At 41.7% G+C, this 72,089-nt stretch overlaps 2 protein-coding genes across 2 annotated transcripts; both read left to right on the forward strand.

Moving 5' to 3' along the window:
* The first annotated feature begins 16,422 nt into the window (after positions 1 to 16,422).
* Positions 16,423 to 22,793, forward strand: RPL34 (ribosomal protein L34). Its single transcript, XM_034772278.1, has 5 exons — positions 16,423 to 16,491; positions 17,377 to 17,450; positions 17,535 to 17,634; positions 20,237 to 20,340; positions 22,666 to 22,793. The coding sequence occupies exons 2-5, from the start codon at positions 17,386 to 17,388 to the stop codon at positions 22,748 to 22,750; spliced, it is 354 nt and encodes a 117-aa protein (XP_034628169.1). The 5' UTR covers positions 16,423 to 16,491; positions 17,377 to 17,385; the 3' UTR covers positions 22,751 to 22,793.
* Positions 22,794 to 32,854: 10,061 nt separating this feature from the next.
* On the forward strand, positions 32,855 to 45,259 carry OSTC (oligosaccharyltransferase complex non-catalytic subunit). The gene is made up of 4 exons (XM_034772382.1): positions 32,855 to 33,107; positions 37,247 to 37,340; positions 40,273 to 40,470; positions 44,583 to 45,259. The coding sequence occupies exons 1-4, from the start codon at positions 32,969 to 32,971 to the stop codon at positions 44,599 to 44,601; spliced, it is 450 nt and encodes a 149-aa protein (XP_034628273.1). The 5' UTR covers positions 32,855 to 32,968; the 3' UTR covers positions 44,602 to 45,259.
* The last annotated feature ends 26,830 nt before the right edge of the window (positions 45,260 to 72,089 follow it).

A 72,089-nucleotide genomic window follows, 5' to 3' on the forward strand; every position in this document is an offset into this window, starting at 1 on the left:
AAAACAATAGTTACTTTATTACGAAGGGGGGAGGGTGGTTGGCTTACAGGGAATTAAAATCAACAAAGGGGGTGGGTTTGCATCAAGGAGAAACACACACAACTGTCACACCAAAGCCTGGCCAGTTTGAAACTGGTTTTCAAAGCCTCTCTGATGTGCAGCACACTTTGCTGTGCTCTTCTAATCACCCTGGTGTCTGGTTGCTCAAAATTGGACGCCAGGTGATTTGTCTCAACCTCTCACCCGCCATAAATGTCTCCCTCTTACTCTCACAGATATTATGGAGCACACAGCAGCAATAACAAGGGGAATGTTGGTTGCGCTGAGGTCTGACCAAGAGCGCCAGCAAGCTTTTAAATGTCCAAAGGTACATTCTACCACCATTCTGCACTTGCTCAGCCTATAGTTGAACTGCTCCTTACTACTGTCCAGGCTTCCTGAACGGATCCCCTGAGCAGGAGAGCAGAGTTGCAGCAGAAGCAGTGGATGAGGACGGTTAGCAGTCCACTGCACCGTCTGCTGCCAGCAGCACCCAGGAGGACCAGAACGGATCCTCTGAGCTCGTTGCTGGAGAGCAGGAGAGCAGAGTTGCAAGAGAGCAGAGTTGCAGTGGAAGCAGTGGAGCCGTACACCATGCCCTGGAGGTTGCTAGGAGCCGGGCAGGGAAGAATTTCCCAGAACCCCCGGCCAAGCTACTTGTCTGACGAGGATGGTTAGTAGTCCTACTGCACCGTCTGCTGTGAAGGCAAGGAGCTGCTGCTGTGTAGCAATGCCAGCTGCTGCAGGTGCTTCTGTGTCGAATGATTGGAGGTCAGGGTAGGGCAAAGTACCTCGGCCAAGGCAAAAGCGCAAGAGCCCTGGAGCTGTTACATGCATCAATCACAGAAGTGCTATGGGGTGTTACAGCGCTGACCGGACTGGAATGTACGGCTGCAAGACTTCTTTACCAGTGACAAAGGACAGGAATATGATGCACCTAAAATCTAAAAAGGCCTGCACATTTCCAAGAGTCACTACTCTTGATAACAGAACGTTAATGATTGCATTGGCTACTTGGATTACAACAGCCCCCACAGTAGACTTGCCCACAATAGCAATGGTGACGGTGAGCTGAGCGGGCTCCATGCTTGCCATGGTATGGCATCTGCACGAGTAACCCAGGAAAAAAGGTGCGAAATGATTGTCTGCCGTTGCTTTCATGGAGGGAGGGGCGACTGACAACATGTACCCAAAACCACGCGTGACAGTCAAGCATTGGGAGCTTAACCCAGAATTCCAATAGGCGGCGGAGACTGCGGGAACTGTGGAATAGCTACCCACAGTGCACAGCTCTGTAAGTCGATGCTAGCCACGGTAGTGAGGACACACTCCGCTGACTTAATGCGCTTAGTGTGGACATACGCAATCGACTGTATAAAATCTATTTCTAAAAATCGACTTCTATAAAATCGACCTAATTTCGTAGTGTAGACATACCCTAAGTGCCTAAACCACTTTTTAAAATGAGGTTTGGGTTCCTAAATCACATAGGATTTGCAATGCTGAGCAGAGCAACACCTAAATACCTTTAAAAAACTGGGCCTTAATCTCTCTGTGCCTCTGTTTCCCCCCTCAGCCTTAATCTGTTTTGCCTATTTAGCTTGTAAGTTCTTTGGAGCAGGGACTGTCTCGTACTATGTGCTTATATAATGCCTCACATAGTGGGATCTGATTCCAGCTGAGACCTCCAGGTAGCACAAATAATATATTATTATCATTCAGGGAAATGACAGGTTGGCCTAGTTGCCACTTTTGGTATTATCATTATTTTATTATTTATTTGGTGCACCTAGAGGCCCCACTATTCTAAACACTGTGCAAACACCTAGCAGGAGATAGTTCATTTCCCACAGAGCATACAGGCTTAACAGACAAGACAGACAAAATGTGAGTGAAAGGAAATATTATTATCCACACTCTACAAATAAGGAACTCTGAGGCACAGACAGATTTAAGGACTTCCCCAAGGTCACACTGGGAATCTGAGTTGGGAATTAAATGTTGATCTTCAGAGTCTTAGTCCAGTGCCTTAACAATAGATCATCCTTCATTACAAGATGGATAATTCTGCATCATTTTAACATTTACTTAGCTAAAAGCAAATAAAACAAAATGATCTTGTCACCCTCTTTTCCGCTTTTAAAAAAAAAAGACATGTTGTAGTGTGGGGACAGCAGTCTGTTTCATATTTTTAATTCAGTAATGTATATGATGAATGGGGAAATGTATTCTTCTCCCTTCAGATGATAATAAAAAGTGATCAAAATAGATTTTTGTTATCCTCTGGGCTTTAAGAGCTTAAATGCAAAATGCATGACTTACTATATCTAGCCAACACTTAGGGGTAAATATTCAGCATGGGGAATTAGTTGTTGTTAATTGGAGTTGTAAGCTGAATTCCCAGGGCACTGTACCCCTTTGTTTTAATATTGAAATAGGGAGAAGCCAGCATTGTGATCTAGGAAAGCATGTGCATTATGCTCTGTAAGCTGCAGTGCATGCTAAAAATCTTCATCATCTAAATCAGGGGTAGGCAACCTATGGCACACGTGCCGAAGGCAGCACATGAGCTGATTTTCAGTGGCACTCACACTGCCCGAGTCCTGGCCACCTGTCCAGGGGGCTTTGCATTTTAATTTAATTTTAAATGAAGCTTCTTAAACATTTTAAAAACCTTATTTACTTTACATACAACAATAGTTTAGTTATATATTATAGACTTATAGAAAGAGATCTTCTAAAAACGTTAAAATGTATTACTGGCACGCGAAACCTTAAATTAGAGTGAATAAATGAAGACTCGGCACACCACTTTTGAAAGGTTGCCAACCCCTGATCTAAATGCTTAATTGCAATTGTTTGATATGTGCATTTAGGGGTGAACTTACTAAATGCACCCTGGGAGGTGTAGGGTGTTTTTTTTTTTTTTAATGGATTATGAACATCTCTTCCATATACTATTTTGAAAACTTGGAGCCAGATCCCTAACTGGTATACTTACGCATAGCTCTATTAACTTCAAATGTGCTAGCTTATTTATACCAGCTGAAGATATGGCCCCACTATTCTTTCATCCATTGTCTAAATCAGTGGTCCCCAACCTTTTTCGTCTGGCAGGTGGACCCTGGAGGCGGACAAGCATCTGCTGAAATGCCGCCGACAAGCAGCAATGTCAATAGGCGTTGCCACCGAAATGCCGCCGACAAGCAGCGTCATCCAGAGGCGTCGTCCGCAGGCCAGTACGTGGGCACACTTAGATGCCCTGGTGGGCACCATGGCACCCACGGGCACTGCATTGAGGACCCCTGGTCTAAATGGATAAAACATTACATAGAAAATGCAGGGGGCTCAATTCTGGTCTCAATGACACCTGTGTAATCCAAATTGAATTAACTGAGAACTGAACTTGGCCTTTATCTTTTCCTAATAGTAGTTCCAATGAGAAGGTTTCACTGCAAACAAAATGAGCAGTTTTGTAATGGGTCTGCTTTACAGTGACATATTTGAGGTTGTTACAGAAATCTACATCCTTGTACAGTATTTCAGCTTTCTCATATGCATTCCCCATCTCACTCTGAATAGTTTTTAATTACTACAATAAAAAAAAATCTCTAAGTCATTCAAGCGACCCAAGAACGCTCTGAGTCTGCACTTCAGGTTTTTGCTCCATGAGCCAATCTAGGCTGCACATGCTGAGAAAATGATAAAGTAGCAATCCCTGAAGTAGAGGCCACAGGTCAGACATCTCACATAACACCCTCTTTTAGCTGATCCTCCTTGCATGGTTAATTGCCAGTGGTATAATCCAAAAAGTAACAGATAAACCCAGACTAGCCTTGCCTGTTCCTGTCAGTAAAACATCACAAAGAAATGTTCACAGTGCTCCTGAACGGCTCAGAAAAATAAGCTGAGAAGATGTTTAAATGACTTATAAACCCCTTAACAGCAAATCCTTCCTGTACCTCTTCATTGATCTTTAACTTAAGAGCACAAATACATATTTTTAAAGATATATTGACTCATGATTGACATTTCAACATCCCCTCCACCCCCCACCAATGTGCCAATATTTGATGCATTTGTTGATCCTTCACTATTCTATAGGACTCAACGTGGGACACCAGCTCCCTTGGTCTCTTGTCCTGCTGTATGCTGTCTACTCAGTCTACAGCTCAGTCCGGTGCTCACTCACTGAAGTCAAAGGGAGTTTTGCTATTTATTTCAATGGGAGCAGAGTCTAGCCCAGATCATTCTTCTCTGCCTTGGTGGGTTTTCTTTCACCATATGGCCAAATTGTTTGAGTCAGATCTTATGGTAAACTCTGAATTGTGGAATGGACCAGCAGCTTCTCATATTCAGTGCTTAGCGTTTTCATAGAACATTTGGTCTCTTAACTGATTAATTATCCTCCTTGCCTTGCAACATACCTCCAAGATAGGTAAGTAGAAGTTATTACCCTGTTTTGCAACTGGAAAAATAATAAGCAGAGATGTTAAGGGTGAACATTTAATCAATTTTATTGCCTCAGGTTTTGAGTGCCCATCTTGAGACAGCTTAATGTGCCTTATGTTGGGCACTCAAAAATTGGGGCATCAGTAGCCACTTTTGAACATGTGGCCCTAAATGACTTTCCAAGCCCACAGAAGGAAACTGTGTCAGAATGAGGATTAGAATTCTGTAGATTTTTTTTTTAAATGGAGATATCCTATCTCCTAGAACTGGAATGAACCTTGAAAGGTCATCGAGTCCAGCCCCCTGCCTTCACTAGCAGTACCAAGTACTGATTTTTGCCCCAGATCCCTAAGTGGCCCCCCTCAAGGATTGAACTCACAACCCTGGGTTTAGCAGGCCAATGCTCAAACCACTGAGCTATCCCTCCCCTCCTGGTCCTGTGTTTAGGACACTGAAGCACACATTTGCTCTATAATGTATGATAAACATAAGTATGTTCCTCACTTTAAGACACATCCATAAATGAGACAAAACAGGAGATCCTGAAGAACTGTGGAGAGGTTTTCAGCATGAACCTCTCTGGAAACTGTGAGCATATCATATGGTAATGTGGCAAACAAATAGTCTGCAGCACCTCCCAGCATCCTCTGTACATTATTGCAAGAAGGGTTTTATACAGAGAGACATGAGCTACAAACAAAATTAGTTTGCATCGCACATGAAGGATAATATGTAGCTAATGCAAAGGGCCTGCACAATTATGAATGCCCCACTGCAGCCTCATAGTAGGGATCTCAGGGCAGAGTGGAGAGAATCCTGAACCTACTGTGTACTGAAGTGAAGGTGTCTGTACTGATCACAGATAGTCTAGTGTAGATAGGAGTGTGGGGGCTGGACCAAGGTTGATGCCACTGTATCAGCAATTACGTACCTTCAGTGGACTGAATCCCTGCATATGTGATGTATTAGGCCAGTGGCCACTACAACAGCTCAGGAGGTGGAAGAGGCTGTGGCTGGCATCCATGGAGGGTCTGTGCTTCAACACCATGCTCTGCCCACAGGTGGGGTATTGTATTCTATCCCATACAACTCCTGTGTGGAGATGTACACAGAGCCCATTTAATTGGATTTAGTGCAAGACAGGTTAAATTTCACCTCTAGAGAATAGGAGGATTGCAGGTCTCCTCCAGACGGTGAGACATTTTTTTCAGGGTAAAGGAGGAACTAAGCAGGTACACAAATGGGTACCTATGTTGGTTTTATTCAGCAACTTTAAGCAAACTCAGTGCTCTAATCAGCAAAAGAGAAAAATAAACAGCTGAGCACTGTAATTCATTTACACTTCAAATATACTTTTGAGTTGGTTATTCCTCAATTAATCAAATAGCTGGTGTATCCCTAAAGTAGTATAAAGTGACACACTGTGTGAAATCAATTTTCGCTTCCAAAATCATTAAATTCAGTAGCCTGTGACTACATCCCTGCTAATTCTGGTACCGGTCCTTTCATCCTCCATTAACTTTGGCGCGCCTAACAGGCTGTCAAAAATAATTTCCCAGAACGTAAATAATTCAGAAATTAAAAATTAATAAATAATAACAGAGAGCTACTGGGAGATAGACTGGGTCAATTAGTCGGCTCTGCATTCTGTTTCTTCGCAGCAGGGAGGCAGCCACATTCGTTACTAGAATCTTTTCTCCGATTCCTAGGTCTGATTTACGGCTCTTCATTACTGGATCCAGTCAGACACAATTACCTCCATCACCATCTCAGTTCCTAACTTCAAAGAAACACACATTTTCTTGTCTGCTTTTTTTCTCCTTGCAGCAGCCTCAGCTTGACGTCCCTGGAATTTCTTCCACGCGGACTAATTAATAAGACTTTGACTTATCATATTCACTTCTCTTCTTTGATGTCCTACCTTAGTCAATCATCCTATTTAATTAGAATTTCAATGATAACTTTACTTATCTTGTGGCGAGATGTAAATTAAAATAACGGGATTTTAATTCTCTTTCTTATGAGGTTATGACATTTTTGACAGAAAAAGTTTCAACCCAAATACGACATTTATGTACTTCTTATGCTAGGCGTGCATTCTGCTAAATTGTTTTCCCCATTGCTACAAAATAATTTTGCTTGTTTCACAAGCTCCACTGAAATGGAAATGAATCCGGTTACTTGTAATGTAATTTCTACAAGTCCATGTCATGAAAGGTTACATTGGCTTAGATTAATACAGTTGAATCATGACATACGTCACACAGTTAACAAGAAAAGATTGTGATTTTTTTTTTTTTTTTTTTTTTGAGGCGAAAGAGTTTCAAGGGGGCACCAGATTTTAGGACTTTTCCCTCTCTCTGCCCATTTAGTCAATTCATAGCACATATCCATAAAGGTTTCTTGCTTTCTTTTCCTATTTAAACACCCAATCCTGCTGTTCTTATTCAACCAATACTCTGGGCCAGGTTTTCGTATACACTAAGGGGTTTTAGTGTAAATGAGAGTAAGGACCTCTGTTGCAGTCAGTGAAAATATGGACTGAATGAGGTCTACTAGTCAGGCCCTTAATGAGAAATGAGAGACTTTATAGAACATGCATATGAATAAATCACAGGATGACTGTGCAGTGCATACAGCATGTTTTCATCCCCAAACACATAACTCAAGAACTGCTTAACTGTGAATAGTAAAGGTATCTGGTGGGGTGTTTTTTTTAATCCAGAGGAAGAAGTTTAGAATCTGTTGAAAAAGGTGCTTAAATGTCATGCTTTTCAGTATGGTATGAAGTCAAAGAGCTTCTTCACACACAGTAAATTGTACTGCTTCAATTATACTGCTGTAGCTACAGCTTGGACGCAGTTATACTAGTACAAAGTTGTCTTAGACCAATATAGCTTATGTAGGGGTTGTCCTGCTTTAATTATATGGTATTATATCTCTATAACCTATATTGGTACAAGATAGTTTTAAAGTGGTATAGCTGCATCTACACGAGGGGCTGTTCTAGTAAGTAAAAACTCACAACCCTAAATGACACAGTTATACCAGCCACAAAAACTGTGTATAAACGCAATAAATGCCACTCGTCCATTATATATAGTGTGTCATTTTACAGGTTTTCCTCCCCATTCATTTTCATCCCCTTCTGTCTAGTTTATTGTACCCTCTACCTGTGTGCATGTATCCACCTCCGCTGATGCAATGGGTGCAATGTGTAGCCACACTACCAGTGAGAGCTCACACAGTTGAGTGGGGATTCATGTGGGACGGAGCAGGTGGTGTTTGCACAGCAGTCTTCCTCAGCTCTGCCAGTGGAGAACAGCTTCTGTAGCTGGGGCTCAATACGTTCAACGTATTCCCCAGCTGCAGCTCTGCTTTTTTCTCTTCCATACTTATTTGCGTGCACATACAGTACTTGCGCCCCCCCCCACCAAAGTCTTTTAGAATTTTGGCAGACTAGGTGAGTAAGTCAATGAATGAAAAAGAGATTCAATAGCAGTTCAATCTTGAAACGAATTTTATGAACTAGAAGAGCCCATAGGACTTCAGACGTCTACTAGAGAGCAAGGGATCAGCAACATCACCACAGGGGCAGAGGACCAGCACAGTGGATTCACAGTGGAAACCTTCAAATACTAGACTACCAGAATGAAATAGGATAGCCAGGTAAAGGAAAGGAGGTGGTGAGAGGATACCTTCTGGAAGTCCAATTATGCAAGCCTCGCAGCTCTTACCCTGTGACTTCAAGGGAGCTACTAGTGTGAGTGAGTGTTCTCCAGTGTGAGTAAGGAGCATGGGGTTGCACAACGGAGGATCTTGGGAAGAGAAACAGTCAAGGAGGACTGTGTAAGGAAGAAAAGAGCAGTAGCTAAGTACGGGGGCAGGGTTCAACAGCCCTTGGACTTACTTCTGGTTTATGCCTGGTGTTCTGAAAAGGGTTTCAGCTGGCCTTCTGAAGGTCAGGAAGGGAATTCCCTCCAATGTATTCTGGGGATGGGGGTAGTTTTGATCTCCTTCTGAAGCATCAGGTATGGGCACAGCTGGACATGAAACACTGGGGAGGTGGGCCAGGGCTCTGAGGTGGCACTGAACATTCTCTCTTTCAGGTGCTTGACTGGTTGGTTCTTGCTCACATGCTCAGGATCTAACTGATTGTTGTTTGTAAGGTTGTGAAGGAATTTCCCCCCAGGTCAAATTGGCAGTGACCTGGGGGGATTTTTGTCTTTCTCTGCATCATGTGGGTGTGGGTCACTTGCCAGGATTAATCATTTCCCTGGCACTGCAGGGGCCTTGGGCATTGGTGTACCTCAGTCCCTTGTATTCTTTGCCTGTGACACATAATAGTCTAGTCTCCTGTGAGCTGTAATACTTTGGCCTAATTTCGGATGTTGGGTTTAGAGTGCGAGCACTGGGTGACGTTGGTGGGATGAGTCTTTGGCTAGCTGTTCTTCAAATTCTTTTTTTGGCCTTCCAAATTATAGTTGTACACTTCATTTGCTAGAGCTTATGCTCCTTTCTATTTTCCTCATTAGGATTTAACTTCCACTTTTTAAAGGATGCCTTTTTGCCTCTCACTGCTTCTTTTACTTTGTTGTTTAGCCACGGTGGCTCTTTTTTGGTTCTCTTACTATGTTTTTTAATTTGGGGTATACATTTAAGTTGAGCCTCTATTATGGTGTCTTTAAAAAGTTTCCATGCAGCTTGCAGGGATTTTACTTTTGGTGCTGTACTTTTTAATTTCTGTTTAACTAACCTCCTCATTTTTGTGTAGTTCCCCTCTCTGAAATTAAATGCTATGTTGGGCCGCTGTGGATTTTCCCCACCACAGGGATGTTAAATTTAATTACCATATATTATGGTCACTATTACCAAGCGGTCCAGCTATATTCACCTCTTGGACCTTATCCTGTGCTCCATTTAGGACTAAATCAAGAATTGCCTCTCCTCTTGTGGGTTCCAGGACCAGCTGCTCCAAGAAGCAGTCATTTAAGGTGTCAAGAAATTTTATCTCTGCATCCCATCCTGAGGTGACATGTACCCAGTCAATATGGGGATAGTGGAAATCCCCCATTATTATTGAGTTCTTTTATTTTAATAGCCTCTCTAATCTCCCTGAGCATTTCACAGACACTATCACCATCCTGGTCAGGTGGTCTGTAATATATCCCTAGTGCTTTATTCTTATTATTCTATGGAATTACTATCCATAGAGATTCTATGGTACAGTTTGGTTCATTTAAAATTTTTACTTCATTTGATTCTATGCTTTTTTTCACATATATTGCCACTCCCCCACCAGCACTACCTGGTCTGTCCTTCAGATATATTTTGTACCTTGGTAATACTGTATCCCATTAATTATCCTCATTCCACCAAGTTTCTGTGATGCCTATTATATCAATATCCTCATTTAATATGAGGCACTCTAGTTCACCCATCTTATTATTTAGACTTCTAGCATTGGTATATAAGCACTTTAAAAACTTGTCACTTTTTAGCTGCCTGCCATTACATGATGTAATTGAATGGGACTTTTTTTCTTTTGACTGTTTCTCATCAGATCCTACCTGTATTTTATCATCTTCCATCCTCTCTTCCTTACTAGGACATAGGGAAACCCCATTTATAGATCATCCCTTAAGGGATGTCCAAACCATGTACTCCTCCGCACTTGTCAGCTTTCCCCCAGCCCTTGGTTTAAAAACTGCTCTACAACCTTTTTAATTTTAAGCACCAGCAATCTGATTCATTTTGGTTTAGATGGAGCCCATCCTTCCTGTATAGGCTCCCCTTTTCCCCAAAGTTTCCTCAGTTCCTAATAAATCTAAACCCCTCCTCCCTACACCATAGTTTCATCCACATATTGAGACCCTGCAGTTCTGCCTGTCTAACTGGCCCTGTGCGTGGAACTGGAAGCATTTTAGAGAACGCTACCATGGAGGTCCTGGACTTCAATCTCTTACCTAGTAGTCTAAATTTGGCCTCCAGGACCTCTCTCCTGTCCTTCCCTATTTCATTGGTACCACCGGGCTCCTCCCCAGCACTACATATAAGCCTATCTAGATGTCTTGAGAGATCCGCAATCTTTGCACCCGGCAGGCAAGTCACCATGCAGTTCTCCCGATCATCGCAAACCCAGCTATCTGTGTTTCTAATGATCGAATTGCCCATTACTAATACCTGTCTCTTCCTAATAACTGGAGTTCCCTCCTCAGTGCGAGAGGAAACCACAATATCATCTGGAAGGAGGGTCCCAACTATGGGATCGTTTCCCTCTCCTCCAGTTGGATGTTCTCCTTCCTTGAGACTTTCATCCTCAACAGCACAGAATCTGTCAGACCAGGAGTGGGACCGGTCTACTGTGTCCTGGAAAGTCTCATCTATGCACCTCTCTGTCTCCCTTAGCTCCTCCAGTTCAGCCACCCTGGCCTCCAAAGCCCGTTCATGGTCTCTGAGGGCCAGGAGCTCCTTGCACCGAATGCACACATACGTTACTTGCTTATAGGGCAGGTAATCATACATGCTGCATTGGGTGCAATAATCTGGGTAGCCCCCACTCTGTTGCTGGACTTCTGCCTGCATTATCTTTTTACTCCTGCAGCTGGTTCCTTTGTTATTGTTTGGTTTTTATCAGGGGATGTTTTTAAGCTTAAGTTTAAAGAAGTTCAAGGAATGTTAAGTGTATGTAGCCCCCCCGCCTGTAAACTCCCTCACAAAACTCCAATATTCGCTGGCTCCTCTGGTCGCTGAGGAGCGGGATTTTTAAAGCACTGATCTTCCTGAGTAGCCCCTCCCCCTGGTTAAAGGTTGATGGGTGATAAAGGGCTTAGGGATCAAAGCCTCATTAAGAAGCTCTCAGCCTTGCTTAGCAGGCCGCTTGGCTCAGCACCCACACAGTCAGCATACAGTCCCCCAAACAAACAGACCACATGGTATATTTCAGTCCAGAAGCAAACACAAACACACACACACACAACAGACAACAAAGTTACCCCACGGGTCACCTAATTGCTTCTCCTTCACCTGTAGAAGTCCCTTGCAAAACTCCCCTGTTGGCCGCTCCTGTTTGCTAGCTCCTAGTAAGCTCTAGTAAGCTTCTACTTCAGGTATGATTCACCAAACTAGACAGTATTAAAAAATCAAACTAATATTTAAAGATGCATTTGTAAACTCTTAATTTGACAGTCCTATTAATCGTACAAAATAAATTGCATGTGTTTTAAAACAACAGGCCAGACGCTCAGCCAGTGTAAATCAGTGAAATTTCATTTAGTTCAATGCAGCTACTTTTATTTAAATCAGTTGAGGTTGTGGCCCAAATTTGCTAAGTCTAGGTAGAATCAGTAACTATTGCTTGGTAATAAGATGGCAAACTGTTGCATTTCCAAACTACTTCATCAGTAATTTAATAGTGTTGTTCTTTAACAATTGGGTTCTGTTACATTTTTATATTTAGAGCATGATTATTTAATTTAATTTAATTGGTTTCCTTACTCCCCTTAGGGTTCTGGACCTAGAAAGTTCAAATTAAATACTCTAATTGCTCTGAAATTCACTTGTCTAAAATGTGCTTCTTTTTCAAATGTACTCTCATATCTAGTTCAGACATATTTTCTCTCTTTCACGAAGCAGGAAAATTCTGATGCCCATAATTTGCATTTAAAAAGAGTCAATAATTAACCAAAATAATAATTATAGATATAAGACAGGGAGAATGCTGCACAACAAACTGTGAGCTAAAAATCTATAAATAAGACTATGAACACACATCAAAGGGTTCTATATACATGCTACTTCCAAGAGCAAAGCTCAAGTGGCTAATGATTGCATTGGAACCTTGAGATGTGTGTACAGGTCCTTTGAAAATGTATACAATAGATTTTATTTTTTGTAATATTGTTTAAACAAAAGTAGCAGAGAACACTTCATGGCTTACACTCATTGGGTGAAATTCTGCTCCCAATGAATGGGGGGTGAGGACTTGCATTGAAGCCAATGTTAATGCTCTGTCTTCAACCCTAGGCAGAATTTGGCCTTATAAATCAAATGCAAACAAACCGTGTCAATTATCAGATCGGCCACAATGCATTCTCATGTGCTATGTGAAGAAAAGAATGGACGTTGTGCAGCACAGAGGGACAGGCAGAGTGGAACCACCAAGAGCAACCACAGCTGAGAAGCAGGAGAAATTGAAACATATGTTTTTGAATATTTTGTTCTTTGATGCCTTGGTGCCCCATAGCGGGATGGGAGCAGGATCTATGAAGTAGAGAACAAAATGAAAAACACAGCCTTCCTATTGCCAGCTAGCCACTAATTGCAAAGTGAAAAGGCCAGCCATGCTTGTCAGCATACTCTTCAACCTGTCAAGGCCTCAATGTGTGGGACGTGATCTCAGTCAAAGGTCCAACGGAAGAGATTTGAGAAACCTAATACAATGGGAATCTTTAAAGCTAGCATTCCTTTCTTCAGTATAGGTAACACTCTCCATTGCCTAAAGGTAATTGAAAATTATTGATAGAAATAATTTCCCAAAATAAATAAGGAGATAACATCAGATTTACATTGGTGGAGTTGGCACAGCTGGAGTACTCTCATTGGCTGTTGGGAGACCATCTAACTTCCTCTGTGCTCAACTCTAACTGCTTCCAGTCTTAGCATCTGTCCCATGTAGTGCAGTGCAGGTGGGAGGTAGTACAAGTTCAGATAGGGGCATAGTTTGTTAGTGGACTATCCAGGCTCAGATGCACCAGATTATCCCCTATAAGAACCCTCCACTATTATGTTTATGGTGTAGCAGGATTACATGGGTGGGTGTTAAGAGAGACTGTTGAAGAACCCCTGCTGCCATACATCACGGAAAAGAGGAGTCCCCATCCAGACAGAAATATTGCAGACAGCTGTAATGTATGTGAACACAACTCATGTCACTGCTGAGTTTTGGAGAGCAAAGGGGTTGCATGTTGAGGATTGAATAAGACAGGAATAAAAAAAGTAGAAGGGGACCAGACATGCACAAGAATCTGGTGCAGCCACAGGTTCAAGAAACATTTGTACTTGGGGACAATTTTTCAGTTGCATTTTTGCTTGACCAGTGTAATTAGCTGTGACCTTCACATCTTTGTTCTTATTATAGGAAAAGGGAATGCATCTATGTGCAAACAAAAAGTCATTCTTTTTAAATCATGGTGTCTGTGCTTTTTCAACTGCACCACAATGGGCACTCCTCAGAAAGGGCTTTCAAGACCAGGATTTCACCCTGGATTCCTTGTATAAAAAAAAGGGATGTGTCCAAGATGCCTTGTCTGCCTTTGTTCCATTAGCAAAAACAAAACAAACAAAGCCTATCAGGTCATTTATGGTTTAGATTTTTGAGTAGTAGATTTAAAACTTTCTTGCTGTGGGCATGAACCATAACTGCCACAGTGTAGAACAATAAGGCTTTCAGGAAATAATCTGATGTTTAGAAAATAGGCTTGCATAAAAAAATCAGGATTACTAGAACCCTGGAAAAAACTCCAGGGTCTACCCAGATATACATTTTAAATGATCTACTTGACTTCAGTGGTTCACCTTTTCCAGCTTCACTGATCTTAGATAACCAGCTGCTGCAATACTACTTTTTAGACAAAATCCTGTGTTTAGCAATGGTGTCAAGCAGCATTCTGAAGACAGCTCATGAACTGAAACTTATAGTTTATCAAACTGCATGAATTAGCATTTGTGTAGACTATCCTGCTTCACTCCTGGAATGCAGAAGAGGATTAGAACCAGTCAAAAAAGAATGAAGAGAAATAGGCATCTACAGTGCAGTTCTTTACCTTGAATGGATCACTTGTTGGGATAGGCATGTCTCTTTTATTTTCCATTAGATAATTTTATTGCAGCAAAGAAATAAAAAAATAACAAAGGAAATGGAAGTAATCACTGGAGGTTAAAAAGGAATTGCCTGATTAGGGCTCTCAGTATTTTTTCTTTATTGGCTGTCCAAAAAATTATCACTTGTGATGTCTTGGGTTGCTACCAGATCAGTATTTCCAGGTTTCTGAGGAAACAGCTAATAGATGTTATATACCTCTAGCTCTGCATATTTTCAGGCTCTTGGCTTAAGACTCAAGATTCTAGGAGATTTCTCAAGTCCTCAGGACTGCTTCCAAAATCTCAGGATTATGGGAGTGGTAAATGCTGTCAATGCAATAGATACCATGCCTGCACCAGCCACAGCCATGACAATAGCATCCATTAGCTTAGAGGAGAAACAGTGAGATTGGTCCTGCAAAGACAGCCTGCTAAGAAGATAACTCAGGTCCCACTGTTGTCAGAAAACATATGAAGTCTGGAGTAGATTATTTTCCTGATTTAAAATTATATAAAGTTACCACATCATTTTTTCCCAAGGGGAAACTTTCAGGCTTTCCAATTGATTGGAATCCCTCCCTGAGGGCATAGGTAGTGTCTACACCAGGGGAGGGTGAACTACGGCCCGCGGGCCGGGATTGCCAGCCCTGTGGCGCAGCAGGGCTAAGGCAGGCTCCCTGCCTGCCTTGGCCCCACGCCACTCCTGGAAGCGGCTGGCACCAAGTCCCTGCGGCCCCTGATGGGAAGGGCAGAGGGCTCTGTGCGCTGCCCTTGCCTGCAGGCACTGCTCCCCACAGCTCCCATTGGCCGGGAACGGGGAACCACAGCCAATGGGAGCTTTGGGGGTAGTACCCACAGGCAAGGGCAGTGCATGGCAGAGCCACCTGCCCCACCCCACCCCCATGAGCCACTGCCGGACATACTGGCCACTTCCTGGAGTGGCACGGGGCCAGGGCAGGCAGGGAGCCTGCCTGCATGCCACTGCCACCCTGGAGCCGCTCAAGGTAAGTGGCGCCGGGCCAGAGCCTGCACTCCGCACCCCAACCTCTTGCCCTGAGCCCCTTCCTACACATCACACCCCCTCCCACACCCCAACCCCCTGCCCCAGTCCTACATTCATGGCCCTGCATATAATTTCCCCACCTAGATGTGGCCCTCGGGCCAAAAAGTTTGCCCACCCCGGTCTACACTGAAGCTAGCATTTAAGCCTAAGGCACACCCAGAGAGCCTTCCAGCAGTGCATCAAGCAGGGCAACCAAAATCTGCCACCTGTGATTCACTCCTTCTCCCCTCCACTCCCAGGGAGAAAAGGTGTGTTAAGCCCAGTGCTTGGCTCTGCCAGGGTTTGGGATTGTAAGGTACACGCTGTGCTGTGTGTGTTAGAGCCAGAGGTGGCTGCAGTCAGTGTTTATGGGTCCAACTTAAGGTTGTCAACCTTCCTGGATTGGCCAAGAGTCTACCGGAATCAGCCTTGATCTCCCGGTGACTATTAAAAGCAATCCGGGAGATTTTAATAGGCCAAAAGTCCAGTCGGCGGCGCAGCGGGGCTAACGCGGGCTCCCTACCTGCCCTGGCTCCGCACTGCTCCCAGAAGGGATGGCATTTCCAGCTCTTGGGCACAGGGGCAGCCGGGGGTCTCCGCACGCTGCCCCCACGCCCTGCCCTGACTCTGCCGCTCCCGTTGGCCAGGAAACACAGCCAATGGGAGCTGCAGAGGCAGCACCTGCAGGCAGGGGCAGCGCACGGAGCCACCTGGCTATCGATGAGCCGGACTTGCCAGTCGCTTCCGGGAGCCGCCCAAGGTAAGCGCTGCCCAGCCAGAGCCCCCCCCCAATCCCTGCCCCAGCCGCGCTCGGGCCGGTGGCTGGGCACCCGTTGAGTGACGGGAGAGCGAGAGGCGGCCTAATAGTGGTGAACTGCGGGCTCCAGCCCAATCTTCTTCAACCCCCCGCGGGGAGAGACTCCCAGCCCGGCCAGTCGCTCCTTATTTTCCGTACAACATGGCGGCGCCCATGCCCCGCTCGATTGCCATAAGGAAGCTTGAGTAGTAACACGAATACTACTTCCGGGGTTTCTCGGTCACTATTTGAACTTTGACCCGCGCCTTTCCCCTTCCTCTTCCGGTCCCGGCGAGACCAGGTATGGTGGCTTCCATCTCCTGGCCTATGTTGGGGAGCTGGTCCGATCCGCTTCCATCCGCGGATTGGCGGGTCCGGGCGGCCTGGGGCTGAGTTCCGGGCGGATACTGGGCTGTGGGGAGTCGTGGGAGGGCGGTATTGGGGAGCGGGGATTGGGTTGTGGCCTCGGGACCGCGGTTGGGGCTCGCGCCTGCTGGTTGCAGCGCATTCCCCGCACCCCTGCTGCGGCCTGGGGCCATCGACAGGCCCTGGGGTTACGGGATGCTCCGGAGCTGGGTAGGGCCAGACCCACGGGGTGGGGGCGCCAGGTGGGGAGATGGGGAGTCCTGCTGCCTTCTAGTGACTCGTGTGGCTTGTGTCAGAAGGACTGGGGGAGTGACCACGGGGGTTCTGGGATGGACCTAGCGCAGTGGTGGTTACAGGACTGTCGCTTAATGGGCAAGAGACGGGGAGCAGGCAGTTCTGGGTGCTATGAAAGGTATAGGGGTTTGTAAGCTCTAAGTACATAAATGTTAACACACTGTGACTTCACAACATCTGAACATAGATTAACTTGTTTGTAGATGCGGATGCTTCCCCTCCTTTATAATGTGTTTTTGAGATTTAGAGGAGAAAAATGCGGAGACTCAGAGTTTATTATTGTTTTTATGTTTGTGGGATTAGTACTACATCTTTACTACTGACAGGTGTGAAACCTGAAGCATTCTACTGCCCATGTCAAACTTCAGTGTATTGGTGTTGCTAGGGCCATTACAAGTAATATGATTCACTGATGATGTCACCTACTTCTTGTTGTCCAAATTACTACCAAAAAAAAAATAAATTTAAACTTAGTGGTGAAAGATCGTTGTGAGTCTAATGCTCTTTCTTTCATTCTTTTATTTAGATATAAAAAATGGTTCAGCGTCTGACATACCGTCGTAGGTTGTCCTACAACACAGCCTCTAACAAGACCAGGCTGTAAGTAAGATTGGAGTTCCTGAGAGTTTATCTTTTTGAATCTGTTTTTTTTACACTAATTGCCTGTTTCTCTGATGCACACAGGTCCCGGACACCAGGTAACAGGATTGTTTACCTTTATACCAAGAAAGTTGGCAAGGCACCGAAGTCTGCATGTGGTGTGTGTCCAGGAAGACTTCGTGGTGTAAGTATTACCTGGTCATTTTTGGTACCATGATCACATACTTCAGCTCCCACAGTTGCTGACTTGCTATGTGATATTTTTTTTCAGTTAAGTATTTTGCCTAGTGCTTTTCAGTCTTTAATTGGAGATGATACTTACTTCATGTGCGTGTTGTGAGGATTAGTTGTTAAACCTCTGAAAATTTAAAGCATTTAGTGGATAGTGATGCTTTTTTTTCTTAATTTTGGTGCTCATAATCCACAGCATCTGAGCTCCTTTATCTTAGGGCAGTGGTTCCCAAACTGGGGTTCGTGAACCCCTGGAGGTTCATGAAATGTTACAGGGGGTTCTCGGGGAAAAAATTCCCTAATGGCGGACAGAACTGTCCTTAGGGACCCCGAGCAGCACGGGACCAGCAGCCTCGGAGCCCCTGGGCTTCCAAGAGCTAAGCAGATCAAAGCAAGCATATCTATCACACTGAGGAGATTTAAACTTCAAGACTCCTTATAAGAAATGGAAAGGGAGGTGGATATTTTTTTGCTGTTTTTAAAATTAAATAGGCAGCTAGTATTGTTTTTAGAATTATTATGAAGAACAAGTTTAAGCTTTGTTGTACATGCGTTGTTTGCTTGAACTGCTCAAGACATGAATGCTTGTATAAGAGGAACTCTTTGAGTTGGCTTCTTAGATACCTTCATGCTGTTTCACATCTGATACTTCTTGATGAAACATAGGAGCCTTGTCTTATAACAAGCTTATTCAAAGTGATACAAGCTACGAAAGTGAGATCTTGGAAGAGTGTTGCCATTTTCATAATGTAATAAAAATACTGCAATGATAAATAATAATTAATAATAAATAGTGTGTAATAAGCATGTCATAAAAACAAATTTAATATTTCCAAGATCACTGCTTTTATAATTTATACTTAGGTGAAGGAGAAAATCCCTGGAAATATTCTTTTTTTAGGAGGGGGTTCGCGAGACTTGACATTTTGGTGAAAGGGGTTCACAGGTTGTTAAAGTTTGGGAACCACTGTCTTAGGGGATAAGTAGCAAATGCCCATGCCATAAAGTTGGGCATGGATAGGGTTAGAAGAATTCAGCTTTTGTGTTTTTTATAACTTTGGTGGATGATATTTATTTTAAGCGACTTTTTAAAAATTGATTTAAATTTTCAGTTGCACAAAATTATGGGGGTGTCAGACCATTATTTAATGACATTTCTAAGTTTTTAAGCAGCATTTTTCTTACTTTGTTTATCTGTAAATTTCAGTTATCAATGGAAATATTTTTTCATTGGTTTGGGTGGGGGGATGAAATTGCAGTTTACTGACATTTAGCCATAAAAATCTAAGCCTTGCTAGTCTAAATATAGATAACTATCAAAGGGATACTGTAGTAGGATACTTCATGATGTAGTTCTATGTGCAGATTGTGTACAATCAAAAGTGAGTTATAGTAATGACAATATTTAATTTTTTTTTTTTTTTCATATAGCAAAGGCATAACTTTGTTCTTACAGAAAGAAGGACGTTGTTTTAATTTTTGCTAGGGAGGTTTCAAGTATATCCCTAACTACCCTCTTCCCCTCCCCTCCCCCCCCCCCCCCAAAAAAAAAACAACACCACCACTTTAAAGGGTTTGCAGGTTCAGTTGTAGCAGTGTGAAAAGTGACATTTTGAAGGACAATATCTATTCTAAAACTCATATTGTCCTCCTCTCTGACTCTACCATTTCCAAGTAATACCACCACCAACCTAGCTTGATCTGAATGGTGTGTCCATTGTATTTGATAGAAGATTGATATATTTGTAAAGAGAATATTTGGGGTTTTATTTTAATTTTTTGTAAAAGAGGTTCTTACTTGTTTGTAGTACACGGACTGCTTGCTGGGGGTTGCCAGAAAGCTTGTTTGACCACATGATACCGACTCTCCTTATTTCTAGCGCGAAATATCTTTAAAAGATAGCTAGTATGTAATGTCCAAATGTCATTTTTCAGTAAAAGCAATTGCAGTGCTTTCTACAGTATTATAAGTGATTCCAATTGATGTGGTCTACAGTATGATTGTTTGGTATAGAATATGTAAGGTGACTTGGAAGAGACACTGTCAGGTTACATGTATGTAATGCAAATTTCCTTAGTTATGTTATTAACACCACCACGTTGGGTTATTTAAAAAATGATAAAGTCTTAGAATTTACTTTTATAGTCTAATTCTCAGCTTCACTTCCAGGTTTTCATGCAGTATTTTGGTTGCAAACTCCACTGTAATATATACACACGAGCCAAAGCAATCTACTGACATTTAACTGCAAGTTTTCCACAATGCCTGTACGATTGGGAGAGATCTCGGACCAATAAATTATCAAAGTAGGGACTTTGTAGTAAGATATTCGTAGTGAAGAGATATTGCAAACAGCTGTATCTTGTAAAAGCGTATCTTGCACATTCAGCAACAGTTGACTTTTTTCAAGAGAAACTGCTCAACATGCTTGTGCTTAGTCTGAAGTGACACGCTTAAATGGTGTGCTTGATTTTCTTTTAATATGGCTAGTATCCAAAAAGTATACATGATTATGAATTACTCTGTATGACACTTCAATTTTTGCTTCACATAGGTTCGTGCTGTGCGCCCTAAAGTCCTTATGAGGTTGTCAAAAACGAAGAAGCATGTTAGCAGAGCCTATGGCGGTTCCATGTGTGCAAAATGTGTCCGTGACAGGTAAATTTAAAAAAAGCTAAGCAACTTTGTCATAAATATTGGTCAAAATGTGTGCGTATAATACATCGTATTAGCAGTAACACATTTTTCTTCTTCTAGGCCAAATTTTTCAGACCTGGGTGCTTAACATTCTTTTTAACAATATATTTCTCTTGACTGACTTGAAATGGGTAAAGATGGGGCTGTGAAACTCATCAATGATGTAATAATGTAGATGCATTTATATGTACAAAATCTTGTCTCCTGGATTCCAACTAGTTCCTGCTTTTACTATCTTTTTTTTAATAAAGGTTTTAGATTCTTCATTGTAATTTGCCATCAAATATCATGATGTCCCTTCTGTATAAACCTGAACTTTGAGTTCTGTCCTGAATACTGATTGATAGAGGAGAGAGGTATAGTTATTTAAGGAAAGCATTAATGTCAAAACTGACCCTGTTTAAAAGTATGACACTAGTTAAACTATCTACAGTTCACTGTCTTTCTTAGGGCTAAATTGGCACTGCTGTGATCAGTGCAGCAGCATTGATTTAGTGAGTCTGGTTAAGACATGCTAAGTTGATGGGAGAGTGCTCTTCTATCCACTTTTGTAATCCACCTCAAGAAGAGGCAGAAGCTATGTAACTTACATGGACTTAGCGCTTTAGTGAAGACAAGCCCTTACTCTGCATACATAGCAGATTTTCTTACAACTCAAGTATTTTAAATAGTTCTACCTGTCTTGTGTGAACTGTGACTAAGAATAGATATAAGTTGAAGTGGTTGGCTTTTTCATGCTGTTCACTGAACCCAAGTCCTGATAATTATTATCCCTGTTATCTGCACACTAAGCATCTCAGCATTGATGTAATGGCTTTCCCATATGGATAAATTTTACACTGCACACTAGACTAAGGCCATCTTAATTCATTTTATAGCAGAGTGCCAATGTGTATTAGCCATGTGATAGACAGCTATAACAAAAAGGTCCCTGGTGTGAAGAGCTTTGTCTATGCACGTGTTAGACAAATTTGATTCCAGATCTCCACAGTTAAAAGGTTAACATGCTATTCCCTGCCTGATCTGTACTATAACCATTGCTAGCAATTTTTTACTTTTGAGTACTTTAAAAACTGAATTGCACAGATTTGTGGAAGACATCTGGTGTGTGATGGACATAATGCTTAGTTCAAAATTTTCCATGCTAAATGCCCCCCCACAGCTTGTTGAGGATGCTAGCACGTCCACCTGTGTTTAATTCATCTATATAAAAGTTTTATTTTGTGACTAAGCCAGCCTACTACAGGTGTGAATGCTGTGAAAAGCAGCTTTAGCACGTGAAATGTGTATCTTTAAGAATAAAGGTTGCTTGATATGGAAAAAGGTGATAGTTCTGCACAGTTCAAATTTTTTTTTATTAAGGGTGAAGCATTGATATTCATGACAGCTTGAAGGTTGTTTTGCTACTGGGTTACAAAATGATTCTCTGTATCACGTAAATAAATCTGCATATGGCACTGGAGGGAGTTGCTGCTGCTAGTGGAGGGAGAAAAGATCCTGACTACCATGCAGAAGGAGAACAGGGGTTTTGGGAACAGGAAGGAGCCACAGACAGGGTGTCAGTGTAACAAATGTCTGCTGCCATGTGGCAAGGCACACTCCTAGTATTCTTTATTTTTGGGGTGGGTCTTATATCTATATAATTAGGGATGGGAGGAGTATTTGTACAGGCATGGATTTGAGAATCAGATTAATCCCGTCACTAGTATTTAAACTTGCTTAGGCTAACAGCAGCTTTTTTAATGAGATTGTTAAACTACACTTCCATGTCATTTAACCACCTTTGTATTAAATAGTAACTAGAAATATTCATATGGTATATTTGTGTTTGGGTATGGCAAACCATCAAGAAAGCTGTCTGATGACTTAAGTGTTCGATCTTTTTAGGCTTGAGATCCTCTACATAATGACCATGTCTAGCCTACAAAAATAACCACGTTTAAACGTGACTGTGGCCTCTGTGTGCATGAAGGGGGTGGGGGGGGTAATCATATAGGGGGAACTGTTTTAATCCTGAAATACCTAGGCCTTTGCAGTTTTCTGACAAAGTTTTTTCTTGGCAGAGTGGGCAGAAAAAAACATATGAGGCCAAAAGCATTTTAAAATTCAGATGGTATGCATGTCATATTTCAATAGTCTTGGGAATGGTGAAGAGTGCAAGTAGAAAAGTTTAAAACTAGGTTTTAGGTATCATTTTGTGCTTAATAGCTGGGTTTGGAGAAATGTGTCTAATATCAAAGCAGAGTTTATATATTAGAGCTAATGAAAGCTTTTTCTCCTCCCTAGAATCAAACGAGCTTTCCTTATTGAGGAGCAGAAGATTGTTGTGAAAGTGTTGAAGGCACAAGCACAGAGTCAGAAATCTAAGTGAATCTCTTTGTATTGTCTGCCTAATAAATGAAAATTCAACTTTTCTTGTGTCCTCTACCATTCTACACATCTTTGCCATCATTCTACACATCTTCAGTCAAAGCTAGAAAGCATCTTCACCATAAGACTTGCTAAATGCAAAAATAACCTTTTAGTTCAGTGTTCTAGTGTAGTCTTCACTCACAAGTCAAGATGTTCTCTGTTGTAGTTTTCACAGCCACTGTAGCTACTCTGTGAAGAGCTTTAAAGTCACTGCACAGACCAGATATGCAACTTTTTAATGATCACTCAAATCTCTGTGCATATAGGAAGAATGAGTTTTCACTTTGCCCCCACTCAGCCCTCTCTTCATGTCCCCGGCCTGCCACAGTACAGAAGGGTCAGAGAGCTTCAGAATTCCTCTGCAATCTGAATGTAGTTGAGATGGGAATGAGTTTTGCTGAACAGGGATCTCACGTTTGTTCCACTAGGCCAGCCGGTGGGGAGAAGAGTTTTGTAGCACTGAGGGAGGAGCTGCTTAAGTGGCTGGGGGATGTCCTCCAATGTAACTTGTTACACAGCTCCTCATCAGCAAGTTGGAACGTGTCATTGATCCTCCACTCTGAATAAAATTTTGTGATTTTTACTGCTACTGTTAAATTCAGGTAACTACTACCATTTCCCAAAGTGTGGTGACTGGAGAGATGACTGGTTACAGGATGCTGGCTCTATTTGTAACTGATTCTGCAGACAGCCCAGAGATAAAGAAACAAGGAGGGTGAAACCTAACTTTCTGTACTGGCTGCCACAGAGGGAAATCAAGATTTACTCTGAACCAGTAAGATAGGAGCTGTTGACCAGCTGACTGGATAATACATCCAGGGAAGCAGCAGCAGGTCCAACCATGTTCAGATATCACACAGTGCAATATAAGGTCAGCACACCTATGGTGCTCAGGAGTGTGAGGTTTTCACACCCGAGCGTTGTAGCTATGTATAATTATATTTTAAGTGTAGACCAGGCCTGATTGAAAAGCAAAACAGTGAGCCCCTGATTTTTAAATGTTTTTAACTCTCCGCTCGGTGTTGCAAGGCCCAAGTAACATGTCCAAGTCTCATTTTTCAAAAGCGACTTGGGGTACATACATATAGCAAAAAACACTAAACAAAACTGTGGCAGCGAGTCTCAGCCCAGCTCAACTGACTCAGGCTCATACTGCAGGGCTAAAAATAGCAGTCTAGATGTTCCTGCTTGGGCTTCAGGCGGATTCTGAAACCCAGTGAGGGAGAAGAGTCTTAGAGCCCAGGCTCCAGCCCAAGCAAGAATGTCTATTTTTAGCCCTGTACTGTGATCCTGAGTCAGTTAGTCTGGGATTCTAAGGCCTTGGCTACACTTACCCGGTAGTTCGACGGCTGGAAATCGAACTTCTGGGTTCGACTTATCGCGTCTAGTCTGGACGTGATAAGTCGAACCCGGAAGTGCTCGCCGTCGACTGCGGTACTCCAGCTCGCCGAGAGGAGTACCGCGGAGTCGACGGGGGAGCCTGCCTGCCGAGTGTGGACCAAGGTAAGTTCGAACTAATTCGAACTAAGGTCCTTCGAACTTCAGCTACGTTATTCACGTAGCTGAAGTTGCGTACCTTAGTTCGAATTAGGGGGGTAGTGTAGACCAAGCCTGAGAGTCATTGCTACAGGGTTTGTTGCAGTATAGATGTACTCAGGCACCTAGGTACCTGTCATTGGAATATAGGACTTAGCCATTCAAATCACTTATTCCTTGCACACTCCTATGTTCCAGTGACACCTACGGGACTAAGTCCATTTTTAAAATGGGACTTGGACATGTAATACTTAATTAGGCCTTGCAGCACTGAGCAGAGCAATGCTTGATACCTTTAAAAATCTAGACTTGAGTGACTAGTCTCCAAAGGAATGCAATATTCTGTTAAGACAAGTAAAATAAACTAAATACTCTAATATTGATTTTTACAGTGAGACTTGTAGTTGCCATAATGTAACAAAGTGGGAAGGGTGGAGAAATGGTTTCCACATTGGAGAAACTCCTGCATGTGGTCACAAGCCAATGCATGACCACAGGCTAGGAGTAGCTTTCTCACTAGCTGCAATTTATCTAGTAGTAAAATATACAACTTTCCTTTTAAAGGTGATCTCTAAAGAGAAAAATGGGCTTGTGCATTTTTGCTTTTTTTCCCCTGTTAAAATATCCTTAAATAATACCTAGCTCTTATACAGTGCTGTTCAGCAGTAGATCGCAAAGGAGGTGAGCACTATCCCTATTTTCCAACTGTTTTTTTCCCCTTCTTGCTTTTACCTTAGTAATTCTAGTTCTGTCTATGCTAGAAGACTATGATTTACAAAAAAAAAGTCAAAAGGGCACAAGCCCAATTTTATTCAGCTGTAAGCTGCCTTTAACAGCTCTTCCTTAAGGGCAAAGAACCCTTAATTCTGCCTATACTGTAACCAGCCAATATTCAAATATGGAAGGGGAAGAAATAATTTAATATTAAAAAATTGACTAAGGGGAGTTGTCCTCTGTTTTGAAGAGGTCCTCAGTATCATTCATTGCTCATTATTCTCCCAGTGTTACAGACCTCAGCCATGGTCACTTTCATGGAGAAACAAAGATAGGTCTCCGTTTAAAATTCCTGAATAGCTTGGTGGGGTATTAACAGAAGAAGTGAAACAATCTCTTTCCCCAAGAGAACTGCCTTTTCACCTGCTAAGGCAATGAAGACAGTTTTGTTAACATTCTCAAATTGAATAACCATACAGCTATTTAGACTGTAAGCTCGTCAGGGCAGGATGCTTTATTATATGTTAGTACAGTACCTAGCAATGAGTGAGAATCAAAGACCATTTAAACAGAACTAGCTCCACCATCTCCAAGCCAGCTTGGAATGTGTTTTTAAAGGCTATAAAATACTAGAAAGATCTTGCCCTGAGATTGTAACATTAACTAAATTGTCTGAGCAGCAGAGTGTTAATATACTAAAGTTAAGTTTTCAAAGTTGAAGTTTGTATTCACGGTCTTTCTGTAATACAACTGCATTGGCTCTGCAATATGCTGAAAAGAATTGATTTCACACAGAAAGGGAAATGAAGACCGGTGTTTAATCTACCCTATAAGTGGTTTTTCAATTAGATATGATTCAACATGCTTGATTTACATTGTCTGTTAGATTAGATTTCCTTTAGGGCTTTTGGGAGTGGGGGAAGAATGGTGGGAAAGGAGTTGATATTCATGGTGAGCTTCCATTTTGGTTTGTATAACATCTTCAATTTAATTATTGCTAAATAATGAACAGGCAGAAAGCAGTGGAATTAGGCAATTTGCTCTGAACCAGGGTATGGGGGAGGGAGGGAGTGTTGGAAGGAAAGAAAAGAAACCAATTATAAAAATTAAATTTGAATGAACAACAAGGGCAACTAAAATCTTAGTGTCCATGTGCGATAGCCTGGCTTGCGGCAAAAATAAAAATCCAGTCATTAGACAAAGTATCAGGGAAATGATAATAAGGCTGTTAGATCGTGTGTTGTGTGGGTTTTTTTTTTTTTTTTTTTTACACATTGATGACAGACTCAAAGCAGACAGTTGCAATTTAGATATCAAGGCAGTTTTTACAGGTGTGATGTGCCTCTTAACTAGCAATGTCTTCAAGGTAGTCACTAGATTCAATTATTTAGAGAGACAAGGTACGTTTTCTTTTAGAGCAAGCCTGCTAAACACTGACAAATAACCAAAAATAAGTGGTTGACAGTGGGGCTTAGGTTTCATGTACAAGTTTTATTGCTTCACCTATGGAGTCAAATTATGACTACTGAATACTAGCAATATTCCTGTTTACAGGACTCTTTACAGATGTATAAAACGACATGATCCTTACCCTAAACCTTACCATTATCCTGCTGTCAATTAGAGTTTTGACACTAACTTCAGTATGAGTTGGAGCAGGTTGTAATTTACATGGTGATGGTAGAAATTGCTTTTGTGTGTGTGGAATTCCTGCTTAAAGTCCAAATTGTAGGTCCATTAAGGGATTTGTCACTGCATCAGTTTCCCCTAGAAAAACACAGGGTCTTCCTCAATTTAATGGGGTTGCAAATACATCTCAACAGGGTTGGCTCTATGGTTTTTGCTGCACCAAGCACGGCAGTCAGGCAGCCTTCGGCGGCGTGCCTGCGGGCGGTCCGCTGATCATGCAGATTTGGTGGCATGCCTACGGGAGGTCCACCGGTGCCGCGCCTTCAGCATCCCCACTGCCGAATTACCGCCAAAGCCGCAGGACCGGCGGACCTCCCGCAGCCATGCCGCCCCCACAGCTTGCCGCCCCTGCATCTCAAGGAAGTAGAGATTATTTTTTTCTCTTCATGTTGATGATTAAAGGACAGTGATAATATTGGAAATGAATCAAAATCAGAATTAGTTTCAATTGCAGTATTGACATTTGTATCCTTTATTTCACCTTCAATATTACCTGCTCTTCTTTTCCCACAATTTAAAAAAATAAGATCACCTGCACATGCCAAACTGCATTTGATTAATTGTGGGCAGAAGCATGTAACCATGCTATAAATATTCAGATGGGCTTAATGCACTAGATATTTCCTTTCATCCAAATTTGAGACATCTTTTTGATAAAATGTATATTTCTCCACCCCCAGCTCTTAGTCTCTGGTAGTTCTGACAGTGCCATCATCCTTCCTCTCAAACAGGACAGTAACCTGGAAGTTATTTTTGACTACTTCCTTGTTTTTGGTCCACAGATCCAGCCTACCTCCAAATCTGCTGATGTTTCCTCCATAACATTTCCAAGCCAGGACACTTTTTTCTCTCCAGCTAGCTAAAACACTTGTCTAGGCCCTCATCATCTCACATTCTGACTACTGCAATCACCATCTCTCTGGCCCACTTTGTTCCCATCTAGTCCTTATGAAACATAGTTACTAAGATAGTCTTCCTTGCCTGTTGCCCCAATCATCTCACCTCACTCTTAGAATTGTCCATTGGCTCTCTTTTAGTCTCCAATTCAAGCTCTAATCCCAAGATCCTTCACAGCGCATACTGGGCCTTAGGACTTCAACCCCATGGGACGTGCCGGGGCTCTGGGAAATAATCTTTGAGAATTTAAGCCCTGCTGGTAACACATACTTTTGATTGAGGCTACATTATACTGGGAGTTGTACAGAGAAAAGAGAGGGTAATAACTTCTGATCTCATCTTACCTGGGCCAGATTTGAATGAATGACCTAGAGGTGAAAGGCTTTAGAACTAACCTCCACGCCTCTGAAGAATCCTGTTTTCCCACTGTTCCCAAAAATGTCTTTCAGTATATTGCTATCCTCCTCTGATACTCGAGTTAGTCCTCTTTCCTTCATTGGCCCAAGTAGTCTTTTACTGTGATAGCTCCCAGTATTTTCCTTTTCTTAAGATCTGCATCTTATTTTTCTGAGCAAATGCTACAACAATCTCTCCTGGGAACATCCAGAATATGTTAACAGATGGAAAAACATGTAAGATTAAATTACTGTAGACACAATTACTTTAAAAGAGTACGCCTACCACGCTGTGGCCACCTCAGTCAACTACAGCTTAAAATCTATCAATTTAAAATAATATATCAAAGTAGTTGGTGATGAAACAAAACAAAGACTTTTAACTAAGCAGATCAGGACTAGTTTCACCTCAGTTATGTTCTATTATTTAAATCCATTCAGAGACAGCAAAAAATTCAGCTTATTAAGACTGGAATTTTCATTGTATGAGGTTTACTGCCCTGGAGGTATAGCTGTCCTTGCCTGTTAGGAGAAACTGCTGGGCACCACAAGTCTCCAGCTCTGTGCTCTCTTCCCAGCCCCACAGTAGCACTGAACAGTGCACACCTTTGTGTACTGTCCATAACATAGTACAGTGTCAAACATGGGGAAGAGAGAGATCACAGCAGTAAGGAATGGGGAGAAAAACAAAGAGAAGAGATGTGGGGAGAACTACAGAGAAGAATGAGAACTGAGAAAAAAGAAGTGGGAAATAATTGTGAGGATAGTGAGGAGATGAATGAATAAAATTGTAACATAAAGGGCAATAAGAAAGAAAAACACAGAAGGGTGGTGGTGGTGGGGGGGGGAACACCACAAGAAGGAAAAATGAGAGGACAGAAAGAAAAGGCCAGGAAAAAGAAAACAAATGTGACCTCAGGTACGCTAGAAGGACTAGGCACAGTTCCACTGTAAGAGTGAGATTCAACCATAAAATGTTGGGAACCACAATCTTAAATGTAAATGTGAGATATGATTACCTAGTGGAATGTGATGGTTCATTGATTTCTTTCTAAACTCCACAGTCAGTAGCAACTTTTTCTAGAATATCTTTATTTAATAGTTTTACATATGGCTTTGATCTGCACTATTTGCAACACACAAAAGTAGCTTGTATTATTTATTTTTAATTTTGTGACTTTGTGTGATAGTTCTTGGGGTACCCAGGAGTCTGAGTCACCTTGTTACCCCCTGCCTTCAGCTGAGGGAATCTTGCCTAATCTGGCTGGGTATCAATTCTCTAATAGCACCAGCTTTCAGCTACTCAAGCAATCTCCTCTGGGCTATGCCAGACTTGTCTTTGTTGGAGGTTAACAATAGATGCATCCCAGTTCCCAAGTGCCTTTGCATCATTCCTCAGCGATATCCTGGCACTGGCTATTCACAGAAATCCCAGATCCTTTGCCCACATAAAATCACATAGCACTTATGATCACTTATAATAAAACAAACGTGGGTTTTGTTAAGAAAGAATATAGATTCTCCTAGAAACAAGAGAGTGTGCTGGAAACAACCAGATACAATACAAAACAAAATCTGCTCCTATAAAATGTCACAGATGCCCAAAGACAGTACTGGACATGATAAATGCAAACCAAATAAGTCTGCAGTCAATTACAACCTATAGCAGGGGCCACATCTGGGTATAGAAATTGTATGGCGGGTTCAGGAATGCTCATGAAATTGGGGTTGGGGTGTGGGACGGGATGAGGACTCTGGCTGGGGGTGCGGGCTCCAGGGTGGGGCCAGAAATGAGGAGTTCAGGGTGCGGGAGGTGGTACCAGGCCCCTAAAATTACTCGTATTCAAGCAAGATCAATGGCAATCAGTCAGAACTATGTAATACAAACATTCAAATTAACATCAAGTTGACTGAGCCCCTGTTAAAAAGAATCCAGCTATGCAGCATTTCTTTTTATTTACCTTCTTATCTTTAAGGCTTTAGGGTTCACATGCAGAGGGGTGACACACACACCCCTACCCCCTCCCACACACACTCCCGTACACCTCTCTCACACAGGGGAGGTGACTGACTTACCCGACCCTCCCTGCCTGGCGCTCTCCGCCCTCCATGTTGGGCTGGGCCCCCGGGACAGACCCGCCTCTTCTGGTACTCGGTGTGATGTTGCACTGTGAATTTAATGTGACTGGAATATGCTTCATGCAAAAGGTCTCTTTTAAGGTATCATTACAAAGCTTATAATCTACGGAGTGTGGTGATGCTATTTGAATAAATGTATCACTCTTGTATCTGAAACTAGAAATATGAAATATAACTCTGAGGTCCTATTGTAATTATGCAAAGTGTGGGCTATTAATGGTGGTTTGGAATCTTGATGGCTCCCATTAACCAGGACAATTGACTGTAGATGGCGCTGTTTATTTGAAAGTCTTCCTGTGTGTCAGGATGAAAGAATGAAGGCTTGTGGACTCTCAGGACATGTGACCATGTCACCTGGTACTGGAATCCATCTTAAACCTGGTGCGTTTCCATTTAGGAGTGGTGGGGATCCAGAGAGACAAAAGATTCCCTCCTTATGCCAAAGCTATAAAAGGGGGTGGAACAGAACAAAGGGGGCTGCAGTCATGAGAAATCCCCTAGCTACCACCTGAGCTGGAATAAGGACTGTACCGGGGAAAGGACTGGGTACAGACTAGAAAGGAGTCTAGTCTGTGAAAGAAGCCTACTGAAACATCTCTGAGGGTGAGATTTCATCTGTATTCAGTTGCCTACTGTATTAGGCTTAGACTTGTGTGTTTTTGTTTTATTTTGCTTGATAATTTACTTTGTTCTATCTTATCACTTGGAACCACTTAAATCTTACTTTTTTATAGTTAATAAAATCACTTTTACTTATTAATTAACCCAGAGTAAGTAAGTAATTACTGGGGGAGCAAACAGGTGTGCATATCTCTCTATCAGTGTTATAAAGGGTGGACAATTTGAGTTTACCCTGTATAAGCTTTATACAGAGTAAAATGGATTTATTTGGGGTTTGGACCCCATTGGGAACTGGGTGTTTGGGTACTAGCGACAGGAGCACTTATTAAGTTGTTTTCAGTTAATTCTGCAGTTTGGGAGCATGTGGTTCAGACCCTGGGTCTGTGTTGGAGCAGACTGGAGTGTCTGGCTCAACAAGGCAGGGTTCTGAAGTCCCAAGCTGCCAGGGAAAATGGGCTCCGAGGTAGTCTCAGCACATCAGGCGGCAGTCCCAAGGGGATTTCTGTGACCCAACCCATCACACTTGGCACCACATCTTCTTGAGGCAATACGTGGGGAGGCATGCAGGGTCACATGCCCATTTCTGCCAGGATACACAACAGAATATGGTCAGCAGCAGCCTTTTGGCACCCTTCGGGAAGGAAGGGATGGGAGCTGCTCCCAACTGCAGGGGAGGAGGGAAAGGGATGACCTGACCAATGTCTTTGCAAAGCTCAGGCCAACAACAGGACCCACCAGCAGAGCCATCCTTAGGATTTATGGAGCTCTACGAAGTATTATTAAACTGATGCTCGCGGACCCCCAGCAGAACACCTCCTCATTGCTGATACACCTAGCTCTGTATGCAGCAGATGCTACAGCAGCCTGAGGCAATGGGGGGAGGAAGAAGGCAGCAAAGTATACCAAGAGACCCAGTGGCAAAGAGTCACAGTTCCCCACAGAGACCCCTGCACTCTTTCCCTCATGCAGAATGCGCCGTGCCGGTGCATCTGGCTCTGTGAATACGGCCCCTGCCTAAGGGGACTGCAGCACACACTGGGTGTGTGGGAGCCGACTTGCTCTTACCTGCTGTTCTGGTGGTGCCAACGATTTTGGGTGCCCTATGCAGCCACGTATGCTGTGTATGCCTAATGATGGCCCAGTCCGCCAGTGCCGATGGGGGCGGGGTGCAGAAAATATGCGACAACTTGCCCATTTTTAAGAAAAAGTTGGGACATCTGCAGGAGAGCTTAAACATGGCAGTGTCCCTTTAAAAATGGGACATCTGGTCACCCTACCTAACAAAGCTCGCTTCACCCAAACTTGTTAGAGTGCTGCACCTGCCTGGCATCCAGCTTTTCTGTGGTCTAAAGCTAAGGAAAACCCAAATACATTTTGCAACTTGGAATGTTCACACACTCCTCGACAGAGGCGCCCAAGCCGGGCGCAGACCTGCCACACCCCGTACTCTACTGGCGCGGTACAACCGAGAGATCGCTGCCCTTACACCGACACAGGACTTGCTGCGGGTGAGCTGCCGCTAGAAGTGGGTGCTGCTGGTTACGCTCTGTGCTGGATTGGCCGCTCTGAGGCTGAACACAGAGACATGTCCCTGCGCGCTGTTGCTGGGGCAAGGGACACACTGAACAGCCTGAACACACCTCTACCTGCGCAGCGCCGCGCAGTGCCCCGCACGTGCTCCCCGGCTGGCGCCGCAACGGTAATGTAACGGGCGTCTACTAGCTATAGCCCGGCGACAGCGCCCCGCCCTCCCGGTTCCGCACTGTGGGCGGGGCCTCCTGCTCTGTGGGCGGGGCTTCAGGTGGGTCAGTCCCGCCCGAGACTCTCTCCGTTAACGTGTCTTGGCCACGTCAGGTGCTGCTAGGATCTGGCAGGTGAGTAGTACTGATATTCTCCAGACATGTATAGTCGGCTTGAATCTCCAGAGTTTGGAGGTGTTTTAACGACGTGAGATTTTATATCTTGCGTTTTTCTCCAGGTGACCTTTACCGTGCTCAATTTTGCACTTTTTCGCCCCATTCTTATCACCTTCCAGGACCCCGCCGTTGCCCTGCCTTCCCTCTGTAGCTGGTTTCCGCTTCCGTATTCGTGTAGAGTGCGGGAGACGGTGGCCGCGGCGGGTCAAGCCGGGGCGGCGGCGGTGCTGGGTTTGATTAGCCTGCCGCGGAGGTGGTTGGGTTGCCATCATGGAGACGCTCTACCGGGTGCCGTTCGCGGTGCTCCAGTGCCCCAACATCAAGCTGAAGCGGCCGAGCTGGGTGCACACGCCCTCGGCCATGACCGTCTACGCGCTGGTGGTGGTGTCCTACTTCCTCATCACTGGAGGTAACGGGCCGGGCGGGCGGAGGACTGGGGGGGGGGCAGGATTACGCCTGTTCTCTCCGCTCCTAGGGCGCCTGTTTGGCCGGGGGACAGTGGGGTTACCCTTATCTCTCTCGGTGGGAGCCTGGCCGCGGGTGGGCGCCTCCCCGCGCTCTGTGGGCAGCGGTGCTACCTGTGCCCTGTAAGGACAAAAACAGCAACCGGCCCATTTTCCCACGGTGAGCAGTTTGTGTCACTACACCCCGCTCTCCGGTGGGGTTCCCAGAGAGGGATCTTCTTTGCCCGTGGTGTAAACCCCCACATCCGCGCTGAGGGTGGCACGCAGCTCCCCGTCCCCGCTGGGGCGATGGCCGCAGCTCTGCGAACAGCAAGGCGGTGGACAAGGTTTTGGGTGCGAGGTTCAGCGATAAGCCTTGGCGAGGATCTCAGTTCAGGTGTAGTAACGGAAGAGGTCTGTGGGACGAAATCCATCTCCAGACCAGAATACAGTTGCTCAGTATAGGCAATATCGGAAATCAAACTGATACTGTGTTTGATTTTTTGAGCCTGAGTCCGGAGATGAGTGTGCCATGGGGAGAAACCTTTGTTCCTATAGACAGACCTACTTTCTAGACTTGGCTTTTGGAAGGGGTAATTTTAAGATAGCTCTTACAACATCTTCCTCTAGTGGTGAAGGACTTTGCTCTGTGCGTTTCAAAGACATTCAAAAGTTCCCTTCTTTAAATTGATATGCAACCTGAGACGAGCAGCCCCTAAACTCCCTTAATGCTTAGATTAGGCTACCTATGACTCTTATATTTGTTATGTCAGTGAGGTGTATTACCTGCTCCTCCCAACCCCCCCAAAACCCCCACCTTTCTCTGTCCACTATGGAAATTTTGCCTTAATTCTGATGCTGGAATGGGACTTTCTAGTATGTGGTACGTAGAATTTAATCAGTGATCAAATTGGAGATTTCCATGCATATCAGAAAACCTTATCTTAGCTTTGATTACTTGGTTTTGGGAGAGTGTTGATTAAGGAATGAGGATGATACTGTTGAGCAGTGACTTGGCAGGTGTCTGTTTTGTTTTCCTATGCAAACCCTGTAGCAGTTTTTGGCTTATTCATCACTACTGCTGCTTAATATGAGATGGTATGTGGATCACAATCTCTTTCTCTGTTTAGCAAAGGAAACTCTAGTCAAGTGACACAATGTACTTTGGTTTGATGCACCAAAGAAACATAATTCTGCATTTATTATAATTATCTCTTAATTACATGAGAAGTCTGTTGCGCTAGTCTGCAGAGCTGATACCCTCTCCCTTCAAATCCTTCATGAAGATCCTCTCTTTGTCACCTACAAGAAATATAGGTAGAGGGGCATGTAGAATAGTTTATATTAGGGCTGTCAATTAGTCACAGTTAACTCATGCAATTAACTCAAAAAATAATCATGATTAATCGCACTCTTAAACAATAGAATACCAATTGAAATTTATTAAATATTTTTGGATATTTTTCTACATTTTCAAATATTCATTTAGATTACAACACCGAATACAAAGTGTACAGTGCTCACTTTATATTTTTTTATTACAGATATTTGTACTGTAAAAATGATAAAAGAAATAGTATTTTTCAATTCACCTCTTACAACTACTGTAGTGCAATCTCCTTATTGTGAAAGTGTAATTTACAAATGCAGATTTTTTTTGTTACATAACTGCCCTCAAAAACAAAACTGTGTAAAACTTTAGAGTCTACAAGTCCACTCAGTCCTACTTCTTGTTCAGCCACCCGCTAAGACAAATACGTTTGTTTACATTCATGGGAGATAATGCTGCCCGCTTCTTATTTAAATGTCACCTGAAAGTGAGAACAGGCATTTGCATGGCCTTTTTGTAGCCGGCATTGCAAGGTATTTACTTCCCAGATATGCTAAATATTCATATGCCCCTTCGTGCTTCGGCCACCATTCCAGAGGACATGCTTCCATGCTGATGATGCTCATTTAAAAAAATAGTGCATTAATAAAAATTTGAGACTGAATTCCTTGGGGGAGAACTGTGTGTCTCCTGTTCTGTTTTACCCACATTCTGCCATATATTTCATGTTATAGCAGTTTCAGATGATGACCCAGCACATGTTGTTCATTTTAAGAACACTTACACAGCACATTTGACAAAACGCAAAGAAGGTACCAATGTGAGATTTCTAAAAAATAGCTACAGCACTCAACTCAAGGTTTAAGAATCTGAAATGCCTTCTACAATCTGATTGGAATTGGGGTGTGGAGCATGCTTTCAGAAGTCTTAAAAGAGCAACGCTTGATGCGGAAACTACAGAACCCGAACCACCAAAAAAAAAGAAAATCAACCTGCTGGTGGCATCTGACTCGGATGATGAAATGAACATAAGTCAGTCTGCTGTGCTTTGGATCGTTATCGAGCAGAACCTGTCATCAGCATGGACACATGGCCTCTGGAATTGTGGTTGAAGCATGAACGGACATATGAATCTTTAGAATATTTTGTACTCTATGTAAATATCTTGTGACGCCGGCTACAACAGTACCATGCGAACTCCTGTTCTCACTTTCAGGTGACTTTGTAATCAAGAAGCGGGCAACTTTATCTCCTGCAAATTGTAACCAAACTTGTTTGTCTGAGTGATTGGCTGAAGTAGGACTGAGTGGACTTGTGGGCTCTAAAGTTTTACATTGTTTTACTTTTGAATGCAGGGTTGTTTTGTACATAATTCTACATTTTATAAGTTCAACTTTCATGATAGAGATTGCACTGCAGCAGTATTTCTTTTGTTTTTTACTGTGAAAATATTTGTAATAAAAAATATAAAGTGAGCACTGTACATTTTGTATTCTGTGTTGTAATTGAAATCAATATATTTGAAAATGTAGAAAACATCCAAAAATATTTAACTAAATGGTGCTCTATTCTTTAATTGTGCGATTAATCATGATTATTTTTTTTAATTGGTTGACAGCCCTAGTTTATAGTAATTAAAATCCCATGTCAAGACATGGCTAATTTGTCCTCCTGACCACTTTCATTGTATGTTGTATTTTCTGCTCCCTCTCCCTTTCTTTCCTCCTACTCCTCTTTCTGGGGCTGAGCATATGCCTCCTGTGAGTTTATACAGTGCCTCAGATGCTGCAGTCACCCCAGAAACAAATAAGGAATGTGAAGTTCAACCACGAGATGCAGTAGCTCAAGTAAATTTGCTGGAATAAATTTAGAGTTTTATATAAGTAACTCCTAAAATTCTAGATTAAATTCAAAATTACTGCTAAAGTTTACAGGATCCCTGTCAGGCTCAATGACATTGCAACATGAATCTTCCCATGATATTCTCTAGTGTTTGTACCAATAGAGTAAGAAAGAATGGTCCCTAAATAGAACACTACTGTACATTTTGGGTCTTTTCAGCCAAAAGTGGTCTTTATTTTTGTTAACCTTATAAAGGTAAATGGAATTAATCAAGCTAACAATCACAGATTAAACTCGATTAAGTAGAAAAACAAGGTCTAGTGTTCTAGGCTCTGATATGGTGAACAGTTATGACTCTACACATTCACAGTCCTTGAAGCACTAATCATGTATAAGCCGCTTACCATTACGGGTATGTCTACACAGCAGCTGGGGTGCTGATTCTCAGCTCTGGTAGACATACACATGCTAGGAGTGGTTGAACTAGTGAGCTAAAAATAGCAGTGGTGGTGTGGCAGCTCCGCTGCCTGAGTACCTACCCAGGGGGGTTGGCAGGATTGTACTCAGGTAACTAGCCTGAGCCAGTGGCCATGCTGCTACTTTTTGCATGCTAGCTTGAGCAGAACTAGCATGTGTATATCTACCCAAGCTGGGAACGACCCTCCCAGCTGCTGTATAGATATACCCTAATGTAAAAAATAGCTTTCTGAAATGTCTGAGATTCATCCCACTATAATTTAAGGTTGTACCTTGATTGATTGATTGTGTTTCTTAGCATTTGAACAGGAGATGTAAAAAGGCATGTAATTTACTAAACTGTTCCCTTTCTAGTCATACTGTCTGTAGAAGGAAATCATTCTCAATATTTAGAGATGGATGATGCTGGCCCATAATTCAAAACTAATGTCCCTTTTTTTTTTTTTTTTTAAATAGGAATAATCTATGATGTGATTGTAGAACCTCCCAGTGTTGGGTCTATGACAGATGAACATGGACATCAGAGACCAGTGGCCTTCTTGGCATACAGGTAGAAATTATCCTTTGTCATAATCGAATGGTCTCTCCCTGACCTGCAAACAGATGAATGCAAGTGAACCACAATGCTCTTGTAGAGCTCCATTGACTTCAGCTGTGCTTTCTGAGGGCCCCAGGATCCACAAATATGAATCTGATTGCACTGATTTGGAGCCTTCATTTGCAAATGAATTGTTTAAATATCCACCGTATACATCGCTACCTCGATATAACATGACCCGGTATAACACTAATTTGGATATAATGCGGTAAAGCAGTGCTCGGGGGGGGGGAGGCTGCGTACTCTGGTGGATCAAAGCAAGTTCAATATAATGCAATTTCACTTATAATGCGGTAAGATTTTTTGGCTCCCAAGGACAGTGTTATATCGAGGTAGAGGTATATTTTATATATAGGCTTGGAAGGATTTGACTTTTATTGTGTGAAATTTTAATATCTTTTTGTATTTTTATCAGTTACATTTTTGCATTACAAGAAATGAAATTTCTGGTAGATACTAATTAATTTTCATGAGTAGAAGTCAAGATTTGTAACAAGCTATATTTGATCATATTTCATAACTATAATATCTTTAATTACTTGTCAGAGTTGATAGAATACACCAGTTGTGTAATGTGTTTTTATATTTTTCCTTTCTCTTAAACTTTTTGTTTAATAATGGGTGAAAGATTTTTGTGTGCTTGTTTGTGAAAGGAACAGTGGGTGGTTGCAAATATGTTAACAATTAAAACTGAATACCTCAGTCTAGTTGTGTGTATTAATATAACCTGTCTTTAGCTGGCTTTCACTTTCTTTTCTATCCCAAACTCTTTTTCTACTATTTTGAATGACCATTTTTCTGTTCCACGTCAAGTTCTGCTGTAAGGGCAAACCACAAACCTTATTTTTCTAATTACTCTCAACAGCAATAAACTGTGGAATTCATATCCATAATTTGCATTCAGTTTGTGAACCCAAAATAAAATGATGGATTTTGATAATTTGCAAGATTAAGGTCTTAGTTATTTTGCATGAGTGCAGGGGACCACCCATATGGAGTAACTTGTAGTTTAGGATCAGATTTTGTTCAGTTTGAAACCTAAATCTACAGTGTCTGTCCTTCAAAATTAGTTCAGCAGATGCTTCTTGCTTGGAATCTAAAATTTTTATTAGAGGTGAAATTAATCTAGTCAGAAGTTAGTTGAGAAGATTAAGGAGTAGTTTACAGAGCTCTGGATTTTGACTGTCTGGACTGGTTATCCTTAATTTCTGCAGAGAATGATGGGACTTTTTTTGTTTTTGTTTTTTTAACTAAGGTGCCTCATTGTAAAAAAGAGAGCTGACACTGTTTAAATAAATAAATTGATCATAAAATACATAGTAGTTTCTCATTGTTACTCTTGACTCTGGGAATTGTTTGTGCTCAGAATTAACGCCTTCCAATATATGCCTCAGATTTCTTTGGAGCACTGCAATATACATGTTTCAGAGTGGTAGCCATGTTATTCTATCAGCAAACAGAACAAGGAATACTTGTGGCACCTTAGAGACTAACACATTTATTTGAGCATAAGCTTTTTGTGGGATAAAACCTACTTCATCGGATGCATGCAGTGGAAAATACAGTAGGAAGATATATACATACACACACGCAGAGGACAAGAAAAAGTGAGTTACCATACTAACTATAATGAGAGTAATGAATTAAGGTGGGCTATTATCAGCATACATGAACCACATGGCTCCAGGAAGGTGGGAGCACTTTAGTGAAAGTCATGGGGAAGAACAGTGTAAAAGATTAGACTATTTATCAAGATTAGATACTAATATGAAATGCTCTGCTCCCTTGTAGATCCTTCCAGCAAAGTGCTTTATCAAGATGGTGGTGTAAACCTGTATTACAAATTGGAAAACTGAGGCATGGATGTATTAAGGGACTTATCCAAAATCATGCAGTGACAGAAATGAGAATGCAGTCTAGTGCCAGGATTCTCAACCTTTTTCTTTCTGAGTCTCTCCCCTCCTTCCCCCCAACATGCTGTAAAAACTCCATGGCCCATCTGTGCCACAACAACTGTTTTTCTGCATATAAAAAACAGGGCCAGTATTAGGGGGGTATCAAGCAGGACAATTGTCCAGGGCACCATGCTGCAGGGGGCCCTGTGAAGCTGAGTTGCTCAGGCTTTGGTTTAAGCCCTGGGTGGCGAGGCTCAGAGCCCCATGCTTCTGCCCCATTAGGTGGGGTTTTGGCTTTCTGCTCTGGGCCCCAGCACGTCTAATGCTGGTCCTGCTTGGAAGACCCCCTGAAATCTGCTCGTGATCCCCCAGGCGACCCCGGACCTCTGTTTGAGAACCACTGGTCTAGCGCACCTTACTCCTAATGCTGTGCTAGACCACGGAGACACAATTCCTCCCTTGATATTGACTTAAATAACCCTTCTCTTCTTGCAGTGACTGGAATTCGGGGTTTGTCTTCCAAGCACTGGGTTGGGAAACAAACTTGAAAGCTCAACAGTCGAAGTCTTGGGTCCCTACTTGCATTCATTTGTTAACTTATTTTTGCTTTCAACCAAGATACATTTGAAATTACCACTCATATCTAAAATTCTAAATAAAGAAATGTATAAAATGTGGTGGTTTTGCATACGGTTACATTACCCTTTTATGAATACTCATGATTAAAAGCACTTGCAAAGTACTGATCCAGGAGCTAAATTTTATATTCATCCCTTATCATGATTGACTTCGTATCAGGAGACAGTGGAACATAACACATGTTGCTGGGGCTAAGTGTGTAAACATCAAAATGAACTGTCCTGGATTTTTGTAAATTGGAATCAGATCAAAATATTATATTAAATAGCTAGCTCTTGAAGTGGAAATAATACCTTGAGGGACTGGTGTTCCATTGAAACATCTTTTACTTTTTTCTTTTCTTCCCCCAGAGTAAATGGACAGTATATTATGGAAGGACTCGCATCCAGCTTCCTTTTCACAATGGGAGGCTTAGGCTTCATAATTCTGGACCGATCCAATGCACCAAATATTCCAAAGCTCAATAGATTTCTGTTGCTTTTTATTGGATTTGTCAGCGTCCTGTTGAGCTTCTTCATGGCAAGAGTTTTCATGCGGATGAAATTGCCGTAAGTTATTTAGTACATTTCATGCTGTTCTCCCCTTCCTTTCTGTTACTGATAAGCAGGGATCCTAGTTTTCTGTGATAAATCAGAGATTTGTATGGGTTTTTTTCCACGATTAAAGTGGAATGCTGAACTTCCAGTTTCCCTAGCCACTATAAATATAGGTATCAGTTGAACACAATGTTTTATTGGTATATTTACATTTTTTTAAGCAAGTTCGAAGCCTTCCAGTGCTATCAATCATTATAAAATAAAATTAATAGAATTGCAATTTGTATTTCTTACATATACCAAATATTTCTATGTCTGCTTTCTATATTTTCAGAAAATTGTTTTTTTTAACGCACAAAATAAAAAGCAAAAATTGCTTTTATATTAACATTAGTCCTGGAGGCTGAAGTGAAATTTGAGATGCATTAAAATACACACCCCTATAAGTCATTGAGTAACCGCTATATGCCAAAGCAGTGTATTGGAGTGTGTTTAGCTATGTACAGTAGAACCACGTTTATCTGGGCCTCCATTACCTGGCTCTCTGTACTATACTAACTGAACCACCAGCCGCCCAGGGCTGACTGTGGCAAGGGCTCGGGCGGTCAGCGTATTCAAAAATCAACCACAAGAGGGGAGGTTGCGCCCATTGAATAAGTGGCACTGGTACTTTCATCAGTAAAATTTAGTTAATAAGTTTACATTTTTTTTCACAAAATGTAAAAACTAAAGAATCTCTGTAAAAATGCATATTCCACATTTTTCTCTGGCAAACAGATTTCTAGGATCCCAGCTAAGTTTACAAAGCACTACATCTGAAGCAAGGATAAGTTATGTTTAAAAAAAAAGTTGGTGTAGATTAAACATTCACAGCTTTGCTTTAAGGTGTTTTAGTTAAAATTGGAATCTGCCCTCTTTAGGGAGGTGTGACGTTTTTGGGTCTGCCCATTCTGAAACATGTTGTGCAGGGAGTGACAAGCTCCCTGTCAGAAATCATAGCTACAATACAGTTGGATTATAGACTGGATGGGTTGGATTTTGAGGAAAGATTAAAAGACTTAATCTATACAGGTTGGCCAAAAGCCAGCACAGGCTTTGGAGAGAAGCATAAATAGCTAAGCATTGGGAGGATGGGAGATGAATTAGGGGTATAACAAGGTGAAAATTAAGAAGGAAAATTGAGGCTATCTGGGAAATTTTTCACGGGCTGTAGAACAATCTTCCAAGGAAGGTAGAGTAATCTTTGTTCTTGCATGTATCTACTGACAGGGCTTTCGAGCTTCTTGATTCTGTGTTTTCCAGTCTATCCAGTAGCTTATAATGAATTCATTTTATTTTTGCTGCCTGCCTTTCTTTTCTCCTTCCCTTCCCACTTCTTAACCCCATTATGACCTCTAGAGCTGCCAACAGCAGCAGTTTCTTTGAGGGCCACTGCTAAAACCACTCCATGAATTAACTGGCAGGAGATGTGTTTTTTTGAAATAATGATATGGTCATTCTCCATTTCTTGGAGAGTCACTAAATCTCCTCTCCAATATAATTACTAGCCCATAAAGTGTTGGATTTCCTGGCAGTGTGTAGCAATGCAGCATGAAGCATCAGCATACAATAGATTTATTTTTTTAATCAAATGTGGCTGGTCTCAAGAGTTTATGGTCATGTTTTGAGAAACTCCGAAGAATAGGAAGGAAATCTTACAAGACTCATTTGTGGCTTAGACATATGTTCTAACAAGAACAAAGGTTTTACATGAGGTACTGACTTTGTATCATTTCAGTTAATTTCCTAACAGGCTTTTGTTCACTGATTGTTTAATATTCAGGAATATCTTGCCTAAGGGAAAGTTTGTCACATATGACTGCCAAATAACTTGCTAAATCCTCATTAATGAAAACACAAGACTTATCTGATACAGGACACGACACTGAATTTTATTTTTATTGAAAGGCAGGCAGTTCCTAAATTACTCAAGGCACAGAAAAGCCTTTGTATTCTGGTGGTATTCAGTACATTGTTTTTGATTAATGTGGACATCATTCTTGTTTTGCATCTGAGAACCACAGGTTTAAAATCTAAAAACTAAACTAATACATACAGGTTAAATCATGATTCCTGTTGTTGTAGTTATACTCACAATAATAGACGTAAGCTGTCCCTTCTGTTTTTGCTCTGATTTTCAAACACACAGAATTGTGCTAGATGCCTCAGAGAAACAAGTAAAGACAGTCCTTGCTCTGAAATGTTGTGGTTCAGACGTGATTCAAGATGTGAGAACCATAGACCGACAAGGAGAAATTGGGGAAAGGAAGGACAAGGGTTGCAATAATATACAGCTACTCTGTAAGACGTGTGTGTTTCGGCTGTTACGTTACCTTAGTTCATGGAAGAAGTGGAGGTTAGAGGAGACAGGAAAGGAGAAAAGTTGGGGCTGAATTGTACCAGTTTGGGCTGACTGATGTAGGATCTTGAAATTGATAGTCTATGTGAGCAGCACAAATGCAGAACCTTTCACAAAATAAATAAAGGCTTCCAGAATTTATGATGATAAAGGCTAGGTTGAGAATAATAGACTAAATCTGTTCCAGTGATTATATCAAAGTAAAGTGGGGGTGGAGGGTGGAGTGCTCAAGCTAGTTAGCAGAGCAGGTTCCTGTTTGAACCAGTCTCACCCTTGAATCTCTCAGCAAATTTCTCTGCAGTTAATGGCACAAACACTAAGGCCAGGAAATGCTGGTATATAAAGACGCCCCTTTGATTTGCTAGTATAAAAGTCCCTTGCCAGCCTGCTGGGATATCTTCTCAGCCACCTGGCTATAACTATCTACACCCAAGCACAGCTGCCGTGATTCTCTTCATTTAGATCCCTATCTACAGTAGGTAATAGTGTGCCAGTGAAGGAGAAATTTCCCAGACTACTACAAGTTGGTAAAAAGGAATGGAAGAAATTTCTTCCAAGGAACGATTTACAGGATTCTTTATAAAATCCTTATTAAAAAACATTGGGTTAATGTGATGGTTATTGAGACCTCTGTGGATGGACTTGAGAGGCCTATAAAATTCCCAGATTACACTTCTGAAAGTTTTTGATCTTTAATATTCAGCAAATGAAAATTTCCTTTTTGGTTAGGGAGGATTGTTTTTTGTTTTTGTTTTTTTGGTTGATAAACATAAACCCTCCATGGACATGAATGTGATGAAAGATCAGAAATAAGACAGGATTTTAAGACGTGTTTCAAATGACCAAAGATGTAGCCTTTTTTTAAGGACATAGAGTTGGTGTTTTAAATATTCCAACAGTGCCAAAAGTGTTTCCCACCATTACAGCGCTTGTTTGCATATGTTACCAGAATAGCACAACAAAGATGCCAGTTTGAGCTTTACTATAAAATGTTAGAACTGTAAACTGAATTTCCATTTCTTTAAATTTCAGACAATTGCAGGGAATAGCTATCTTAATTTTATACAGACCAACTCGAAACTTGTATTTAGAGAAGTTGATGTAGGGGCAACTGCAACTGGTTTCAACCACAAGCCAATGTTTGGAGTTCACCTTGGAGAATAATCTGGTTGACAGCTAGTAAAATCAGATTTTTGGACCTGAGACCTAATTATAACTAAACTCCAGTTAATTAACCTAAAACAGGGAGAACAGAGAGAATCCTTGGATCCATACTTTATTGTATGGTTATTTATGAACAACTTTATCCCTTGGTCTTCTGTTTTTGAAAATTATATTCTTAAGAGGCTCTGGAATTGTGGACCTAAACTTGCATTAATATATCGCATACACCACGGGAATAGGTTGTGTGTTTTGGTGAAAATTTGAATATGGAATAGTCTCATTAAGTTTTAACTGAGTGGAAAATTTCATAAGTATCCATTGACGATGTTTCTAGTGAAGGTCTATACCATAACATTAAGGCTTGCACAGTCATTTTAGCTGTTTGTTGTTCCTTATTGTTTTCTCATTAAGATTTTTTTTGTATAACTTTTTCAATTGTTTAAGTCTGACAAATGAGTACACTGGTAACCTGATATAGCTTTATCTTGAAAATTGTAATCTGTTCAGTTTAGATGTGCTGTGCTCCTAACTTCTCTCTCTTAACTTTTATTTTGTCCTGTAGGGGATACTTGATGGGTTAGTGCCTGGTGTGATATATGCAAGCACAAAGTGGATTTGCTTCTCTTCATGAAGAGCTTAAAAACAAGCAATCTATAAAAATTATACTGTCCCCTACAAGAAGACACAAGAAAGGTCTAGTTACGCGAACCAGCAAGTGCAAGAAGTGCTTCCAACTGTCTCCTTTCATAAATAAAAACCATCATTACCAGTAGTTGGTGTATTTTTAAAACAGCATTTTGTCACTTGTCTATTTCTATCTTTAAAAAAGAAAAAGTTACTGAACTGTTACTTAGCTTTAGGTATGAATTTGTATCTTGAAACAATTCACTGTAAAATGTAAAACTGGTATTTTTCCCCTCCTCGTTTTTTCCCTTAACCTGACTGAGATATTGGGCAAATGTTGGGCAATTCCTGATTTTAAAGTGTGCAGCACTCTGGCCTTTTTTCCTGTGGCCTGCCCCATACCAAGTTTATACCTGGAGAGAAGTCTTTTGGTGACGCTTTACTATCACACACACTGTGTCTAGTGAAGTTATTTCTAAGGCACCAATTGCCTTGATATTCATGGCAATGCATTAACAAATCCAGATGTACATTGGATACAACATTGTGTGAGTGAATTTGTTTTTGGAACAGTGTATGAAAGGAGCCAAATTAAACATATTTTCTACTAAACCACTTGCATTTTGTGTGATTTCTAAAACAGAGTAATCTTTACAAATTGTACACAATCTAGTCTGTAGGTTCTGCAGTATCAATGCTACTACACAACGGTTGTTTACTTAATGTATCTTTTATTGGATAGTGATATTGTAAACTGTAGGGGGCAACTGTAACTGTCTCTCGTAAATTCACCAGAGCCTGCAGTTCTTCTCAGGCATGCATTGTATCGAAATGGTACACCATTACCAATAACAAGTGAGTTATTGAATTACCTTGGAGGCTTTTGTTTTTTTATATTGGCTAGGGACAGACGCCAACTTATTTTTCTTTGATTAGTGTATACACATTGAGAGGAAATAATCTCATTCCTCTAATTGTTAACATTTGTGCAGATCATGCATTGCTTCTCTCTGTGAGAAGGAACAATCTTTGTCTAAAATCACAGCAAGGTCCTTTACCTAGTCACAAGTGTTCAAAGTAATATGTTATCCTCTGGATTCAGAAATTAATTCTGTCACTGGGAGCCATCGTTCTGTTTAGGACCTCAGTATGCCTACAGTTTTTGAGATCTTCGTGTTTAACATCTACTACCTGACATGCCATCATAAGAAGCAAGCTTTCCACTCATTCCTTCTATTATGTTTATGTAATCGTCACTACATTCCTTTGTTTTGCTATGCCTTTTTCTATCAGGATGGTTGGTGGTTACCTTAAAGCTATCAGTGAGTTCTGATGGATGCTTATGATTACAGGAATCCTACATTTTTCCAAGTGTGTTGTTTGTATCCCTCTGTACTGACAGTCTTAGTGGGGAAAGTACTATTTACAGGACCAGTACAGACCAGCTATTATGCTCTGCTGTAAGGAGAGAGAGCAGAAAGAAACAGATGAGGGGAATAATAAGAGAGCCCAGAGGTGGGATACACGATGCAGAAATGGGAGTAGTTTGGTCGGTAAAGCATCAGTGCAGGACTGAAACTCATTCAATTCTGGCATGGTCTTTAGAGGTTTCTCCTGTGAGGTAGTGTACCAAACAAACCGTAAAGGAGAAGCATTGCTGTATCTTCTCTGACTCTTCAATTATGTGAATGGGTGAATGTTGTAAAATTGTATGCTGTTTACTGTACACATCAGCAGATAGCGTCATGTGCCTGGTTTTGGGTTATTCAAGAAAATGTACAAATGAGTGCAAGAAAATTGTACAAAAAAATTTGGCTTTACCTTTTGTCTAGACTACCCCATCCTAAAATATATGATGGGAGAGAACCTGTCAGAGTTCATCGAAAAGAGGACTGAAAAGCTGCATTAGAGTAAAGATATTGGTAATAGGAAAACATCCCTCCATAGTGGGAAATAAAGATATGGCTATTTACTAGCTTGATGTAAACAGCACTTTCAGTCTGCTTTGATAGAAACTTAGTGGCAGTCAAATTAAGAACTCCTCCTATGTTCAAATTAAAAAAAAACAAAAACAAAAAAACTGTCCCTCCTAGGCTGGTGTGCTAGAAATAGACTTCAATTTGGAACTCTTGCATCCTCCGGGGTAAACTACTGGGAAATCACTTCAGCACTCCAAGCAAGGTGAGAGGTATTAGACTGGTAATAGTGTTGAGAATTAAACATGGATACACTGCTTAGAAGTGTGGTTATAAAGACTGGGCACTGTCCTGACTTCCTTTTTTCTACTACCCCAGCCTGCTGAGAATTATAGATTAGACGTAGGATATGGTGTATTTGTGGTATTGAATCAACCTTCTAAAAAACAAGTTTATGTGGTTTGAAAGATGTGCTGATAAAGACATTACAGTAAGTCTAATGACTTTTTAATAGTATAGAGTTCGTAAGTAAGTTTCATGACTAATCTGGAATAAATTTAACTCAAATACACTGGCATCTTTGCTAGCCCCACTGCATGGGGATTATAAGTAATTGAAATGTATGGCATAAATTTTTTACAAAGGTTTGTAAAATACACAAGTATGCACAATACTATACAGGGAAGGGTATAATTGCGTAGACTACTTTATTTGCACACCTCCAATGAGGCCAAATTTATTTCTAAATCTTTTACTTAATTGTAATTTCCCAATTCATGGATCATATTTGAATTTAACAGCACTATAAACTCTTAACTGTAGTACTTACAGTATCTTACTCTGTGTTATACCAGCCCAGTTTACTGCATCCTCATTCCAAGTGCAATAATAAATACTAAGTGTTTCATGTTAATATCCTAACATGACAGCTTTTGACTGTGACATGAGTTTGTATAGAAATTTAAGATTCAAGCCAATGAATGTTAAAACTTGCATGGATCATATGCCAACTTAAAAACAAGTCAGTAAATTTGCTTAAAAAATTCTTAACTAGTGCTCTTCTTCTGCAAAGCAATTGACAAACATCAATCTTTTCATCACCCAAGGAAGGAAGCAAGCCTTCCTCTGTATAATGCGGAAACTGACACTCACGCTACAACTTACCATTTCAAAAGTGTCCACTAATATAGTGAATCTGTGGGTGCCCAGTCCCTGACTTTCAAATGCCAAGTGGCTGTAGCTCCAACTGAAGTTAGTAAGAACGGTGGGTGCTTAGAATCTCTAAAAATTGAGCCTGTTGTGTCACTAGTTAGTTTTGGGTATCTAACAGGCACATTTGAAAATTTAGGCCTAATTGACTTTGCCAAGACAACAGCAGGCATCTGTTGAAATAGGGAGTAGAATTTCAGTTGATTTTTGGCACATGGTCTTTGTGCTTAAATTGTGTCAAGGGGAAGAAGCTGTGCCTTTCAAATTAAGTGGAAGTAAAAACTCTTTTAACTCTGTGCTGCCATCAAGGCAACCTATTGCTATTTGTAATGGTCTTGAGAGAGGATGGTTTCTAGAGTTCTAGTCTGAGGCTCAGGAGACAGGTCCAATTCTCTGCTCTTCCACATACTAATGCTACTTGCTTGCTTTAGGCAAGTCATTTAGTCTCTTTGTCTCAGTTCCCATCTATAAAATGGAGATAATAGTCCTTCCCTGCCTTATGGACATTGTGGCAATAAATACATTAAAGATTGAGAGGCACTCAGTGTGGTAATTAAGGCCATAAAAAGTACCTACGATAGGTATCCACTGCAACACTTATGTAGATATTGTTATGCCTAATCCAAGAAAAATGATGTAATAATTATCATTGCTCTTGCTCACATTGGGCCTGATCCACCACTGCTGTGCACTTTGTGTTACGCTCTGCATAAAGTGGGTGTAAAATGCTAGCACTGGTGGAAGTGAATGGAACCCTGTGCGTGTGACCTGAAGCACCCAGATATTTCACAACCTATGCACCTAATAATCTTTGAACAAAATATGCCTTGTGAGGTATCGTTTAAAAATTAATAACTGGCTGATCAATAATATAACAGCAAAATGTATGGAGCAACGTTATACGTAAAGTTCTGAATTCCCCCATATGATGTTACTAGAATATGTTCAAGACGAGATGGCTTTGCCTATGTAAAGATGTTAAATAGGTCTGTCCTAAACAAAGGAATGGGGGTTTGCCTCAGTTTACATACAAGCAGTAAACAGGAGCATCAAGACAGCAGGAGGAGGAGATGGCAGGAAAGAGAACAATTTGCATTTTAGCTAATGCCAGTGAGGGCAGAATGAGTCTGGGGGTGAAGGAAGCTCCATGCTCTGTCACCTTACTTACAGCTTGAATAAAGTTTACACGGAGGGATAACCTGCAGAAGCATGTTTTGAAAGGTTTACTGGTCTATAAAGCTACAGTGCTATTTTTTTTGTCACATTAGCTTGAGCAGAGCTAGAGCAGGTATGTTTGTCAACTGGGAATCACCCTCAGCAACAAGTGCAGACATAACTTCAGTGCCTCCTGGCTCCTCTAATCCTATTTCAGGCTCCCTAGCCCCTTTGCTATTCTCTGCTCCCTTGATTGCTCCTGTCTTCTCTCTTAGTTACCTGGTATCGATATGTTTTTATAGCTCCACTCCCCTCATTGTCTGTGTGGTGCTTCTTGCATGAATCATCCTGAAAACAACAGAAATCAAGTGCATCGTACGCCAATACACTAGGGATCTAGCAAAGACACTGCAGTGTCCAAACTCCTTTCCTCTAGCAATGCCTCTTAAAAAGCAGACTTTCCTTTCCTGGTCTTGGACTTAAAACACCTTTTAACTGATAAACTGAAAGTTCTTAAATTTCTTTGCAATGTAACTTAGTTGTTAGTTTTAGAAAAACAATTGACTATTTAATGGGCATGGCTATTACATCACTGTACATAATGGAACAAACAGAGAAAATGCATAAAATAACAGAATAGTATACACAGCAGACAAGGCATAGACAGGAAATGCACAAGTTCAGAAAAGCAGGGGAAAGGAATGTTCCTTCAGGCTTCCTTCTTAAAGATATCAAAACGTAAGAACTGTCATACTAGGTCATATCACTGGTCCATCTAGTCTAGTATCCTGTTTTAGTCAGTGTCTGAGAGCTCTGATCTGTACACCCCCTGAAGTTCTATTTTGGAGAGATCCAATCTTGTCTTCCACTCCTGGTTTCTGGCAGTCAGAGGTTTAGGGACACCCAGATCATGGGGTTATACCCCGACCATCTTGGCTAACAGCCATTGATGGACCTATCCTCCATGAACTTATCTAGTTCTTTTTTTGAACCCAGTTATACTTTTGGCCTTCACAACATCCCCTGGCAATGAGTTCCACAGGTTAACTATGTGTCGGACGCCACCTAACCATTGAAATCACTGTTCCTTGTATAGATAAAACAATGATTATGGTAAACTAAATTAAATCAATATTTGGTTTTGTAACATAGGAGAAATTTAAATAAAAATCAGCTCCTGCCAAGTTCAATCTTTTGATACTTGCTGAAGTCATAGCTCATATCATTGGTGGCCCTAAACAGATTCTCCTCTCACCTAACACTGGTGTAATTCCAGAGTAAACTCTATTGAAATCCATGGAAATGTGCCAGTGTAAGTAAGAGGCGAATAAGCCCTGTAATTTTTCAAATGAATTTAACAGCCATGCTTAGTTATGGTTTAAATTAGGTTGTGGCTGAACCAGCCTCATCTGACATGCTGTGGATCAGCAGTGTGGACAAAGCCAATTGTAGAAATTGTCTCAAAACTCATGCTCTAGTTAAGGTATCCCACTTAGGTAAATCAGAGATGGCGACATTGCCTCAGCAAGCCATAACCATCGCTCTGACCATGGCAGCTCAAACTGTGCTTAAGCACGGTTGTTGAAAGCTCGGTGTAGATGGAACCAGAGAAAGACTGAATCCCCAAACACTCACTACTAAAAACATTAAGACATTATTCAGCTACTGGCAGAGGCAATCCTGTTGAAAATAACGTTTTTTGTTGTACTTCAAAATTCTAAAAGTGTCTGCAGCTGGCCAAATAAAAATATTTTTCTACCTTCCAGTAACTCTGGCAGCACCATCAACCCCACCTTTACTATGTTTCGAGCCGTAACTTTTCAGCTTTATATAAATGTGTGTATCTGCAATATGAAGTGTTAGTCCAAATCCTTGTTGACCACTGGATGGTGCTCACTACAATGCTATTCCCCTACCTCCTGAGAATACAGAGGTGCTGGAGAGAAGAAACTCCTTTAAAAAGATGTAGAAAAGTACTGAAGGGCAATGAAACACTAATTTTTTGTCTGGTTTTGTAAAACAAATACAAAGTATTTAACACATCTTCTTTCTGCTTCTTAAGAGTACAAACATGAGAACAAATTTTCTCTTTGAACAACTTGTGGCTGAGTTTTCAAACATAATTGAGCTGTTGAGATCTTTCCGACAGACAATTCATACTGAAATGTTTTCTCTGCCTCTTTCTCAACAAACTCTTGCTCAAAATTTACCACTGGAGAGTGATCTTTAGGGCCAAAGCAGACACAGAATAAGAAGACTGCCTCACCCTTCTATCCAAGGAACTCAAATTTCTTTCCAAAGATTGATTAAATTAATACATTGGTGAGCAGGTAAGTAGTATTACACATATTTTGTAGACAAGAAAGCTGAAATGCAGTGATGTTATTTGACTTGCTCAAGGTCATAGAACATCTGGGAATGAGCTGGGCATAGAATCCCAGTCTCCTATCTCCTAGTCCTGCATTTTAACCATATAACCATCCTCCTGCCACTAAGAGGCAATGAAATTACCAGAAAGGAACATTGCTGATGAATTTTCCATTTATAATGGGTCAGATTTTTTTCTAAATCTGTGCTTATGTGTTTTCGAGTGCCAAAAAACTTGGCCATGTAGCTATCAAATTTGCATATGCAAAGTTGAGATGTAAGACCCACAGACTTTCATTTTAGTATACCACAAATACAAATTAGCAGGGAGATTAAGGGTTATTTGAAAATTCAGCCCTGTGTATTGAATGTCATAGCCAATCTCTGTCTCTATAATTGCCAGACTAAAACGCTAGATCTGAACACAATCAGGTTTTGAAAAAGTTCACGCTAAGACCGGAGCCTCACACTTTTCAGTTCAGGCCTTTCTCTAGGAGTAATATGAAAACGTCCGTTTTGATATCCCAACTCATTAAAGGCCAAATTCTGAGGTGCTTTGTTCAAGACACTCGGGGACTCATCCAACTACCATCAAAGTCAATGGGAGCCTTTCCACTGAGTTGAATGGGGAACTAAATGACAGCCCATGATGAGTATGTCTTATATACACATAATAAACAGAAACTGGGAGAGAAAGGGGCAGTCTGTGAAGGAATATGTGTGTACATCTTACACTTTGGAGCATGTGCTACAGTGCTTGTGAGATAGATCTGGCCTCCCTCCTAATACTCTGCCTTTCACAAACAAAGGTGAATTAAGTCTCACACTGGGCCTGTGAGGTAAGTAACTGTTGTTATGGCCCTTTTACAGATGGGGAAGCTGAAGCAAAGAGTGACTTGCCCAAAGTCATGTAACAGCTCAGTGGCAGAGTAAGGAATAAAATGCAGATCCTTCTAATTCCAACTCCTTTGCCTCAATGAGAGAACTAGTGGCTTTCATATGATGCGGCTAGGAGTTAATTTCAGCAGTAAATATTTACTAGAGCTGGTCAAAAATTTTCATAGTTTGATAGCTGAAATGTTATTCAGTGTAAAATGGCTTTTTTGTCAAAATAGAATTTCCTATGGGAAATGTCCTTTGTGACCAAAACATTGAAAAAATAAAAAAACCCCACAAAAATATTGGTTAGGTGAAAGTTTTCAGTAAAACCAAACATTTTAAACAAGTGAAATATTTTGATTGTTTTTTTTTTGTTTGCTTGGTTGGTTGGGTTTTATGCCTCCCCACCATGGAATACTAAAAAAAAAATTGTAGCAGAATTTTTGGGAAAATGAATAAATTTTTACATTTCTTGAGCTGTTTAATGGGGAATCATCATAAGAACATAAGAATGGCCATACTGGGTCAGACCAAAGGCCCATCTAGCCCAATATCCTGTCTTCTGACAGTGGCCAATGCCAGGTGTCGCAGAGGGAATGAACAGAACAGGGTAATCATCAAGTGATCCATCCCTTGTCGCCCATTTCCAGCTTCTGGCAAACAGAGGTTAGGGACATCATCCCTGCTCATCCTGGCTAATAGCCATTGATGGACCTATTCTCCATGAACTTATCTAGTTCTTTTTTGAACCCTGTTATAGTCTTGGCCTTCACAACATCCTCTGGCAAGGAGTTCCACAGGTTGACTGTGCATTGTGTAAAAAAATATTTCCTTTTGATTGTTTTAAACTTGCTGTCTATTAATTTCATTTGGTGACCCATAGTTCTTGTGTTATGAGAAGGAGTAAATAACACTTTCTCCACACCAGTCATGATTTTATAGACCTCTATCTTATTCACTCTTAGTCATCTCTTTTCCAAGCTGAAAAGTCCCAGTCTTATTAATCTCTCCTCATACGACAGCTGACCCCTAATCATTTTTGTTGCCCTTTTCTGAACCTTTTCCAAGTCCAATATATCTTTTTTTGAGATGAGGTGACCACATCTGCATGCAGTATTTAAGATGTGGGCATACCATAGATTTATATAGAGGCAATATGATATTTTCTGTTTTATCTATTCCTTTCTTAATGATTCCCAACATTCTGTTCACTTTTTTGACTGCCACTGCTCATTGAGTTGATGTTTTAGGAGAACTATCCACAATGACTCCAAGATCTCTTTCTTGAGTGGTAACAGCTAATTTAGACCCCATCATTTTATATGTATAGTTGGGATTATGTTTTCCAATGTGCATTACTTTGCATTTATCAACATTGAATTTCATCTGCAATTTTGTTGCCCAGTCACCCAGTTTTGAGAGATCCTTTTGTAGCTCTTTACAGTCTGCCTGGGACTTAACTTTCTTGAGTAGTTTTGTATCATCTGCAATTTTTGCCCTTTTTCCAGATCATTTATGAATATGTTGAATAGGACTGGTCCCAATACAGACCCCTGGGGGACACCACTATTTCTCTCTTTCCATTCTGAATCCTCCCTGCATCTCCTCACCTGTTCTAATCTATACATCAAATAGGCTGAGGTTTCGTATTAGTTTTAAAAGTTTCTTTCAGAACTCCCCAGCGCCAACCCCCCTTACCCCCACTTTACTCTCTCTTTAGTTTTTCTCCTTTTCTCTCACCCTCCTCCCTGGAGATCTATTTCCTGAAAAGTGCTGACACACTAATTAGATTGTCAGTGCTTTCTAAACCCCCAGGTCTTTATTCAAATTGCTGGCCAGTAACTTTCTCCCTGTTTTGGTTCTGAGCCTTTTTCTGCCTAGGAACAAATCATGACACACCCTCCACTGCTGCCCAATCCATTTTTCTGCTGACGCTGTGTTTGTGCTATGCTGCTTGTCCCAAGCTAACCTTTCACTGTGTCTGTGTGTTGTTGATCAGATGCCCTTCTATGAGCACACGGAATATGGACAGACAGTCTGCGAGACTAGTATGTTAACTCATAGTGTGCTTCATTTAGCTGCCACTCAAAATGATAAACATAACAGATCAGGTTCAGCATTGGGGAGTGGTTGTACAGGAAGAAAGTTACAGGAGATATTAGGTTTCGCAGAATTTTTTTGTTCACCTTTTCTAGGAGATACTGTCGTTCTTTTACAGATGACGCTTAGTAGCAAACGATGGAAAAGTTTCCATTATATTAGCCCTTTGTTTTCTCTTCTGAGCTGACCCGTTCCCCACTGTAAGAAATTGTTGCCACACTTTTTATTTACTCACTTCACACTTAGGCCCTGATCCTGCACTGAGTTCTGTCTTGGCACAGAGGTCCACCCATGCAGAACACCTTGTAGGATCTGGCCCTGACTCAGTGACCCCATCTTTTACATAGAATATGGAATGGGGAAGTCATTGAGTAAAGTGTACACTCACCAGAAAAGGGCATTACTGAGGGCCTGATTTTGATGTAATGCTACTGAAATCAATGGAATTACACCAGTGAAAAAATACAGAATCAGGCCCTGAATGCAGATCTTGTGCAAGGGAGAACATTGCACTGATGTCTAGCAACCAACATAACTGATTCTTGTTCACCACCATTACAGTCCTGTGCACTCGCCTGGCTTAGGGATTTTGGAGAGGTTCAATGATATTATTTTTGAGGTACACCCCCAAGCTTACCAGATTAATTTTCAGACAAAGTCTGTAAGTGGTGGGGGATCTTAAGGTTCACCCCCGGCCTTCTACTGCAGACGTGGATCCAGCAGCATATTCCTATTCATCTTTGCTATTAGTTTTTATTGCTTTATCTTTTCAAGGCTCTTGCACAGTGAAAAGGGTTAGAGATTAACTTTTGGATTTTTAAATGAAAACTGAGATTCTTCATGGGATCAGAAGACTGGAGCTGCTAATAAGGGGCTCATGTGAGCTCACTCTAGCTCATCAGTACAGCGTGGAACTATTAAGAAGGCCTATTTCTGGGGAGTCTTTCCAGGACAATCTTCTGGGGAAACTGTCTGCTGGACTCGAGAGGGATGTCTTGGTGATTCCCTGCCCCAACAGGGAAAAGCTCCTAGAGAAGCTGCCATGTCCCATAGGATTAGAAAGACCAATGGCAGTTCCAGAGTTCACTGATATTTGATTCACCAAAGGAAGCTGTACATAGACAAACCCAAGCCACCAAGCTAAGATTCTGACTGAGAATCAAGCTCCCCTACTGTATGCTGTCTTTGACTCTAGGATTTTGGTTTGGCCCATTACAGAAAACAGTCATGGCCAGCAATGAATCTGGATCCAACCTAATCAAACTTGTTCAAAGTTTGGAGGTTTGGATCTAGGTTTCCCTCTTCTATATAATTGAAACATGGGGCTGTGCCTCCTGGAGCACAGAATGAAGCCACCTTTGGGCAGTCAGCATTCTGGGCTGTTGTGGTGACCTAAAATGTGACTCCAAAAATATAGGGAGAGATTCTAACCCCCCTAACCAGATGCCCCTATCCCACTGTGGCAGTGTATAAGGACTGGAGCTGTGCCCTAGAGTCCTGTCTTGAGAGGCAAGGACTGTTTTTCAATCCTGTTTGCTTCACGTGACTGAAGAATGCTCTTAACACTTGTTAAGATGCTGGCTAACACATCAGAAGCCATGTTAATTGACTATGTGGTTGCTTAGGCTCTCATCTCCCAACACCCTTCCACATGCCTCATGCCCCCTGCACCAGGGCTTGCAAACAGCCCATCATAGGGCTGATTATAGAGGTCTTCCACTATGCTAGTAGTGGTGAAATTCTCCTATGACCCTTAGGGCACAGTTCTGGCCCATATATACTACACAGTGGCATACTGAATCCAAGTTATAGGACAGGATGAATTACCCCTCAGGCTGGAGAGCCTGAGGCTAAGCCAGGCTGATTACAGAATCAGCCCCATCTGAAGGCAGCTGCCCTAATAGAAGGGAGAGCTAGGCTTAAGTGGTAATGAACCTAAGCTGGGCAAAGAGCTGGAGTGTGAGTTAGGTAGGCAGTTCAGAGCAGCAAGGAAAGCTCTCCAGACAAGGAGGCCTGGGAGAGACCCTGATTAAGCTGGGGAGAGACAGGGAAACCTGGAAGGGAACTTACACAGTCTTGTGAGGGAGGCAGTGGTATAGGGAGAATGGCAGTGCAGGAAAAGAAGCAGACCTTGTTGTTCAGTACAGGGCCCTGGGCTGGAACCCAGAGAAGAGGGTGAGACTGGATTTCTCTCCCATTGCAAGGGTTATTGAGCCTAGAAGGAGGGCTGCAGGCTAAGCCCTGGAGATGTTCTGAGGAAAAGCCCCAGAGAGGGTGGAAGGACTTTGTGCTAAAGACATTTTGGGACTCTTAGATGGGACAACTGTGACCCTTAAAGGGGTAGGCTTAAAATGGTGACTCTGAACTTGTCATTGTAGTGACCGTTGGCAGGGGAATGCTCGAGAAGTGAGAGAGCTGCTATGCCATGCCTGGCCATGAGGATGTGTCTAGCAGTGAGTAGACTCATTTACACTATCCTATTGTTTTTATTAATATTTTAGGACAAATCTGAACAGATCAGATCAAGCACCCAGATTCTTGAGGTAGGCAATATGTAGTTAATTAAAGTATTAGACATTTGAGATGGCTGCTGATTTTATTTATAAGTAGGATCTAACTCTGTCCTGTCCAAGTCTGTAGTAAAACTCCTGGTGGCTTCAAGGGAAGTAGAATTGGGCCAATGCTGAGTGCTTCTGACAATCCCACCTTCAGGTTTTGATATTTTTGTTTTCATGTTGTTTAATTACACCTCTACCCTGTTATAACGCGACCCGATATAACACAAATTCGGATATAAAGTGGTAAAGCAGTGCTCCAGGGGGGTGGGGCTGCGCACTCCGGCGGATCAAAGCAAGTTCAATATAATGCGGTTTCACCTATAACGCAGTAAGATTTTTTTTTTTTTTTTTTTTTTTTTTGCTCCCAAGGGCAGCGTTATATCGCGGTAGAAGTGTACCAGTTGCAAATTCCATGTGTGTAGGATGTGTTAATTATGTACACTTACTATTATTTGTAGTCTGGTAACATAGGTACTAGATCAGATTGGGGCTCTCAGCCTTTCTTCCCATCAGTATGCAGCACAGAGAGACCCCAAAAAGCTTACAATAGTCTCTCTCTTTTTTTTTTTTTTTTTTTTTAAAGGCTCACCGAGTGGAGATACAAATATAATAGTATTGACCCTTGTGGTTGCTCTATTAGGGCAAGACCAACTGGAAGACTCAATTTCTTCATCTCTGCTGCTTATTAAGACATTACTTGGCCTATACACTTGACACATCTTGTTATCCTTGAAGGTGTTTACCAAGTTTCATTTATTTTCTTATTATAGTTTTGGTGGGTCTCCCTTATGCCACATAATATTATGTTAATTGGTTTTCTCCTGGAGCCCAATTGTTCTGTGCTTGAGTTCAGTAAAAATGTGCATTCAGTGTGAAGTAAAAATGTCCAATGAGCTCATGGAAAAAAAATGCTCATTCTTAATAATGTTGAAAGATATATAACACTTCAGGGACATGGAATTACACACAATGAATCGATAACACAATGTCTAAAAAATATTTAACCACTGCTGCCTGGCTCTGCCAGTACTCTTACGTTACAAATGAGGAAATGTTGGTCAAACAAATCCACCTGAGGTTGCTTAAGGATCAAGATTCCTGGATTTTGCTCAAACAGTCATTCCCAGGGGGTTAGTTCTGGGTACAGGACACAATAGAAGAAGATAGTCAGTCCCAAAGCAAGGTTTGGGTTCACCTTGCCTCATTATAATTATCATTTTCACTTAGTGATCTTAACTTTTTTGGCTGAATTAAACAAAGTTTCAGGAAGATTAAAAAACCACATACAGTAAGCTAGCATGAGGGTGTCATTAAGTGCTATAGAATGTAAGCTTTTCTCCCAAAGTATCCCTAAATGCTTTATAAACTACATCCCGTACACAAAAGGAGTCCTTTCTTCTGCCACTGGAATGCAGCCGTCTCTAGGGTGGAACAAAGCAGCTGTTAGCACAAGTTTAGGACAAGAACTTTATCCACAAGAATATTGACTCTCGTCCATAGAGATGGTCTATGAGAAAGTGTAGGGAAGTTTGTACTCGGTATTATCACTCTGTGTATTTATGATATGTATTTAAGATAGGATGTTGAGGCTTCATAAACCTTCAAGAAAGGTTAGACTGTGCCTTATGGAGCTCACAGTCTAAGGATGGATGAAGAGGTAGATTGAGGTGGGAAAACAACAAAAGAGGGTTTATTAAACACAAGTCAGTTAGATTCACTGTAGGTAGGCAACATGGCAAAAGTGGGCCTTTAAGATAAGGACAGAGACTTAGCAAATGAACTCACCATGAGACCATTCATGGTGGGGTTGTGTGGAAGTGGCTGTGAGAAGCTGACAAATGGGCAGGTGAGTTTGGGTGCACTGGTAGAGCAGAGTAAGTGGGGAAATGTGGAGATCAGCAAGCAAGAATAAATAAGGGAAGGGTAGAGTTATATAGGGCTCTGAGGCGGTAACAAGAATAATTTAATGAGACACTGGATGGTGAGCTACTGGTGATGTAAATGCTATACCTATTCTGTGGCTACATGTAAGACAACATTTGAATGGTAAGCTCATAACTTATCAAGTAGCATGTTTTAGGGAGTTCTGCATGTGTGCACTAATCCCATGCATTACCACATGACCTTTGCTCTAACGTAGCAATGCTGGTTTATTAAGAATGTAGAGAATAGGTAATAAGTTATCAATTTTGTATAGCCAGGCTTCCATTTATCATCCTTTATAAGGAATGATCGCTTGAGGTTTAAGTTCCCTGGGTGTGTGAAAAACGGAGACTTGTACAACAGCATTGTTTCCTTTCTTTGGAGCATGAAAAATTGGTAGAGCTTTACAATTGCTTAAAAAGGGAGAGTTAGACTTTAGCTGATGGTGAGAACACCTACAAACAAGTGTACATATTATGAAACCATGGACACGTTTCTTTATCACAAAGCACTATCCGGAATAGCATTAACAGTTAGCCATCTTGTTGGCAGTTTCAGCAGACAGGCAATGGATTCAATGGGCTGTGGAGGCTGCATTACCCTCTTGCCCCCGGGAGTGGCTGCTTCAGTTCAACATTGAAATAAATTGCCAAGGCGTCAGGGAGACACAAAATAGGCAGCAGCAGTGCATCCATTTGGGATAAACAGAATATTTTTGTCTCCAGGGCTGTCACAATGGTGAGCCATTACTCCCACAAATATTTCCATAGAGCCAGTGAGTCTAATCACATGAGTGAATACTCCCTGCTGTGAGTAAGGGCTCCACATCTGGCCTTTAAAAAGGAGAATTTTTAAAACTAAACAATCTACTATTAAGCAGAAGCATCACTCATGGAGAAGGCAGAAATCAGCTATTAGCGTCTACTTAAAGATATATGCCAAACTTACAAAACAGTTGTGTTCTGTATTTAAAAGATTTCGAAAAAGGAATGTAATTCCACCCCAATAATAGCTGATTCAGCCATGTGAAATGTATAAAACTGTAGAAAGTTTATTGGTGAGAGTGCCATTATTAGTATTATTAAAGGTGACCAAAAAGGAAAAACAATTGGCTCTGTGACCGCTTTTGCCTCTTAATAATGTATGAAGAAAAGTTAAAGTTTGTGTTTGGTATTTTAAATTATTGTACAGAGGGGAGTAGGGAAGAGAGGGGGATTACATAAGAAATTCAGATCTTATCACTGCTGGCAGCCTTGATAGACAACTGGGGAACTAGTGGATGTAACGAGGCAGAAAACTCAACAATTGGGAAGACTGACTAAAACTTTCTGGTGCTTGGTGCTAACATCTATTTAACTCTAACGCTGTATAAACAGTGGGAAGAAAAAGTCAAGCCCCAGATTCTGAGATTCCCCAACAAAACGGGAATAAAAGGCTTAACATCCCTGATATCTGAAGCTAAACAAAAAGAAGCCACTCTTTTTTTGGTGGAAACCTGCAATTCTTTTTCATAGTCAAAAGCAGCTAAAGGGGCAAAAATCTCTCCCCTCCCTTCCCCAGCGCAAGAGAGGCAAAAAGCAACATCTAGTTGATAAAACAGCATCAACGCTCCAAAAAGCAACATCTAGCTCAGTGGTTCTCAAACTTTTGTATTGGCGACCCCTTTCACGCAGCAAACCTATGAGTGTGACCCCCTCCCTATAAATTAAAAAACACTTTTCAAATATTTAATATTATTATAAATGCCGGAGGCGAATCAGGGGTTGGGGCTAGAGGCTGACAGCTCACAACCCCCCAGGTAATAACCTTGTGACCCCCTGAGGGGTCACGACCCCCAGTTTAGAACCCCTGATCTAGCTGATAAACAGCATCAACACTCCAACATTCACCTCACTTCCTCTATTCTAGTCCTAGACAGGTTTTTAAATGGAGCTTGTCAGTGTAGTATCTGAACGCCTTCCAGTACTGCACTAAATGATGTGACGTGTTCTCTCTCTCTCTCTCTCTGCTGGGTGAGAACTGTGTGTGCAGTCAATTTTTTTTAATATATAAATGCATAGCCATTTGTACATTTAAAAGAGAGAAGGCAAGCAGTTGGACTTTACAGATGGCCTGATTCCACCCTCCTTTACAAAAGCAAAATATCCAGTGAGTTCAATAGATGTCTTCCCGAAGTAAGGACTGCAGAATTAGGCTCAGCAGGTAAAATTTGCTCTTGTGCAAAAAGGCCCAGCACGGAGTCTGTGCTTCACTTAAGCCCCTATGTAGCCCTCAAAATAGGACTTATGTTAAGTGTCACTAGCCCTTGTGCTGCTCTGTCAACATGTGGGGAATGTCCCAACCTAACCCTGAGCCATTCTCGGACTGTAGCCATTGAATTGAATGTCAGCCATTTTCCTTCCCTGTTTCTCCTGGAAAGCTCAGAAGACCTTAACTTTGAGCAGTATCTCCTGCCATGAAATGCTATCAGTGTAACTGAACCTGGAGCTATCACAGACCGGATAAAACCAGTCAGTTTCAAGTACACAGCCAAAAGGTCAAAAAGCTGAAAACCCAATACTGCCAGGATCAACTTAGGTTACAGTACAGGGGAAGGGGAAGAATGATGCAGTAGCTTGGCTCAAAAATAGAAAGTGACTTTGATCCTATTTGGGGAGAAAATATGAAGATACTATATTGGATACATACACCTGCCATTATCACTCTCAAATGCCAAGAGATCAGGTTAGAAACCAACTATCTCCAAATCTCTCAGCTCTTAATTTAAAATCAATTACATTTATTAGTTTAATGAACTGTTGGGCTGGAAGAGAGACACTGGAATTGGCACAAGCACTATAGAAATATTTAGGTATCTGTATGTCTGGTCCTGCAGTTCTTACTCAGGCAAAACTCCCAGGGATTTCAACTGGAGCTTAGTTTAGTATGAACTGTGGAATCAGGTTTTATACCTTTTTTGTTCATAGAAGTAAGAGGCCAGAACACTTCTCTTCTTGATATAATCTGATCCTAGCTCCATGTGAAGTACTCCTTTTGTAAAACTATCACATGCTTCTTTGTAGCCAGGATGCCATAAATAACTTCTACCAGAGAGAATCCCCTGACCCTACATTTTTCTCTTCACACTTTTGAGGCAAGCTCCAAAGGGAACATGTGAAACTTTGAATGAAAAAATTGAGCTAGAAAACCAGCAGCTGCTAAATTTGATTCAATTGCAAGGAAATCTAAAACCCAGTATGTGTTCTGTGTCTCCACCCAAGCTGTCAGCTGCATCCAGTGCTTTTCAAGCAGCAGTAGAAAAGTCATAGTGCTGTAAATTGCCCTATACTTGAAATTGAAGTGGAAATAATGTAGGGATATGCAGCAGTGAAGTCTCTGTTTACATTTTCCTGGTAGGTAGGAAATACCATTCTGTTTGGCAAACCTGTGTGGTATTAAACCAGTAGTCTGATTTATCCATTGCAAACAAGAGTCCTAGTGATCCATTGCAAGCGAGAGTCCTAGTGTATTGCAGTTATGGTTTTGAGTCGCATAACAGATGAACAGACTCTGAGTCTATGAACAGGATTAATCAAGGGATTGAGAGGCTGGAACTCTGCTGAATTCCATTCTCCCTCTTTGCACATGTCAAAATCACGTTGTCCTGAAAGTTCTACCGGGTGGGACTCTGGTGCCCAGGGAGCCATGTCTGCGGACAGTGCCAATCATACAAATAAGCTTTCCCCACTAAAAAAAATCCTCTTTGGATTATGGAGTGCTGCCTTTGGAGCACCTCAGGGATAAGGCTGTGTCCTTGTCTTCTACACGCAGTCTCCATGTCCTCTGCAGTTGGATATAAGGACAATCCGTCAGCCATGTGAACTTATTCTGCCTCTGGCTGTCTTTTACGCCTGGGCAGATCCAGCATGTTTAGAGCCCCTTAGTGATGCTCTTGCCCTTTAATTCAGCATAAATGGGCCAAAATTGGGATGTGGATCTTATCCGCAGACTTGCACATTCAGGGCAGGTTTTGCAGCCATTCAGGTGCTTCACAGCTCCCTTTTGCGAGGAAGAAATTTTCCCTCCTCAGCACTTCACCATCTGCTTAGGCCTCCATTGCTATGGAGTCAGTTTCACATGTCTGGCCAGCCTCCTCTGCACTGCAGAAACGTCTGGACAACCGTTTAGCCAGTGACTTTTGCTCCCCTAGGACTGGTTCATTTGCCACTATAACGATGTGCTCCTCCCCTGTTCCATATTGAACTGATTTAAACAAGCTGATTTTGAGGTTAGCCATGAACTTCTGCTCAACTGATAAGTTGTACAAATTCTGAGTGCCTTGAAACAAACTGACTGATGTTTGACATTGATATGCTAACACATACAGTGCTTCTTGTAATATTCTAATTATTAGTTCCTTTATTTTTTTTTTCAAGAAGGTTTGTTATGATTCTGAATTCTGGATGAAGCAACTCTGCTATTAACTTAATAGGGGCAGTGTAATCATTTTAGTTACCTGAGCCAAATTACAATTTTACCTGTAATGTTTTGGAGTTTGATCATCTCTTCCTAACCCTACTCCAATTTAGCTTGATGCAAGTGCAAACACAACAGATTTTTTTGCTTCTGTAGGACAACCCTACCCAAAACAACTGATTATTCTCAGTAAATTGTGAAAGATTTTACATCATACAGGCCAATAGGAGACTTTAATGAGTGACTTCTTAAATTTCCATTGTAGTCTCCAGAGTGTTTTAGAAGCTTAAACCAACACAGAGATTGTCTTCCCATTATTTGTATGAAGTAGCACCTAAGAGCCCCAGTCATGGACCAGGATCCCCTGGAGCTGGGTACTGTACAAACACAGAACAAAAGCAGTCCCTGCCCCAAAGAGTTTACAGTCTAAGTAATGAAAACAGCTGCAGCCACCTAATAAAAACATTATACTGCTAAAGAGATTTTTAAGGCCAGAAAAGACCACTATAGTCCTCTAATCCGATCTCCTGTACAACACAGGAGGTAGAATTTCACCCAGTAATTCCTGGATCAAGCCAGTAGCTTCTGTGTGATCTAAAATATGTATTTGAGAAAGATTGTGGAAAATAAAAGGGGCTTGGTTGGGGATGCAAGTGGAGAGGTAATAAACAAGGGGCAAAGAGCAGTCGCACTAAATAGAGCTTCGAGCAAATAAATGTTTTCAGTATCTTTTGCCAGTGGGGACTGAGTAGATGGGACAGATATCAAGAGGGAGGTAATTCTATACCTCAAGACTCATCACAGCAAAGGTATAATTTCCTGCCACGGTGATAGGTTCCCTAAAAACAATGTGATATCAGAGGGCAAATCCCCATCAAAGGAAGGTGCTAGGAGAAGGTTTTGTATTTAGCCAAGTTCTATCTATTTATGGGCTTTTGAAAACCAAAAGGGCTGCTGTAAAGTTAGTCAACCACTCTCTAGGCAGTCGTTGAAATGAACGCAGCCCAAATGATTATGATGGATTAAAGCAGAAAGCAAATATGCTGTTACATCTAAGTGGGGTGCAGTGGAAAAATACTGCTGGAAGTCCAGGTAGCATGGCATCACAATAATCAGCCTCGTGGTCCCAACGGCATATGTTACTCTTGCAAGGCCATCATAAGATCAAAGCACAACCTGTGAAAATGGTGGTGATGGGGGGAGGGGGAACACCTTCATTACATGTCCCTTCATGGTTTGCTATGGAAAAGGAGTGCTCCAAAGTCAAGCCAAAATTACCATTGTTCACTAGTCTCATCAGTAAGCAGGGACACAAAACAAGGGTGCAAATGGGGACTTCCAGCTATCACAGCAAGACCTCTGAGGATGCATCTTGGAAGAATCCTTGAATGACCACTCCCAACAAGGTAGAGTCTGATCTGACAGATTCCACTAGAAAAGAGACAATTATGCAGCCTTAGTCCTCTAGCCTGTGTTTAGAAACATTCTTGCCAAGACAAGGATTCCTATACATGAACAGCACCCCACCTAACCTCTGTTTCCTATATATGACTTGAGCCACTTCAGGGCACTCCCAAAAACATCAGCAACCTCTTACTTGCCAATGCAGAAACCTAAGGTATTTGAATGAAAATTCCACAAGAGGGTACAACTTGACCATGCTGGAGATCAGCAGGACATCAGTCAAATGTGGTCTCACCTTCAAAAGAAGGTCAGAATCCAGACCGGAACCTTTTGCTCTTCAGGTGGAGTATGGTTACAAGCTGGACAGTAATTGACAGTCACTATAGTACCAAGTCACTGTATTTGAAATTGGGACCAAAAAAGTGTGGTGATGATCAATGCCTGGGACTCTGCTAAACAGCATAAAGGTATTAATGCCAGTCAACAATGGTATTAAAGTCTCTGTGCTTGCTTTAAGTAATCAAGATGGGCAAAGATCAGAGCAACACTAAATGGGTCACATTGCAGGTGATAAGGCTGATTGCCCACTCCCTTGCATAGTATGTGCAAAGTATATAACAGCGCCAGATCAGGTGTCGGGGTTTGGCTTAACTGGAATTTGCTCCCCATGAAGGCACTGTAATCAAGTCACCTCTCAAGCTTCTTTTTGACAAGCTAAGCAGATTGAATTCAAGTGTTTCATTCTAAGATATTTTCTCCAGCTCTCTTATCATTTTTGTGACTACCTTCTGTACCATCTCCAATTTTTCACCATCCCTTTCAAATGACTAAGTTAAATGTCTTACAAATGTCTACTCTATAACTGTGCAGTTACCTTTATCAGCCACACTTGTTATTGTCTAAAAGAATGAAATCAGGTTTATTTGCCAAGATCTATTTTCCATAAAACCATGTTGACTGGACTTAATTATGTTCCTATCCTTTAAATCGTCATCAGTTGAATCCCATATTAACTATTCCATTATTTTGCCATTCATAATGAATCAATGGCTAAACTGATTCCATTATTTTACCTGGGTCATTCCACTTGCCCTTTGAACACTGGAACAATATTAGCACTCTTCCAGTCTTCTGGAATTTCCTTGGCTTTCATGTGGCACTGCTGCTGGTCCCTATCGTACCCTTCTCTTGCATCCCCAGTGCAATTTGCTCATAGATGCCCATATTTCTATAGCTCTGCTTGTACAGCCTCTTACCCCCAAAGGCCCAGGTGATCCAATATCTCCCGTCTACTCCAGGCTGGAGCACATCTGGAGCATGTTGCTGGCATGGTCAGCTGGGCAGTTCCACACAGCAATGGAGAACTGCTAGAGACATTCACCAAGCTGGACAATCAGGAAAAGGCATTTCAAAAATTTGCAAGGCTTTAAAGGGGAGAGGGGCATTATAGACTCCATGACCCCTGGGCAGTGGTGATCACAGTTGTGGCCAGAGTGGTCAATGTTGGGCACTGTGGGACAGCTGGCAGACTGTTATGGCCAACATAAACAGTGTCTACACCAGGGATCGGCAACCTTTAGCACGCAGCCTGTCAGGGAAATGTGCTGGTGGGCTGGGAAGGTTTGTTTACCTGCAGCGATCACAGGTTCGGGTGATCACAGCTCCCACTGGCCATTGTTCGCCGTTCCAGGCCAATGGGGGCTGTGGGAAGTGGTGTGGGATGTGCTGGCTGCCGCTTCCCGCAGCCCCCATTGGCCTGGAACGGCGAACCGCAGCCAGAGGGAGCTGCGATCTGCTGAACCTGTGGACCCTGCAGGCAAAACCAACCATCCCGGCCCACCAGTGCATTTCCCTGACAGGCCGCGTGCCAAAGGTTGCCGATCCCTGGTCTACCCCCACGCTGCACTGACCTCAATACGTTGACCGTGGCTCAACACTGCTCAGGGAAGTCGTGTTACTGCATCGCTGTAACAGGGCACTTACATTCATGGGAGACAAATTTAAGTGGAGACATATGCACAACGAGGTCGACACAAGCCAGTTTACATCAACCTAACTTTGTAGTGTAGACCAAGACTCAGGTACCCAGAGCTAAGATACCTAGATTCAGAACTAGACACTCAAGTAAAGGGGACCTGATTTCCAGATGTCCTGAGCATCCACATCTCCCGTTGAGGCAAACTCATATACAGTCAATGGGAGCTGTGGTTGTTCTGCATCTGTGGAAATCTGGTCATTTTATTTAGGGATCTAAACATGGCATTAGATTCTTAGCAAGATATGAAGCTGGAATTTTCAGTAGTGCCCCAGTGGCTTAGAAGCACAAGTCCTATTGAAAGTCTTTGAGAGTTGTGCTCCCACGTTACTTGGGCCTGTTTGAAACCTGAATGGTCACACTGAGGTCAATACAGGCATTGTAGCTGACAATCACAATGCTTCAGAAGCATACTGGCGCCTAACATTATTCCAGAACATTCTGGAAATAATAGGAAACTTTATGGTCTGCTCCTGCAGCTTGCTCATGTCTTCAGGGGATCTCCATTCTGCCTCACATACACACACGTACATACTTGAAAGTGTGCTGCTGCTATGTTAAGAACCTACGTCATGCTGTTTGTTTGCCTTGGTTACTATCAGCTGTATTCCTTGCATCTAAGACGGTCTGTTGTGACATTGATAGTGAGACTTCACCCTCTCCTTGCTGCTGAGGTAGGGGATTGGGAAGCAGCAGCAGGAGCAGCTTATAAGTCTCCTGAAGCTAGTCAGATCTAATGTTTCTGGAGAATGTAGAACAGGCTTGTTAGATAGTGGGCTCAATTGGTGTTGCAGGAATGGTGTCAAAAGGGCATTCTGGGGCCCAGGATACACCATCATATGGTGCTCTGTGCCTCTATGACCCACTTGGGGTTGTGATAACAAAAAGCCCTTTCCTTTTTAAAGGCAGGTAGCAGGATGGGGGGGGGGGTAGGGCAGTTTCTCCTCACAGGGAGCAGTGGGAGGAGTGCAGCAGGGCCTTTATCACTCCAGCTCCACCTCTGCTTCTTCAGGTGAATGTTTAGGTGGGGTGGGTGGAGCCCACTGCACTCTTCTGCCACACACAATCCTCTGCTGGGATGTTATCAGCAGGGTCTCCCGGAGCAGTGAAGCTGGGACTTAATTGCTCTGTTGCTGTTGGTTCAGGCTCTCTGCAGACTCAAGCAGATGTCACTGCATTGGTCACACTCATCTTACATTTTCAAGGTTTTCTTCACAAATCTTATTTTATTTTTTTAAATGAAAGCTGGGATTGTAACAAACATGACTTCAGGAATCGGGGGGCCTTAGGCAAATGCCTATAGTGCCTATGCTTTAATGTAGCCCTGTTCCTGATTCTTTCTTGGTCCTTGTGTAGTAATTTACACCTGTGCAGAAGTGAGTGTAAAAACACTACCACTCTGATCTGGTAGCTGTTTACACCTGTTTGGCCCATTGAATTCAATGGAATTGCTCCTGACTTAGTCTAGCGTAGATGAGACCAGAAGCAGGCTCCAGATTGCCAACTGCAGGGATGCAATTCAATATGAATTACTCTGGGGAGAGACAGTCCCTAATTCTTCTAGCAAATTATTTTCCATGTCTCTGTTTCATCCCTACAAAAAGCTATTCTAGTCTAAAGGAGTTGTATGGAGTTGTGCCTATTTCTCTCCTAAAAATGTCCCCAAGTGTAACTTTCAGTGGTTGGCAGGAATTTGTCTGGTTAAATGACCATAGACTTCAGAACACACAAGGCCATGAGTTCTTATGTAAGAATGTTACATGAGCATTTTGAACAGTACTAGGAGGCTAGACTACTATGACAGCAAGACTGCTATGTAAAGTGCTCAGGTCTGCAACTGCTCCTGCAGGGAATTTCCACTGAAACTGATAGGATCTCTGTGAAGTTACAGAACTGTGGACAGTATCAGGAAAGAGCTAACCATGAAAAACAGCCTTATGCTGCCTCTATCAACTTAATTTTACTTCAGTGCAGTGTCAAATCTTTTAAAGTTTAACAGATGAAACAGGAATGGATCAGAGCTGCTCCAGCCTTGTGAATAATTAATACATATTTTGGACCAAATCCTTTTCACATTACTCATGTGTAAGTCTTACTGAAACCATGGGATTTCTCATATAGCTAAGGTGAGCAGTATTTGGTCAGTTATCACCAAATATGCCATTTCTTTCTTTTTGGGGGGCTTGCCTTCACTAGACTGAAATACCTTAAGTTAGTTGGCAATCATTTAACCAAAGATACATAACACATTTGTAAAGGCTAGTGTGGACACTCCTATGCATTTGATCCAGGCTACAAACGAGTATTTTACACTAGCCTGATCCCATAGTTAGTGGATAGGACACTGGACTGGGGCTCCGATGATATGGGTTATATTACCACCCCTGTCCCTGGCCTGCTGGGTGACTCTTAACACTTAACTCTCTCTGTGCCTCAGTTTACCCTTCTGTAAACCAGGGTATGATATTTGTAGAACACTTTGAGATCTACTGATGAAAAGTGCTATATAAAAGCTAGGTGTTAGTAGGTTAAATTCAAAAGTAAAGCTCACATCTTCTTAACTCATGTCTCTTTCACCTTAAGCATTTGCTTTATTTAGAGCAGAAATCAAAATATTCAAACTTACACAAGTTTTACACTGTGACTGACCCCAGTGTGAAATAAGAATCAGGCCTGTTTTGTTTTTTTAAATTTACACACTCTTAAATTTATTCCATGAAGACCAGTTGTAACATAGGTAGTTCACAGAATGCATCTAAGCTTCTCGCTTTATACGTTTGCACTGTGTTCTCTGTACAGAAAACTAGTGAGCATGAACTTAAGTCTTATTTCACTTATTTCAAAATGAATCTTGCTGTGACTCAGCAGGGGAAACGTTTCCTGGACTGAAGCTCTGAAGAAGGTAACAATGCATTATCCTACAACACAACACATGGGCTTCAAAGATTAAAAAAGTAATCGAACAGATGGACAGCTTTTTGCAGCTAGGAATGGGGTGAACAGCAGTGTGATATGGGAGATGATTCCTTGCTTTTTGTACTTCAGTGTTAGTGACCTGATATACTTAATATGATAGAGATATCAGATTCACAGGCTCTTGGCTAAATATTGGAGGGGTTGATCAAAATGAAACACCTATTGAAGTACATGGAATTGGGCATCTGCATTTATTTCAGGCTGGGATTGTCAAAGCATCCGAAGGAGTTAGGTGTCCAAATCCCACTGAGCTTCTTATCTGCCAATGAACTTAACTCCCTTACATCTGGTCTACACAGTTTTTGATCTGATATAACTATTTCACTTTTTTTAACTGAAAAAAATCATACTGGCACAACCCTAGTGTGGATGCAGTATAAAGGGTGCAACTTCTGGATGTAGAGATGGCCTGAGGCACCTCTTGAAAATCCCAGCCTCAATGTGCACCTCTTTAGATATCTGCAATTGCACCTCAGTGCTTAGAAAGTTAAGCCCAGTGGGCTTGATTTTCAGCATTGCCCTTTGTATGGTTATTTACACCTGTGCAAAGTGAATGTGATGTGATACAAGGCAGTGGACAATCAGGCCTACTAGAACACATGCATTGTAGGCTATTGTCAAATCTCTCTGTAACTTAGTTATTCCTAAACAAAATTTCTTTAGATATTTCAAAGGCACTAGTTCTAACAGGGCCTGAGTCAACTCCCATTAGTGTAGTCCAGGGGTAGGCAACCTATGGCACGTGTGCCGAAGGCGGCACGCAAGCTGAATTTCAGTGGCACTGCCCAGGTCCTGGCCATCGGTTTGTGGGGGGCTCTGCATTTTAATTTAATTTTAAATGAAGCTTCTTAAACATTTTAAAAACCTTATTTTCTTTGTATGCAACAATAGTTTAGTTATATATTATAGACTTACAGAAAGAGACCTTCTAAAAATGTTAAAATGTATTACTGGCACGCAAAACCTTAAATTAGAGTGAATAAATGAAGACTCGGCACACCATTCTGAAAGGTTGCTGACCCCGGTGTAGTCTTTCCACTGATCTTAATGGGAGTTGGATCAGGCCCATAATGCTCATTCACCTTTTGGAATTTAGATGAAAAGTATAGCTTAAGTGTTAAGTTTTATTAGTTAAAATGAAAAAGTGTTGATCATAACTGATTCATTATTACCTTGTGCTCCCCCCATTTGTTTGTATACAGATTGTGTGCTTGTTCTAGCCACCCATTGTCTCATATTTAGGTTGTAAACTCTTTGGGACAGAGACTGTTTCTTTGTTGCACATTTGCACCATACCTAGCACAATGAAAGGCATTCATTACTTCGCCCTAGGTATCTGAAAACAGGTACTCTTTCAATTACGGTTTGTATTCATGGCTCCTTACATCAATCCTGAAATAAATGTGAATTTTGTCTGAGTAAGGAATACTGATAGAGGCCTATAACTATAACATGTGAGGGGTATGTATTTATGAATGCAATAGTGCAGTGTCTCTCGATATCTGATGGTTTAGTTTTACTCAGCTTCTGGAGACAGGTGATTACATGAGAATCTCAGCGTGCTCTCTCTCTCTGACACAGACATGATTGGGCTACATGGAAAAGATTATCTTTTTCTGGTGAGGGGGCACGTTAGCTACACTGGTATAAATATACTGAGAGGGTATATCCATACCACTTTGTTTATGCTGGGTTAAACTATTTGGGCTAGGTATATTTAATCCTGCCTCAGTGTGGGAGGATGGCCTAGATGATACTTTAAGGTCCCTTCCTGCTCTACATTACTTATTCTATAATTTTTGAGATTCTACTTCCCTTGTATATCACTGCATTCACACACCTCTGCCATGGCCACCAGCAGAGTGGGAGAATAGGAGCAGTGAGTTGGTGTAGCCTCAGAGCTGCAATAGGAGCCATGGATCAATTGTAGGGGAAAAGGAATCCTTTATACCAAGGGTGGCCAATAGGTGGACCGCGGACTGCCAGATGCTTTTGAACAGACCCCAAAATCTTTTTATTTACTTATTATTATTATTATTATTATTATTATCATCAGTGTTGTTGTTTTTAAATTTTCTCTGGAGTCTGGACCTTGACCAAGAAATCTGGACCTTGACAAAAAAATAGACTACTCCTGCTTTATACCCTACAACACATGCAACTCACCCCTCCCTCCATCATCATAGAACCCAACCCCTTAAACTACATGGAGACTGAAGCTAGGTTTGAAGTGGGGGCAGGATGTAGCTTGTACACAAGTCCTCTACCCCCTCACTGTGCTAACTTGATTCATTTTTGTTTGTACTGGTACCGAGTCTGATGTATTTTAGTCATTGGCCTAGAGCTCAGCTAGTATAATTTGACATACTTCTGAAGTCAATGGACATATACTGATTTACACCAGGTTTGAACATCTGGCTCATTGTAGCTAGTTTAAGGCCTGTGTGCTTTATTAGATTGAATTTATT

This window comes from Trachemys scripta, chromosome 5 (genome assembly GCF_013100865.1).
Source record: "Trachemys scripta elegans isolate TJP31775 chromosome 5, CAS_Tse_1.0, whole genome shotgun sequence".
NCBI classification, from domain to species: domain Eukaryota; kingdom Metazoa; phylum Chordata; order Testudines; family Emydidae; genus Trachemys; species Trachemys scripta.

Excerpts from the sequence above, each read along its gene's own strand:
- RPL34 (XM_034772278.1), top strand. The coding sequence starts at position 17,386 with ATGGTTCAGCGTCTGACATACCGTCGTAGGTTGTCCTACAACACAGCC. Across the intron at positions 17,635-20,236 it reads GTCCAGGAAGACTTCGTGGT|GTTCGTGCTGTGCGCCCTAA; the intron begins GTAAGTATTACC and ends TGCTTCACATAG. Across the intron at positions 20,341-22,665 it reads GCAAAATGTGTCCGTGACAG|AATCAAACGAGCTTTCCTTA; the intron begins GTAAATTTAAAA and ends TCTCCTCCCTAG.
- OSTC (XM_034772382.1), top strand. The coding sequence starts at position 32,969 with ATGGAGACGCTCTACCGGGTGCCGTTCGCGGTGCTCCAGTGCCCCAAC. Across the intron at positions 33,108-37,246 it reads CTACTTCCTCATCACTGGAG|GAATAATCTATGATGTGATT; the intron begins GTAACGGGCCGG and ends TTTTTTAAATAG. Across the intron at positions 37,341-40,272 it reads GTGGCCTTCTTGGCATACAG|AGTAAATGGACAGTATATTA; the intron begins GTAGAAATTATC and ends TTCTTCCCCCAG.